Source organism: Hibiscus syriacus, unplaced genomic scaffold (genome assembly GCF_006381635.1).
Source record: "Hibiscus syriacus cultivar Baekdansim isolate YM2019G1 unplaced genomic scaffold, ASM638163v2 tig00008145_pilon, whole genome shotgun sequence".
Lineage (NCBI taxonomy): Eukaryota > Viridiplantae > Streptophyta > Magnoliopsida > Malvales > Malvaceae > Hibiscus > Hibiscus syriacus.
In genome coordinates, this window is record NW_024062153.1 from 620753 (window position 1) to 692841 (window position 72089).

General features: G+C 34.2%; 1 protein-coding gene and 2 pseudogenes across 2 annotated transcripts; 1 reads left to right on the top strand and 2 right to left on the bottom strand.

Moving 5' to 3' along the window:
- The first annotated feature begins 32435 nt into the window (after positions 1 to 32435).
- On the top strand, positions 32436 to 37798 carry LOC120202021 (annotated as a pseudogene).
- Positions 37799 to 40518: 2720 nt separating this feature from the next.
- Positions 40519 to 40788, bottom strand: LOC120202046 (annotated as a pseudogene).
- Positions 40789 to 42886: 2098 nt separating this feature from the next.
- On the bottom strand, positions 42887 to 54408 carry LOC120202020 (ubiquitin carboxyl-terminal hydrolase 12-like). 2 transcript variants are annotated; one of them, XM_039202506.1, is made up of 32 exons: positions 54253 to 54408; positions 53918 to 53981; positions 53595 to 53742; positions 53326 to 53483; positions 51921 to 52186; positions 51615 to 51833; positions 51428 to 51536; positions 51237 to 51352; positions 50847 to 50945; positions 49262 to 49371; positions 48914 to 48988; positions 48355 to 48433; positions 48112 to 48258; positions 47919 to 47999; positions 47671 to 47790; positions 47055 to 47177; positions 46591 to 46668; positions 46438 to 46526; positions 46251 to 46359; positions 46092 to 46160; positions 45912 to 46019; positions 45305 to 45360; positions 45036 to 45213; positions 44851 to 44952; positions 44686 to 44757; positions 44350 to 44415; positions 44147 to 44212; positions 43854 to 43940; positions 43633 to 43749; positions 43441 to 43515; positions 43283 to 43366; positions 42887 to 43181 (listed from the first exon to the last, which is right to left on the bottom strand). In XM_039202506.1, the coding sequence occupies exons 1-32, from the start codon at positions 54280 to 54282 to the stop codon at positions 43140 to 43142; spliced, it is 3342 nt and encodes a 1113-aa protein (XP_039058437.1). In that variant the 5' UTR covers positions 54283 to 54408; the 3' UTR covers positions 42887 to 43139. The 2 variants fall into 2 exon arrangements, with proteins under 2 accessions (XP_039058437.1, XP_039058436.1); XM_039202505.1 differs by having other exon boundaries at positions 43283 to 43372; positions 46251 to 46355; positions 46434 to 46526; positions 54253 to 54407.
- Between the last annotated feature and the right edge of the window lie 17681 nt (positions 54409 to 72089).

Below are 72089 nucleotides of genomic sequence, written 5' to 3' on the forward strand. Positions count from 1 at the left end.
CCATTGACTTTGAAGATCGTCCCATCGTCTATATTTTTTATGTCAACAGCTCCATGGGGATAGACACAATGCACCTCGAATGGTCCTGACCATCGAGATTTAAGCTTCCCAATAAAAAGTTTGAGTATAGAGTTATAAAGCAATACTTGTTGGCCCACATGAAAATGTCGTGGCATCAGCTTCTGGTCATGCCACTTCTTGGTCTTCTCCTTGTATATCCGAACATTCTCATATGCTTATGCTCTAAACACTTCAATTTCATTAAGTTCCAATAATCTCTGCTCCCCAGCAAGTTGAGCATCAAAATTCAATTGCTTGAAGGCCCAATACGCCTTATGTTCAAGCTAAACCGAGAGATGACAAGTTTTCCCATACACGAGCTTGAATGGTGACATTCCCAAAGGAGTTACACCCAAAGTGCTTCACCTAACTTTGGCAACCAATCCTTTCGCCTTGGGTTCACCACTTTCTCTAAAATATGTTTGATCTCTCGATTGGATATTTATGCTTGGCCATTTGTCTGCGGATGATATGCCGTGGTAATCTTATTTCGAACTCCATATCTCCTCAATGCATTGGCAACCAACTTGTTATTGAAATGTGTTCCTTCATCACTTATGATAGCACGAGGTACTCCAAACCGAGTGAAAATATACTTGTGCAAAAACTTGAGTACAATTTTAGAGTCATTCCTTGATATTGTTATTGTTTCCACTCACTTTGATACTTAATCCACAGCAAGCAAGATATATAGATTTTCTCAAAAAGATGGGAATGGTCCCATGAAATCGATGCCCCACACATCAAACAACTCTATTTCTAAAATATTTTTGTAGTGGTATTTCATGACATTTAGAGATGTTTCCAGTCCGTTGGCATTGATCACAAGATTTGTAAAATGCTTGAGCATCTCTAAACAGAGTTGGCTTGTAAAAGCCTAATTGCAGGACATTAGTAGCATTCTTTGCTCCACCAAAATGGCCTCCACATGGGGCTGAATGACAATGGTATAGAATGTCATGTTGTTCCTCTTTAGGTACACATCGTCTAATGAGCTGATCGGCACAATGCTTGAACAAATATGGCTCATCCCAAAAATAGTGCCTTACATCATGCTTGAACTTCTTTTTAGCCTGGCTATCTAAATCAAAAGGCAATATTCCACTAACAAGAAAATTAACAATGTCAACGTACCACAAGATTGTCGTGGCATATAAAATTTTCTCATCAAGAAATTACTCTTGAATATCTACGATGTCATGGCATTTAGAATTGTTCTCTAGCCTAGATAAGTGATCAGCAACTTGATTTTCAGTTATTTTTCTATCTACTACCTCTAAGTCAGATTCTTGCAAAACTAAGATCCACCTAATAAGTCTAGGCTTTGCATCATTTTTGTTCACTAAGTATTTTATAGCCGAATGATCAGTGTGAACAATAACTTTAGTGCCTATTAGGTATGGTCTAAATTTATCAAAAGCAAATACCACAGTAAGTAATTCTTTCTCAGTGGTGGTGTAGTTCAATTGTGATTCATTCAAAGTGCGACTAGAGTAATATATAACATGAAAAGGTTTACCTCGAAGTTGCCCCAAAATAGCTCCTACGACATAATCGCTTGCATCACACATCAGCTCAAATGGTGATGTCCAATCGGGAGGAACTATAACATGTGCCGAGATCAATCATTATTTCAGCTCAGTGAATGCGCCGAGGCATAACTAGTCAAACCAAAGGGTTGGTTTTGTTAAAGCAATGTGCACAAGGGCTTAGAAATCTTTGAGAAGTCTTTGATAAATCTTCTATAGAATCCAGCATGTCCAAGAAAAATTCTTATACCCTTGACCGAAGTTGGTGGTGGTAATTTTTCAATTACTTCAATCTTTGTCTTGTCTACCTCGATACCCTTGTGAGATATTTTGTGGCCTAACACAATGCCTTCAGTCACCATGAAGTGACATTTTTCCTAATTAAGACCAAATCAGCCTCCTCGCATCTTTTGAGAACTTTTGCCAAATTGTCGATGCATTGTTCAAAATCGTCTCGAGAAACAGAAACGTTGTCCATGAAAATCTCTAGAAAATCCTCAACCATGTTTGAAAAGATAGCTTGCATACAACACTGAAATATTGTCGGGGCATTACAGAGTCCAAAAGGCATCCTCCTAAAGGAAAAAGTGCCATAGGGACAAGTAAATGTAGTCTTTTCCTGGTCCTCTGGTGCGATGGCAATTTGATTGTACCCAGAGTACCCATCCAAAAAGTAATAGAATACTTTGTCGGCCAATTAATCCAATATTTGGTCGATGAAAGGTAGAGAAAAATGGTCTTTATTTGTAGCTTTTTTGAGTTTTCGATAGTCCATGCATATCCTCCATCCGGTAACAGTGCGAGTGGGTAACAGCTAATTATCCTCATTAGTAACCATCGTCCTCTCTCCTTTCTTCGGAACACATTGTACAGGACTCACGCATGAGCTATTTGATATAGGGTAAATAACTCTAGCATCAAGCCATTTTAAATTTCTTTCATTACCATCTTCTTTATAACAGGGTTAGTCTTCTTTGTGGTTTTATTGAATTGCCCTGACAATCTTCAAGCAGAATCTTGTACATGCAAATCGCATGACTAATTCATTTCAAATCGTTCATAGTCCAACCAATTGCTTTCTTATGTTGCATCAAAACACTTTACAAACTTTTCTCTTGGTTAGAAGTAAGGTTAGCGGAAATAATCATCGATAAATTTTCATCGCTACCCAAGTAAACATATTTAAGATGCCCTGGCAAAGTCTTAAGCTCTAAAGTAGGTTCATGCAATAATGAAGGCTTAGGAGGAATAAATTCATCAAAATTCATAGGTTCAAAATTCATACTTAATCTAGCCTGTAGTAAGCTAGATTCTCTTCCAAAATTGGGAAGTTGTTGTACTCCACTAAGCTTTCATCATCCAACCAATATTCCTTCTCTGCTAGCTGAATGAAATTGTTCTGGCAAATCTATTCTTCAATTACTGAGTTCAATTCAGAAATGCCTTGATATTTTTCAGTGTCATCTACATACTTGAGAGTTCAAAAAACATTGACAGTCACACACTGGTCAGCCACTCTCATGGTGAGTTCACCTTTTTCACAGTCTATCAAAATACAACCAGTGGCTAGGAAAGGTCTTCCAAGAATAATGGGTTCCTTGACATCAACTTCGCAGTCCAGAATTAAGAAGTCGACTGGAAACACAAACTTATCCACCCTTACTATGACATCCTCGACTCTCCCTTCAGGTTTAACATGGGATCTATCAGCAAGTTGTAAAATAACTGAGGTGGGTCTTGCGTCTCCTATGCCAAGCTTCAAGAATATAGACTTCGGTATTAAGTTGACACTTGAACCAAGATCAAATAGTGCCTTTCCAACGAAATTAGCTCCAATATAACAAGAAATAATGAAGATGCACATATCATTTTGTTTTGGTGGCAACTTACTCAATGAAGAACAAAATTTTGTTATCGTGGAAACAGTCTCATTAATCTCTACTTTCCTCTTCTTGGTACAAATTTCCTTCAGAAATTTGGCATACGTCGGCATCTGCTCAATAGCTTCCAAGATATGTACGTTGATATGGAGCTGATCAAGAATGTCCACGAACTTCTTGAACTGAACTTTATCATTACGCTTCTTCAATCTTTGCGGGAAGGGTAGTGGGGGTCTAGCTTCCTTAACTGCAGAAATAGGAATTATTTTTGCCTTGGCATCTGAATCTAGTGCCTTAGTAGAATTAGTAGTAGAACCCTCCTCCTTGTCCTTCTTATAAATGATATCATCATGTAATTTAGCTTCACCATTGTCAGTAGTGGGAGTAGAGTCATCATGTTATGCCCCACTAACCTTGACTTGTTGATTGATTTGTGTTCCACTACTAAGAGTTAACATATTGCAATGCTCTTTTCCATGCGCTTTAGTGAATTCAGTATCACTTGGCAAACATCCTTGCTGACACTCTTGTAATGTCGTAGCAATCTGACCAACTTGACCTTCCAAAGCTATCAGAGATGAGCTACAGCTTTAAAGTAAGGCGCCTTAACTATGAAGTAAAGCTCCTTGATTCTTAATTGAAGTAGAATGGTCTTGCAGCATTATCTTCATAGTATATATGAACTCTTGAATTGTAGCTTCCAATTAACTCATGCTCGCTGAAAATGAAGCTCTTTTTTTGGCATTATGCCTTGGCATAACATTTTGGTAACCTTGAGGCTCATTGTGATTCTGCTGCAGAGTAGGTTGACTAGTATTGTGGGCTCCTTGATTTTCCCATGAAAAATTGGGATGTTGTCGTCATCCTGCATTATAAGTGTTAGAGTAATGATTGTTATGGTCTCGATTGAAATTACCTACAAAGTTTATGGACTCATGGTTGGTTGGGCATTCGCTCTCATAGTGATTTCCTTGGCATAACAGACATGCCAATCTAGTTGTTTTCACTTCCTTCACATCGGTAGAACATTGTAATTTTCCAGCTGATAGCTGAGAGTTGAGCAGACACTGGATCCTTGGTATCTAACTCAAATACTCCAGGTGTTTTCCTCCTACTCCCAAGCCTTGAAGAAGGAAATTGATAATCATTATTAGTAATTCTGTCCAATATAGCAAACACCTCAGTAGGTGATTTATCCAGCAATGTCCCATTTACCGAGGCATTCAACATCATCCTCGTGGGTGCATTGACTCCATTATAGAACATAACTACTTGAGTCCAATCGTGAAAAACATGATTTGAACACTTTCGAAGCAAACTCTTGTAACGATCCCAATAATCATACATGGATTCGTCGTCGCCCTGGTGAAAGGATGCTATGTCATTCCTTAGTTGAGTATTAATGTTCTGTGTGTTGTACCGCAATAAGAAACTCTTACAAAGATCATTCCATGATTCTATTGAACCGGATAGAACACTACTCAACCAAGCCCTTGCTTGTTCACGCAATGAATACGGAAATAACTTTAATTTCGAGATATTCTCATGCACTCTTTTTTGGCAGAAAGAATCACAAACTTCTAGAAAAATTTGAATATGATGCTTGGCATCTTCAGTTAGCATACCCCCAAACTTCCCAATGGAATTCAACATGTTGAACATGACTGGTTTAAGCTCGAAATGTGCATCTTGAATTTCGAGTGCCACAATTCCAGGATTCAGATCATCCAGCATCGGATTTAAGTGATCACGAATAACACGAGGCCTATTAGCAGGTTCATCATTTCCTAATGCCTCGGTATTCGGAATTTTGGCATCCTGAGCAATGCCTTGGTTTCTAATCTGACACATATTTCCTCAAGCACGTTGAACACATCTACTTTGGCTAAAGAGTCTTTCAATCTCAGGTTCTATTGATTCCAATGGCTCTTCAAAATGTCTTCTAGGCATACACTAAATAAACTTGAAAAATAAAAAATATCAAGTAAATTATGCACAAATAAAAATACAAAAAATAAAATGCTCTGGCAAAACTAATTAACTTCATGCTGCCAATCCCCGAAAATGGCGCCAAAAACTTGTTGTGTGTTGTGATTACTATAAAATTATACGCAAATAATGTGCAAGTATGCACAATCACTCAAGTAATAAAATGATGAGTGAGTATTGTATCCACATGGATTGGTTAAATTTACAAAAGTCTAGCCAAATCAAAGCACTACTCTATCTAAGTATAGTTAGTGTTGATATGTACAATGTCACGGTAATAAAAATGTGTATGCTGATGGATATAGATTTGTAGTATGTTGGTGTAGCAAATGAACATGCAGTGGCAAAAGCAGATTTTTAATAGTGAAAATGATGTAATGTCAAGGCAATGCAAAATGGTAATAACATCATATAAATGATAAGTCGATAATCCTCACACGATAAGCTTCTACTGGAATGAATGGTAGGGATTGTTTTCAGGATGCAAAACTTATCTCTCAAGCATATTTAATCTATCTAAAATTCACTTGCTCGATAGGGTTTGCTGAAAGTGCTCCTGCTATCTCTAGTCAAAGGAACCTAACAGAATAGAATGTCACGGCATCTTCTCTCGGTATCAACTATGGCACCCTACATTATTAATAAAAACTACCCTTTTTAGTCATTAAAATCCTATCTTAGTGTCTCTTGAGTACTAAGGGATTAGGATATAGTATTCCTAGACCAGTTCGAAGCTTATGAAAATACTATAGCCCATTACTTATGAGGATCTTGTCTTGTGTTTCTCTCGAATACTACAAGTGTTTTTAGCTAGGTTTCTCTCGAACACCTAACCTTCATCTAAGAAATGGACACTCTCATGCCTCTTACAAGCTTAGATGATGAAGCATACATAAGCAAAGCAAGCAAATACCCAAGATAAACATAAATACACCATTAAAAGAAAGTTTAAACATCCATTAAAACAACCCCACCAAATAAGGTTAGTTCATGGTGGGGTTCGAATCATCCATAGAACAAGCCATGAAATATTCATTCCAACAACCCAATAATAAATAAAAAATAGTAGCAAAAGAAAGGGAGAAGAAGCCTTTAACGTGCGCCACTGGAGGTCTCTCTCGGCCAACACGAATAGTCTTAGATCGGTAGCTCTTCTCGGATGCCTAGCTTGCTATTCCTTGGAGCTTATCAATAGAGGAACGCCACTCAAGGAAGAAGAAAGAGAAACGGTGAAAAAGAAAATAAACTATTACAGAAAATCCTCTCTTTCCCTTTGTATATCCTTTGTCTCCAATGAGGTCTAATATATAATAAAAATATCTAGGGGTAATGATGAGGTTGTTTGGTACAAAATACCCCTCACACCCCTAGAGTCACACCTTGTGCGTGAACCTTATCCTCTAGGTGGCAGTGGTCCCCCAGCAGGCGGTTACAACCATCATTCACGTGCAGTGCCAGCTGTCCTCATACAGAAATATCTTTTTGTCCTTTTATATGCTAGAAATGCAAAGTCATTTCAATCTGCTTCAGCAACGTGTGATGCCACGACATTCCTTCCCAAAGAGACCTTTTACTTGATATTTCTTGCACACCACAAACAACTACACTTTTATCTCATACAACACATTTAAGAGATAAAATAGCAATATCCCCACAAATGTAACTATATGCAACGACATGATCCTAAAATGACTAAAATGAGCTTTCAAACAAACAATAACTTAAGTGAAAAAAGGCCTTAAAAGTAGCCTTTTTAGGAAGTTATCAATTGTGTATACTTGCATTGATTTACGTATCACAACACACATTTACACGCAATCAAATTTTTAGCGCCATTTCCGGGGATTGAAAACTGGAGGAATTTTGATAAGTTTTGTCATAACAAATTTTATTTTCTTGTCACAATTTTTTTATTTGTTTGTTTTCTTAATTTCTTTTGTAGTTTTTGTCGTTGCATAACCAAAAGATCTGCTGACAAACCATTAATTCCCATCGAACCTGAGATTGAACAATTTTTCAGACAAAGGCGATGTGCTCAACATGACAGAGGCAATATGAATCAACTGTCAAATCAGGCTTGCCGTAACCGGTTTTCGTCCGGGAACGAAATTTTTACTTGGCGGGAAAAGTGATGTGAATAATTGGTTTTTAAAATAATTTAGGAGTCGCCATCGGCCCTTTGAGTCAGGTAGGTCGAATACCTAAAAATTATCTTTTAAAAGAGTTTTTAAGAAAACATCAGTTAAAAGATGAACTGATCTGCGTTTATAACCAAAAATTCGTTCTTTTTAATAATAAAAATGGATTCGTGGTCGGTTACGTTTAGGGAAGGATTAGCACCCTACAATGCCCAAAATTGGTACTTTTTAATTATAAATTGTCTCTATTATTAGAAATTAAAATATATTTAATTTATAATCCTATTATTTTAAAATTATAATTATGAAAAAATATATATTAATTTATATATATTTATAAATAAAATATTTATTTATTTAGAAATATCAGAAAATGACTTCTAGGTGCCTTAAGACAACTCTTTTCTTCGATATTAAAAAATAAATAAATAATTAAACAATAATAATATATAATTTATAAAATAGGATATTTATCTATTTAAAAATATCAGAAAATAGACATCCAGTTGTTTTAAGACTGCCCTTTCTTAATATTGAAAAATAAATAAATATATATTAAAAAATTATTATTAAAAGTAATTTATGAAATATATGATTTTAACGAATAAACAAATATTATTTATTATATATATATATTTATTTATATAAATAATAAAAATAATAATTGTTTTATTTCCTTAGAACCGAAACTTTGCATATAATAAACCCTAGAAACTCTCACGATCTGAAACCATGCCGAAATTTTGTCAGTAGGTATACACAAAGGAGAAATAAGCTCTAGCTTTTAATTTATTTTATTTCCTTTTCTTTTTCCTGAATAAATGCATGCGAACTAGAAATCATGCGGTTAGGTTAAATCTTCCAAACAAAGCATGGAACTAAAAAGCATGAGGTTAGGATATATTATATACCATGATAGGTAGAATATTTTCTTTTCATTAATTGGTACTTACCAATTTATTTATTTCCTTTCTTATTTTTATTTTTCATACATTTTTTTTTTGCTCTAACTTGTTTGCATGGATTTCTTTTGTTTGCATTGCATGATCATGGCATAATCAAAAGGTGTTAACTTGAAAGACTGTTCATCAAATTGGAAAGAAATCATAAACGGACAAAAAGTTTTATGATCAAACAAAATATGATGCGGCCAAAGAAAGACATCCTGAGGAAACTCCGAAGATAGAAGCAAGCAAAGCACACAGAGATCCTGTTATATTAATACCAAAAGTATTACACAAAGATCCTACCAGATTGATACCAAAAGCAGTCTATGGTAAGAGCATCAGTCAGGGCATTCAGATTAGTGGAGGTTTTTATGAAGCTCAAGCATGTTATTTGAAGGACTTGAACAACCAAAACAAGAAATTAAGCATAGAAATGAAAACCATGCATGAAGATTTTCAGAAGATCAGTCAAGCCTTTCAAAATGCTGGCCTAGGAAGCACCCCAGAAGAGTAGATCACAGGGGTCATCAAGCTGAAAAAGAACTGCAACATATATGAAGATATTGTTCAAGAACTTCTTGGACAGAAAGGATCTCTTACAAGGGAAAATAAGCAACTCCGAGAAGTGACACAGAAGATGAAAGAGAATGTCATGGAAGAAGTTGCAGTCCAGATAAGCAATATGGTTCTTAAATGATATATTTAGCTGACTTTACAAGGAGATGAAGCAGACTGCAGACTCAACTTTTTGAGCATGAATGGAAACTAACTGGGCTTTGGAGAAGTTAGGAGTGAAAGATATCCTTATATGTAAAGTTTTGTTTGATGTACCGAAACTTTTGTGTTCAATGAAATCTGTTCTAAGATTATCATTCTTGAGTAACACCTTTTCATGCATACATTTGCATTTTTCATTTTGCATTTATACTTTTATATTTGATTTTGTACTATACAATTTGCATTTTTATTATTACATTCACATATTTACATTTGCATTTACATTTGCATTTACATTTGCATTTTTTTTACGTTTGTATTTACATTTGCATATTTCCATAATTACATTTTATTTCAAACTATTTTACATACATTCAATCATGACAACGTGGAATAATTCGTGGAGAATTCCATGACAAAATCAAAGTGAAGTTAACTTGGTCTTCCTAAAGAAGGATAATAGCCATGAATGAGATTTTAGCAAGGGTTGGTAGAATTGAGAAACTACAAGAGCAATTTATCGAGACACAACAAAAGATGACTGATCAAGTGAAAAAATTCCAGAATGATTCAAAGGAACAACTGACCAAATTGATGGACCTGATGAATATTGTAATCCATGGAGAGAAACCCTTAGAGGATCCTGTTGTGAAAGATTTGAATGGGATTATGAATGATGTAGCTGATACAATGGAAACAAATGACCAAGACTTTGTCGGGGAATGTGGAAATTCGATAAATCTCCAAAAATCGGGTATGACCCCAGATAATGCGACAAAGATCAAGTTGAAGAGAAGCGTGGAAGAAATTTCAGTACCATTGAAGAAAGCTAAACAAAGCAAACAGTCACAAGTTCTTCAAGAAAGCAGAGTAAACAATTGTAATTTGACAGTGATGTCAGGGGAAATTCTACCCAAGTTTCCTTCAGTTTCATGCAACAAGTTATATCTTGAGTTACTCAAAGCCCAGATTATTACTCCATGTCGAGCTAAGCCTTTGTTGCTTCCATACCCGAGTTGGTATAATGAGAAACTCTCTTGTGATTATCACGCTGGAGCCCAAGGACACTCCATTGAAAAGTGTGGTCGCTTCAAACAATGAGTTCAAGACCTTTTGGTTCAGGGAATCATAGAATTGGATAACCAGTCTGTTTTGGTCAAACAATTGAGAATTAAACATCAAAATGGAGTTGGTAGTATCAAAACAAGTAAAGTACATGCCGCAGAAAATAAAGAAAACAAAGTACTTGAACCAAAGACAAAACGTTCAATTCTCAATACTTCTCTGATTATAAATAATAATAAAGTAAAAGGAGAGGTAATTCGAGACTGGCCCACAGGTTTAAGAATGAATGGGAAAGATGAAACTCTGAAAAAACCTCAAACGCATGTATCAAATTTTCTGAAGACCAATGAAAAGAGTCTGGATACAAAGAGTCTGGTGAATATTACTCCAATTACAGCCACAATATGTGTTCAGAATCAGGACAAGGCTGTCATCCTTAGTAAAAGTTGTTCTGAATCCAAAAATGAGCTCAATTACCAGCCAGAGAAGAAAAAGATGATGATGGAGACTGCTCAGAATAAAGTAAAGAGTTATGTATCTGAAGGCTTACCCAAAGAAGTTGACACAAAAGAAATGATCAAGAAATGAGGGGCAAATGAGGATAAAAATCTTAGGCCAATTACATACCCAACATTACTGGAATGATGGAGTAGGCTAAATAAACAAGTGGAAGTTGTTATCTACCACTGTAGTACCTTTCTATTTTCAGCATCCTGTTTAAACTTGTTTTTGTTCATTTCTCCAACTTTTGTACAATAAATAAATTTGTGTTGCTTATTAAGGTTATGAGCATTGAGTCAATTTTGCAATCTTGCAATTCTTTTAATATCAACTGGATTAAAAAACTCTACATGATTAGAGTTATAATCTTTGACAAAATATCATGATTGAAAACCAGAAAAACAAGGACCATTGACCTTACCTCAGATGAAATACACTCAAACATTATCCTATTACAAATATGAGATAACCTTCTCCTATTGAAAGGAATTACAAAAAGGCTTGGTATTTATATATAGGAGCGTACAACATGGGGCACCGTTGGTGTATTACATTACAAAACCGACTAGAGTATTTTTGTATTGATGACGTTCGATGATGAACATAATCTTCACAAATAGGTAAATCTAGTTTAAGTCAGTTGCTTGAGAATTGAACTCTAACAAAGAGATTTTCTGAATTCCACCAAAACACTTAGACTATAACAGGTTCTTCTTAACAAGCTTAAGAAATTGGATTTGAACACCCATGTTATATTATTATATACAATAAAGTTTGAGTTGTCCCTCTAGAGCAATTGGTTAATCGCCCTGGCTTTATGGATAATATTCAGCTAGCCTATTATGCTATTATATGCAATAAAACTGTCCCTCTAGAGCAATTGGTTAATCGCCCCGACTTTATGGATAAGTTTCAATTAACCTGATAAAGGTGATTATATTTTATATACAATAAAGCTGAATTCAGCTAGCCAAAATGGCAAATGTGTTAACAAATGGACTAAGGGAGTTGCGAAACACCTGTTATAGTCAACTTCACACAAGCACTCAGAAATTTCATTTTTAGACCGATATTTTCTCACTACTTTGATTAGACGAGTCTAAATGAAAGATTCCAGAGAATTGAAATGGAAAGACTCTAGAAGGTCTAGTAATTGGCAATCCTAGTTGCGTTATTTTGTACGTATCCGGTTATAATACCAAGTCCTCAAAGTGAGGAATGTGACAAAGTTCACAAAGAGTGATAGATGAGTGACATCTTAAATAGATGTAACCATAGAAAATAGGAAAGCCATCCTGAAACCAAACCAAATATTGATACTTGTCAAAGAACTATAATTCTCAAACATTAAAGAATTGTTGATTCTTTTGATATTCTTTGAATTCATACTTATGATTTGATTTTATTGTGAACCTGTGATAGGCAACATTCTATAAAATTCTTTCATTCTTCGATAAAGAAAGGAGGAAAAACATTTTCAAACAGGATAGTCTCAAATGAGAAAGGTCCTTGAAGCAATTATTGCTTATTCTACCTCTGTTGTAGAAAAAGAAAAAATAATGCCAGAATAATGAAGCATTTCACTTTCTTGAAAGCAAGTGGTCCAAGAAACCAGAAAGTCTGGAGAATTTAACTTGTAACGATCTCCTGTGACATTATTACCAATTCATCAAGAAAGATTATCATTTATCTCATGCTGAGGGCAATAAGCATCACCAGACAAATTATTTTCCCCATCCATCAATCCTTGTTCTCTAGAAGATTACATCACAGAGTTATAAGTCCTATTAAGGTATATTATGGGAATGAACAAGTCCACCATCTGCACTCTGGTTATACTGTGATACTGGTTCAAGTCTTGATGCATCATTGTTGCCTCTTCCATGCCGATTATTTTCCTTGTCAGGATTATATCCATTATGTCCTTCAGAAGATTGCTGAATTTTAAATTGAGAACTTATGGCATAGAATAAGATATTGGAATAGATTCTACACTTGTATGCTGTACAGGATTCCAAAAGTTGAGATAACCAGTTTTACTATCAACTAAACCTTTCCATGGTTCGGGAAGAGTGGGATATGGCAGTGTGTATTTTGGAGCAGCAGAAGAGACAGTCACTGTGGCAGTCATTGCAAGAAAATACACCAACAAAAATCCTCGAGTCCATTTTGATGATGTTTAGTGCTTTCATTAAGGTTGTTACACGGGATGCTACTGACAACAAGGTCGAATCTGCCAAATCTACTCATCAATTTCTCCAACCGATCATCATTCAGTTCTTGCACATTTATTTTCAAAGGTATACCAAGACAGTAGAAGGCAACCTCTGCATCACTGATTCCAGAGAAAAGAGACAGGACATTGATACCACCGGGGAACATGTCTCTAGCAGATCCTCCTCCTCGTGTATGGTTTTTAGGGAAACCTAGAAGCATTTCCACCTCATCATGTTCAAGTGGAGCAACTTTATTCCTTCCAACCCATACTAGATTCCATTTTCGGCATTCATCAAGAATATACTTATGGACACTTGAAGATGGCTCATCATCACAAGCATCAAGAGCCTTACAGATCCTTTCTGTCAATTTGGCACTTCATGTACATGTTTGTAAACAGTTCAACTTTGTTCTTGGATCCCAGGAAGGCACCATTTCTTTGTCAATGGAAAAACATCATGTATAGTGCGTGGAGAAAACAAAATAAGAAGAAATCTGTTCTCAATTGGCAGATTATGAATATAGCCCCTTTTCAGTGTAGCAGCATGAAAATGCTTCGAATCTATAAATTATGGCTCTACATCGAATAAGTACTATGATATTCCAAGTACAAACATTAACTAGAGCAAGTGCCACGTTCTCATAGTAGAAATAAGGAGACCCAATAGCATCTTCTGGAAGTGTTCTTTGAGTTATCTGATCTGATTTAGTATGAACCCCAAAACCAATCATTGGATTTGAAAGATGAATTTGCTCATAGTAGAAATAAGGAGACCCAATAGCATCTTCTGGAAGTGTTCTTTGAGTTATCTGATATGGTTCGGTAGGAACCCCAGAACCAATCATTGGAATTGAAAGATAAATTGCATGATCATCTTCATTAAGAAGCTTCTTTTCAAGCTTCCTCTACTTCTTCCTTTTCAAAAATCATAGCCCAAGTTTCGCCTTTGCTTGTAATTGGGATCATTGCATAATGGCTTCCTATCTTCTACCATAAGAAGTGCATCAGTAGCCTTAGCCATTTGATCAGCACATATAAAATCTGTCAATTCTACAATTGATGAATATAAACCACATCTCTCCATGGTTATTGAAGCCTCAGCCTCTGAGAATCCCATTTTTATCAAGTATAACAGTTTATTCTCCTTATTAGAATCAGAATTCAGGATTTCCTCGGTATCAAAAAGAACTATCAATATCTGTGAAATCATCCTAAAAGATCGCTTCATAATCAGATGAGTTGTTATCAGAATCAATAAATTGCATGGGTGTGGATTTTTCAAGAGCCTGTACCACTGTATATGTAGTCTTGTTATTGCACCAGATTACTGTTCACATAAATTGGTTTCTCTCCCACAGAAAAGTATATTTCAGAGATGGTTTTCACTGAAAGATGATAAGCCACTGTGTCAGCCTGGAACGGATTACCAAGCTATTTATACTGCTCTGTCTGAATAAATCCCTCCAGATACAGAAAATGGTCACCTCATTAAGAAGACACATATCTCAGACGTTTCTATCAGAATGATTGAGTACTTCTTAAGTTTGTGACAACATGAAGAGAATTTCTCTAATTACTTGACAATACTACTGTTTAGTGACACCATAATGAGAGTATTCAAGATAAATAGATTTGGGGCACGAATAAAGCCACAAATACCCATAACAGTGCATTGTCAAAATTGGACCTCATGAGGATCATGATATTCCAGTCAAACAAACATTGAGAGTGAATCAGAAGCAGAATATTGAGGCATCTCAAAAGCCCAATTCAGACAGATCCAGAGGGACATCTTGAGGGCCCATTTCAACCAGAAATAAAATATTAGGGCATTTTGAAGGCTCGCAGCAATATGAATATTTGGGCATTTTGAAGGCTCATCTCAACAAGAAGTAATGTTGAGCACACTTTTAACATCTATATCAACCAATGTTGGGGCATGTTGAAGACCCATATCATCCTGTGTCAAGATTATTGCCTTGAACAAATATTTCCAATGAGACAGAAAGATATGAAGAATGAAAATGATGAAACATTGATAGTCGAGCTGACTATACATAATTGCTTCGTTCATCAGGCAGTTGCATTAGAATCTTGTTGTTGAACAAATATCTACTCAGCAAGTATGGTTTCAAATACCTAATCTTCTTAACCATGTGTCACATGACAGTGTTTTCTTTATTAAGGTACACCATGGTTGCATGGATAAAGATGGTCCCCATGTAGATCATTCGATCCAAGATTCAGTTCTTCAAAATCTCATCTTTGAATTTTTCATTCTCTGTATCAGTGATGATTGAAAATATTTCTTTGAGATTCCTGGCAGTTAGTTTCAACCATACTATTAGGATTATGAAACTGTTTTTCATATCAGTTTTTGTTTAATCGATGACATTGGAAAGGGAGACTGACTTACTGTTATTCCCGTTGTTATTGGGATCATCATTGCTAGCCAAGATGAACTGAGTTTCCATCTATTTTGGTTTTATCATGTACATTTCATCCCCAGAAGCAAGAATTCTACGGATATCTTTCTGTACATGGATCCTATAGCTGAAGTATTTCTACTCTCTACAATGCTCATTATAGAAGAAAACGTGATCAGTATTACATTTGCCTTTGCCCGAGAAGAAAACGTGATCGGTATCACACTTGCCCTTACTCGAGATAAAATCAATATCAGTTGGTATCTCTTATTCAATTCAGCACTAGCACATTTTGTGAATTTGACCAACTTTTTGGTCATACCAACATCTCACTTGTATCCCCACTGAGTTTTGTTCTCAAGTGATCGTGTTACATCATACAAAAGCTTTGAACACTAGGTAAAGAGCTTCAATGATTGAGAACATCTGAGCAGAAGCCACAGGAAATGATGAATGTGTTGTCAAATGTTCTACGAACATCTGAGCAGAAGCCACAGGAAAGGATGAATGCGCTGTCAAATGTTTTACGAACCTATTATTCTGATGTTGAACCAATGTTACGATCATATGGTTTCCATTTATTGATCCAAGATGAAGTCTGTCTTCTTCAACCCCAAGATTAGAAGTGAGATATAATGAAGATTTTTTTCCACAGAAGGGAAGCAGAAATTTTAACAACAAGAAACTAGTGGAGCCAACTATGGTTGAACGACATGTTGTTGTTAAGCATCTCGATATGATATGGTCCAAGTTACCGTATTCGAGATTGGATTAGATGTGGAGACATGAAAGGAATTAGGATAAATCCTCCTTGTGATATGTTTCAAGAGTCAAATCAGAACAGACTCTACTCTCCTAATTAATCCCTATTGAGTCAGGCATATCTACATCTACACTCTTCAAAGATGATAGATTCCCTTTTTAAAAATGACAGATTCTCTTTTCAAAGATGAAAGCTTTATCGGATTTCTGCACAACTCCAAGCAAAGAAAGTTGGTTTTATCCAAGACAAAATGGGGCATCAAGGTCATAGTTCTGACTACGACAAGAGTTCCACAAATGAAACAATTCTTCTGAGACTTTCATGAAGCAAAGAAGACATAAAGATACAAGTTGGTCAGATGATTCTGTAGAAATGCAAGCTTGATAGCATAAGTTGCTACACTGATATCCAAAGGTAACCCTGAAAATAAATAAAGTGAAGGAAGACCAAGTTCACCACTTTGAAGTCAAATGAAGATTGCATCAACATTCATTCATTCATAAGAACATCATTTGCACAATAGATAATGCATTACATTGATACATCTGAATGCATTCAAACATAAAGTTTTACAGACCTTCATAAGAACAAGAAGATTCATGATGAAAATACCTTACAAGAAGAAGGTAGAAGTCAAAACCGCAAATACAGGAATCATGCAAACATCTGAAGAATAGATGGACGTAATCCACAAGAATGAGCATTATCTTGATATTGGGTCATGTTACCCAATCAACATGATATTTTGAAAAATAATGAGAAAACGATTTCTATAGTTTCTCATTTTATCTTTTCAAGAATGAAATTGTTGAAAAGTAAGAAAACGATTTTCTTAGTTTTTTACTTAGTAAACTATTTCCAATAGCATTATCTTGAGAATGGGGCATGTTACCCAATCAACAAGTTATTTTGAAAAAGAATGAGAAAACGATTCTCCATAGCTTCCCATTCAATCTTTTCTAAAAATGAAATTGTTGAATAGTAAGAAAACGATTTCCATAGTTTCTTACTTAGTAAACTATTTCCCATATCTGCAAGTCTTGCAGTGCATGATGTTTCCAAAAAGCCTTCAGGAGCTTTTTGATGTTTTCATAGCCTTAGGGTCATTTGTAAGTCCTATAGTGCATGATGTTTCCAAAAATCCTTCGGGAGCTTTTTGATGTTTTCAAAGCCTTAGGGTCATCTGTAAGTCCTGCTGTGCATGATGTTTCCAAAAAGCCTTCGGGAGCTTTTTGATGTTTTCAAAACCTTCGGGTCATCAGCATTACCAGGTAGAGTTCATAATGAGAAGAACTCATCTGAAGAATGAAGAAGAAGTTCATAATGAAAAGAGCTTATTCAACCTTTTGCTCAAATCCATCACTTGATGGATCAACTTTTCCAGAGAAAGTTCATAATGAGAAGAACTCATCTGAAGAAGGAAGAAGAAGTTCATAATGAAAAGAACTTATTCAACCTTTTGCTCAAATCCATCACTTGATGGATCAACTTTTCCAGAGAAAGTTCATAATGAGAAGAACTCATCTGAAGAATGAAGAAGAAGTTCATAATGAGAAGAGCTTATTCAACCTTTTGCTCAAAACCATCACTTGATGGATCAACTTTTCCAGAGAAAGTTCATAATGAGAAGAAGAAGTTCATAATGAGAAGAGCTTATTCAACCTTTTGCTCAAATCCATCACTTGATGGATCAACTTTTCCAGAGAAAGTTCATAATGAGAAGAACTCATCTGAAGAAGGAAGAAGAAGTTCATAATGAGAAGAGCTTATTCAACCTTTTGCTCAAATCCATCACTTGATGGATCAACTTTTCCAGAGAAAGTTCATAATGAGAAGAACTCATCTGAAGAAGGAAGAAGAAGTTCATAATGAGAAGAGCATATTCAACCTTTTGCTCAAATCCATCACTTGATGGATCAACTTTTCCAGAGAAAGTTCATAATCAGAAGAACTTATCTGAAGAAGGAAGAAGAAGTTCATAATGAGAAGTGCTTGTTCAACCTTTTGCTCAAATCCATCACTCGATGGATCAGCTTTTCCAGAGAAAGTTCATAATGAGAAGAACTTATATGAAGAAGAAGAAGAAGTTCATAATGAGAAGAACTCATATGAAGAATGAGAAGAACTTGTTCAACATTTCCATCAAAATCAAGTGAAGTCAAATGAAAAAAAAAACTTATTGTCTTTTCGTCTTTGCCCTATTCTCGTTAACACAAGAATGAACAAAGAGGGGCAGCTAAAGACACCAGTTTTTTTATTTCATTTGTTTTATTTATTATTATTATTTTAATATTATATTATTATTATTAAATAAATAATTTATTATTTATTACAGGACCAATTACAACAATACCCAATACCCGGAGCCCAATTCTGGCCCAACCAGATAGCCCAACTAAAACCCTAAACCAATTTAGGGTTTTAGCTAGGGTTTCTAAACCCTAGCACTGCTGTCGCCTCCTCCAAGATTCCAGATGGCCAGCCGTCGCCTCTGCCAGGTGGTCCAACGTCCAGCTGCCGACACTCCAGTGCCACGCCACCTCGCCACCGAAGCCTCTAGAAGCTCTGCTGCCATGACTCTGATCATCCACGTTGTTGCCTATGGTGAGTCACCACCATAGTTATGGTGACTCACCGAAAGCCTCCTAAGGGACCGGTCCGACGAAAGCCTCGGTGGTGGCTATAAAAGCCACCACACCTGCAAAAAAACAAACAGAGAGGAAGAACCGGAGAAAAAAAACAGAAACAAGAGCAAGAACTACACCAATGATCCCAGACAACTATGTAAGAGAAGCAACGAGAACACAGCAAGCATCAACAATCGAAAATAAAAACAGAGAAGAGAAGAACTTACCCTCGAGATACCAAACGTCACCGGAAACTTTTGTAAACCGAGGTAAACCTTCGGTTTTTGTTTAGATCTACGTCTATTGAAAGAGTTTTAGGAGAAAAAGAAACTAGATTTGGGTTTAGGGGAAACATAGGATCGATTTAGGCTATTTTTCCAAACTCTGGCCACCGTGAATAGTGGTCAGCGGCGGGAATCGGAGCCGGAGCATGGTGGCCGTCCGGTGGCCTTATCTCTCCGGTGAGGGAGTTTGTAGACAGAAGGCAGAGCTTCTCTCTCTTTAGAGAGAGAAGCAGAACAAGGAAATGAGAGAGATGGCCCGAAGGGCCAGCCGTTTCGGGTATAAATAACCCTTCCCAAACGACGCCGTTTTGGGAGGGGTATGTCTGTAATTTCACGCATGGCCAAACCTTTTCCGCAGCCATCCGAGTTTTGTAATTATTCATTTTAGTCACTGAAACTAATTTCTGAACATTCTAATTCAGTCTTCTAATTTTATTTTATTATGTTTTAGTCCTTATCAGTATTAAATAATATATTTAGGATAAATATCAAATTTAGTCTCTCATAGTTTAGAAATTATTATTTTAATCCCGTATTATGAATTATGGTTAAATTACACTTTTAATGCCATCTTTTATATATTTCGAATTAGTACTCTAGTTTTATAAATTTACATTTTAATCATTAAAATTTCATTTTTATCATTTTTTTTAATATTTTAATACTATATTTTTAATTCCTTTTATTTTAATCATTATTTGCAATATTATTTTATTATTATTATTATTTATTATTTTTATTATTTATATAAATAAATATATATATAATAAATAATATTTGTTTATTCGTTAAAATCCTATATTTCATAAATTACTTTTAATAATCATTTTTTAATATATATTTATTTATTTTTCAATATTAAGAAAGGGCAGTCTTAAAACAACTGGATGTCCATTTTCTGATATTTTTAAATAAATAAATATCCTATTTTATAAATTATATATTATTTTTTAATTATTTATTTATTTTTTAATATCGAAGAAAAGAGCTGTCTTAAGGCACCTAGAAGTCCTTTTCTGATATTTCTAAATAAATAAATATTTTATTTATAAATATATATAAATTAATATATATTTTTCATAATTATAATTTTAAAATAATAGGATTATAAATTAAATAAATTTTAATTTCTAATAATAGAGACAATTTATAATTAAAAAGTACCAATTTTGGGCGTTGTAGGGGTGCTAATCCTTCCCTAAACGTAACCGACCACGAATCCATTTTTATTATTAAAAAAACGAATTTTTTGTTATAAACGCAGATCAGTTCATCTTTTAAAAGATAATTTTTAGGTATTCGACCTACCTGACTCAAAGGGCCGATGGCGACTCCTAAATTATTTTAAAAACCATTTATTCACATCACTTTTCCCGCCAAGTAAAAATTTCGTGCCCGGACGAAAACCGGTTACGACAAGGCTGATAACCGAATGGAGGATCAGGCAGATCACGTGGTCACGGAAAATAATGTTCCAAGAAATGTTGCAAGACCACAAGCTATATGATATCACTTGACCCCTATTCTTGATGATCTCAATCCTGGAATCGTGGCATTGGAAATTCAGGCATCCCACTTTGAACTCAAATCGGTGATGTTCAACATGCTAAATTCTATCAGTCAATTTGGTGGCTCGCCTAATGATGATGCTAGGCAGCATGTACATGTTTTCCTTGAAGTGTGAGACTCGTATAGGCAACAAGGTGTGCACAAAGACATATTGAAGCTAAAATTGTTCCCTACTCTTTGCGCAATCGAGCAAGAGCTTGGTTTAGTGGAGTCCCATCCGACTCAATGGACTTAGGATAATTTCTGCAACATTTTTTTGCTACGATATAATCCGCCTAACATGAATACCCAGCTTCGCAATGACATCGCAAGTTTTTGACAAGGCGATGAAGAGTCTATGTATGATTGATGGGACCGATACAAAATATTGCTTCACAAGTGCACCAACCACGGATTTCATGAGTGGACTCAAGTTGTAATGTTCTATAATGGAGTCAATGCACCCACTCACATTATGTTGGATGCTTCGGCGAATGGCACTCTACTTGAAAAATCACATGAGGAAGCCTTTGATATCCTTCATGGGATAGCCAACAACGATTATCAATTCTCGTCTACAAGCTTGGAACTGGAATGAAAGTATATGGGCTATTTGAACTCGACGTGAAGGATTCACTGTCTGCCCAACTGTCTGCCATAACAAATATGTTGAAAAAATTGCAGAGTTATAGTGAGGTGAAAGATGTCAAGGTAACCAACTCGACATGTATTTTTTGTTGCGGTAACCATCATGAGAGTGAATACCCAGAAAATCAGAGTCTATCAATTTCATGGGTAATTTCCCTAGAAGCAACGACAACCCCTACTCTAATACCTACAATCCTAAATGACTACATCATCCAAATTTTTCATGGGCTAATCAAGGGACCAACAACAACCATGCAGACAACCTTAACAGGCCACAACAAATATTTATGAACCTCAAAGTTTTAAGCATCAACAGATGCCCTGGAAAAATATAACCAAGGGTTCAACATATTCCTCAAATTCTAACTTCCTCGAAGCTTCAAGACAATAATCCATGGCCTCAACAAAGGCCCTATTGCATGAACACTCTTCAACAATCAAGAACCAAGGCACTCTGTTGGAAAGCCAAGAAGCTTTACTGCAAAGTCATAGCTCATCTTTGAGAGTGTTGGAGAACCAAGTGGGCCAAATTTCCACAACATTACATTCTCGCCCGCAATGAAGCGTCCCTAGTGATACTGAGATAACTAAGCCTCATGGAAAGAATTAATACAGTGCACTTACGCTAAGGAGTGGTACCCAAATTAATTTGGAAGATAAGTTTGGGGGAAAAAAGAAAGAAATTTCTCGTCACGACATTACACATGAAGTATCTGAAGGTCAAGCTGAAATTGTTGAACATGAAGATTTGCCTAATGAGAAGGACAAGGATGAGGCTTCAACAAGTCATCCTACTGATGGAGAAGAATTTATTGCCACGGCAAAAGTTTCACCTCCACCTACAGTAGATGAAGTCAGACCCCTCCACCCTTCCCTCAATGGTTGAAGAAACATAACGATGAGATCCAATTTAAAAAAGTTTGTTGATTTCCTTCATAAGTTGTATATTAACGTTCCACTGCTTGAGGCCATTGAGCAAATGCTTTTTTATGCAAAATTTTTTAAGGATATTGTAACAAAGAAGAGAAAGGTGGAAAAACTAGAAAATGTTGTCACGGTGAAATAATATTGTTCTACACTAAGTAAACTTCTATTGAAGCAAAGAGATCCTGGCAGCTTGTTATACCATGTTCCATCGATGACAACTATGTTCGGAGAGCCCTATGTGACTTGGGATCAAGCGTAAATCTGATGCTCAAGTCCATTTTTTTAAGCTTGGAATGGATAATGCTCGACCAACCACCGTGATTTTACAACTAGTTGACCGATCACATGTTTGTACTGAGGGCAGAATTGAAGATGTCATCGTAAAAGTGGACAAGTTTTTCTTTCCAGTGGACTTCCTTATCCTACTCCAAAATTCATTTTTCAGAAATTATAATTCTTTTTTTAAATTCATTTTCCTAAAAATCAATTATAGTAAAACAAACAAATTTTATATTGTAATCACCAAACATAAGAAAATAACTTTTATTTTTGTCTAAAATAATTAAATTTTACCCAAACTATTATCCTATCGAATAGTTTTTACCATTATGGTGTTTCCGTTTTACTTTTTACAATCAATGAACAATGATTGAATTTTTTTCTGTAAACATTTAGCAGAATTGAACAAGTAGCATGCCAAAAACCCACCTAAAACATGAAAATTTCCAGCAGCATTCAAAATTTGCCTAAGTGGCTAAATGAATAAATCATGTAAACTCACGTCTCTAGTCTTGCTAGAATTCTAGGTGTGAGCTAAGCCTCAAATTCTACCATCGCCACCAACTCTTTTTTCATTACCATAAACTCTTCACAGACTACGTTTCAAAGTGTCAACTCATGCTCGTTCGAACTAGGGTTGTAAATTAGAAAGATATATCGTGAGCTACTCAAGATCAACTTGGTCAACGCTTGATAAATACTCGACTCGAATAGACTCCACTCAAGCTCGAGCTCGACTCGAGTTCTTAACGAGCCGAAACGAGCTACTTGATACTCAACTCGAAGAGTTCGCAAGCAGTTCGAAAATACAATATATTAAGATTTTATTTTTAAAAAATAAATTAGTAATAATATTAACATTTCTTTGTTGATTTTTTTTAAATGTAGTATAACATTTTTATATATTTAAGTATTAGGTTCAAGTTTGAGTTTATGTTTGAGGTTTCAATCGAGTTAAGTTTAAGATTATTTTTTCATTTCGAGCTTCAGTTAATGGTTTCAAGTTCAAGTCGAGCTTGAAATTTTTAGGCTCATGAGTTTTTGAGTTGAGTTGAGTCGAGCTCCATTTAAGAGTTTTTGAGTGGAGTCAACCTCAACAATACTTGAGCTTGATTCAGCTTGTTTACAGCCTTAGTTCGAACTAGCCTAAATCATTTGGTTGAGCATTAATACCATTTCTTTAAGGTTTAATATAAAAATAAGTATTTAAATTATATCTTTTATTAATTTAGATATCTAAAGAATTTTTCGTTTAAAGTAGATGTCTAATGTTTCCAACGTTACCTTTTTGGGTAATTGGTCTATCATGACCGTTAAAAAATGTGTTATTTGACATGTGTCATGCTTATAAAATTTTAAAATAAAAAACTTAAAATTATTATTTATTTGAAAAACTCAATTTTTTTCTTAAATCTAAGAAAAAATTACTTTAAAAATCCTAACTCCAAACTTCTTTACCCACGCTGGTTGTAGCCAATGTCCTCTTACTCATCATTCTTTGTCGTCGGTCACTTTATCTAACTAAATTTTAACGCACGATGAGAGAAATTGTCACCCTTTGCTGAAGTTATCTAACTAGAGTCCTCACCTTGCGATCGTACATTTTTCGTTGCAATTGTCACTTGAAGCATGGGGTTCAATTGGTAGGTGTTTGGGCGATTGCTCTTTGTCAGGGTTTTGGCTATTTGGAGGAGGCCAATGATGGAAAGGGATTTGGAATTAGGATTTTTTTTGTAATTTTGGGGTCTTTTTGTAATTTTAGAAAAAAATAGGTTTTTTTAAAAAATAATAATTTTAAGTATTTTTTAAATAAAAATTTTGAAAATTTTATAAGCATGACATGTGTTAGATAATGAATCTTTTTAACAGCTTTATGATGTAGGCACTTAAAAAGAATAACGTCGGGAATATTAGACATCTACTTTGAGAAAAAAATCTTCAAGTATCTAAAGTTAATTTTATGTATAATTTGGACACTGATTTTTGCATTACTTTCCATGTGTTTGGAAAAGAGATATCTTTGCAAAAAGGAAAGGCATCGACCATGATTGCATTATTTATATGTTGGTATTAATCTTTTTCAGGTGAGGGACATTTTGGCCTGTGCATCGAAGCAATTGCTCTCCCCACTCAACCGAGCATGGGGCATCCACTTGAGGGAGAAAGCGACCAGCTTTTTATGCAAAGTGAAAGTGACAAGCTTTGGTTCATTCTTCTTTCTTTATTCTCTTTTCCTCACTACAAACATATGTATCCCAAAGATAAAAAAAACACAACAAAACAAAACATCAAATTCCTTTCATCAACAATGCCATCACAAAACTTTCTTTTTTTATTTATTCATTTATGGCCTTAGTATCTTTTGACAGATATGTCACTGAAACAAAGATATTCTCTTGGGGAAACCTTTTCCACTATGTATTCTATTACACGATTAACTCACATTTTATGCCTTGTCCCAAGTGGTACAAAGCAATCTTGGTTAAATTTTCCTGCCGGTTCCTATAAATATCTAGCAGAATTGATCGGGATATTCATGTATGCACGTCGCTTTTGTATCATTTTCCATTTAACATATTCGAGTTTCTGAACATCAATATGATGTATAGTATCATATATGATCAGATTGAACCGATTGAAAGGTAACAAAGTTTCGTGATCATTCTTTTGAAAAGGAAATTTGGGTGTATTCCAGATTCCACTAGAGATAAAAGATGAAAAGGATCAAATTTAGTGCTAAGGCCATTTTGCATGTAATCCCAATCATTGAACTCTGTAGAGAAATCATGCTCCGAAAGGTGCTTTAGATCCTAATTACATCAATAGATTTAGAAAATCTAAAATCCTAAAGTAAACTAGTGGTGGTGGAGGAATAAGTAAAGGATTAGAGGGGAGAAGAGCGGAAGGACAAAAGAGAGCTGGGTAGGGCTACTCGTCTCCTCTAAAATCTTTTAAAAAAATTATATTTTAAATTTTTATTAATAATTTATTTTTATCTCGTAAAATTTTAAAAAAATTATTTTCTTTTAAAATTTACAAATTTACCTTTAATGTAAAATCCTGAAGAGGAAGGCAGGTTAATGCATGGAATGTCCCTGATGCATTCTACTGTTAGGGAAATCAGGTTATTTATCACACGAACATAGTTTCAAAATTGACCTAGAATGTCAAGATCAAAACTATCAATGTTTGCACAGCAGATAAACCCGTCAAACTATTGAATATTGAAACACAATGGAAAAAACGAATAAAGAACAATAAAGGAGAGAACACACCAAATTTACGAGGTTCGACGAGAATATCGTCTACTCCTCAGGCACCACATCGGTTGATAACTTCACTATCAACAAATATTACAACAAATTAGAATTCCCAAAGTGAGAGAATGAAGAAAACAAATGGAAGAGAGAACTTGTGTTTTGGGATGATTTCTAATGGAAATACTTAGGCCTATTTATAGTTGAGTTTTAAGGACTAAACTTATAAATAACATAATATTTTAGGGACCAAAGATGAAATTCCCATATGCAAAGTTGGCCACCTACCAAAGATGAATTTTCCAATAAGTTGGCCACCAACCAAGATGAATTTTCCAACTTGCCAAAGTTGACAATTTGCAAGCCAAATATAACAAATCTCCACCTTGGCTAGAAATTACCAAGCCTACTTAACCTCTTCAACTCCCCAAATTTGATGTTGTGCCTCTAATTGAGCTCATAAGCGCCATATACCCGAAGGTGCTTAAACTTTCAGGATGTTAATAAAGTTCAAACAATGATTGAACTTGATTACTGTTACCACACACTGACCAAGTGCTTCATCATGTTTAAACACTAAACCAACATCCACGGTTTATTGGAGATACCGTAGAATCCATTTCACAGCTTGCCAATGTCCTATTCCAGGATCATGCATGTACCTGCTCATAACTTCAACTGCATATGAAATGTCAGGACACGTACACACCATCATACTGGTGTATTTATGCCTCATCAAAAAACTATCAAATCGCTTGTACCACTGCCTCGAAGATTGCTTCAATCCATATAGCGATTTGTTCATCTTACAAACCCATTATTTTCAACCACCATCTTTGTATCCTTCTGGCTGAGTCATATAGATCTCCTCTTCTAAATCATCATGCAAGAAAGCCGTCTTTACATCAAGTTGAGCTAGCTCCAAATTCAACTGTGCTACCAGTGCCAACAATATTCTAATGGAGGAATGCTTCACAACAGGGGAAAATACTTCATTGTATTTGATTCCCTCCTTTTGAGCGTAGCCTTTAGCTACCAACCTTGCCTTGTAGCGAACATCTTTCTTGCTATGAGATACATTTTTCTTTGTAAATACCCACTTGCATCCAATTGCTCTTTTACCTTTCGGTGATTATGTCAATTTCCAAGTGTTGTTCTTTTGGAGAGATTGCATTTCTTCATCCATGGCATTTTTTCACTTATCACTTTCCAAGCTTTGTATTGCTTCTTGGTAAGTGATAGGGATATCATGATAAACAACTGGAAGAATGGGTCACCATATCAACAAATCGAGCAGGTATACGAATTTTCTCCTTGGCCTTGTAACTGCAAGTGGTTCTGGTGTCTCCATTGGTTCTTGGGTTTGTACATCTTCATCTTTTAATTTTTCTATTGGAGTTGAAGAATTAGCTCCATCATCTTCTAGAATCATCGTCTGCTGAAAATTCACCTATTTTGGAGTATGCTCCACCTGCTGCAGAATACTACTTGTCTGGACAGCTTCATTTGTTACCTTCTTTACTAGGGTAGATTCATCAAAGGTAACATCTATGCTACAAATTATCTTCTTGGTGTCTAAACACCAAAGGCGAAATCCCTTCACTCCATAGGTGATTCCCATAAAGAGAGCATTCTTTGCTCTCGGATCAAGCTTGAATTCCTTCACATGATAATAAGTAGTGGATCCAAATACATGTAAGGAATCATAATCAGTAGTAGGTTTTCCAGACCATACCTCCAATGGTGTTTTTCCTCCTATCGATGATGATGGCAGACAATTGATGAGATGGCTAGCATATGTCACATCCTTAACCCAAAATGCCTTACTTAACCCTGCATTAGACAACATACATCGAACTTTCTCTAATAGTATTCGATTCATACGCTCTGCCACCCCATTCTGTTGTGGTGTATTTCTAACAGTGAAGTGTCGAACAATACCATACTCATGGCAAACGTCAAAGAATGGGTCACTTTTATATTCTCCTCCACTGTCCGTCCTAAGACGTTTGATCTTTCTACCAGTCTGGTTCTCGATCATATTTTTCCAATTAAGGAAAATTCGAAGCACTTCATCTTTAGACTTCATCGGATACACTTAAACTCTTCTGGAAAAGTCATCTACAAAAGTTACAAAATGATGGTTTCCTCCCAAAGATGGTGTCTTTGAAGTACCCCACACATCTGAGTGAATATAATCCACAGTACCTTTTGTATTATGTATAGTGGTGTCAAACTTCACTCTCTTCTGCTTTCCCAAAACACAATGCTCGCAAAAGTTCAATTTACAAGCCTTTGCACCTTTCAACAATCCTTTCTTTGCCAGAATTTGCAAGGATTTCTCTCCAGCATGTCCCAACCGCATATGCCACAACTGGGTTATGACTAAATCATCACCTCCAGAAGCTGCTGTAACTGCTCCAATAATTGTACTACCTTGGTAGTAATACAAATTATTTTTCCTGATGCCCTTGATCATCACAGGTGCGCCAGATGTGACTTTTAAAACTCCACCTTTCATAGTGACTTCTGAGTCTTTAGATTCTAAGGCTCTCAACGAGATGAGATTTTTCTTCAAACTGGGCATGTATCGGATATCAGTCAGAACTCTGGTTGATCCATCTTGATTCTTCAATAGAATTAAACCTATCCCAACAGTTTAACAGGCATTGTCATTGCCCATATAAACAACTCCTGCATTTAGTTCTATTAAATCGGAGAACCACTCCCGATTAGGGGACATATGATAGGTACAACCCGAATCTAATATCCCCTCATATAAATGGAATATTGTTGATGAAGCAACCAATGATATGTCAGAGTCATTTGCATCATGCTCTGCAACACATGCATCTGGAGCAGTTTTTCCTTTCTTCTTCAGCTTCGGACAATCTTTCTTCCAATGGTCTTTCTCATGACAAAAGGCACATTCATCTTTTCTCAGTCTGGACTTTGACTTCGATCTCCCTCTCCACTTTGTCTTTTGATTTTTCGAGCGACCTCTTGCCACCATGGCCTTCGTTGTTTCGTACTTGCTCCCCTTCTTGGTTTTCTTTCTGAGCTCATAACTATACAAAGACATCTTTAAGGTAACATTATCCTTACCATGAAGTAACGTTGTCTCAAGGTGCTCAAATTCATCTGGAAGAGATGAAAACAACATCAAAGTCAAATCTTCATCTTTGAAGGTTTCATCCATGCCTTATTGTTTGCCACTAGCTCATTGAACGCAGTGATGTGTTCATTCATATTGGTGTCTGGTTGATAATCAAATCTGAACAATCGTTTCTTCATGTGGAGACGATTTTGAGAGCTTTTCTTTAGGAATTTTTCCTCCAATGCTTTCCACATCTTACTTGCAGAAGTCTCGTTCTTGTAGCCATACTTCTGCTCCCTGGAAAGACAAGATCGAACCGTGCTGCACGTCAAACGATTGATAGTTCCTCATTCTTTCTCCTCCATATATTCGAGCTTTTCTTCCTCAATAGCGATGTTTAGACCTTGTTGGAATAAAGCGTCTAAACCTCGCCTTGCCACATGCCAAAATGATCAGATTCAATGAACAACTCCACCGAGAAATTTGCATTTGAAATCCTCCTCCTCACTGATCCAGATGAAGAACTTGATGTCTCAAACTGATCCGTATTTTGGCATTTTAATTCTAACGAACAATATTCAATAGCATGAACTGTATATTTTCAGTAACGAGACCACCAAGATAACCTCAACCGAAGCTCTGATACCAATTGTTGGGAAACCGGGTTATTTCTCTCACGAATGTAGTTTCAAAATTAACCTAAAATGTTAAGATCATAACCACCAAAGTTTGCACAGCGGATAAACCCATCAAACTATTGAATATTGAAACACAATGAAAAAACCGAATAAAGAACAATAAATGAGAGAACACACTAAATTTACGAGGTTCGACGAGAATATCGTCTACTCCTTGGGTACCACACCGGATGATAACTTCACTATCAACAAATATTACAACAAATGGAATTCTTTAGAATTCCCAAAGTGAGAGAATGTAGAAAACAAATGGAAGAGAGAACTTGTGTTTTGGGATGATTTCTAATGGAAATACTTAGGCCTATTTATAGTTGAGTTTTAAGGACTAAACTTATAAATAACCTAATATTTTAGGGACCAAAGATGAAATTCTCATGTGCAAAGTTGGCCACCTACCAAAGATGAATTTTCCAATAAGTTGACCACCAACCAAAATGAAATTTCCAATAAGTTAACCACCAACCAAGATAAATTTTCCAAATTGTCAAATTTAACAATTTGCAAGCCAAATATAACATCCACATGGTCTCACACCAAACCGTCCAACACATTCATTCCCCTTTCTTATTCTACTTTTGATATTATATGATTTGTATTTGTGCCTAAAATTACTAAACCACAACCAAGTTTTAATCCCCCAAAAAAAAGTTGCGATTGCCTGCTCATATTTTGGTTCCTATCATTTCTTTTGTATAGAAAAAGTGTTTAGGTGTAGTTGATGTGTGAAGCTGTTCCCTAAAATTCCCTGGATTGAGAAAATGAATGTAGAAACAGATCACTCAATAATCATTATATTTTAAAGTACGTGTTCATAAAATTTTAGAAAAAAAGTATTAAAATTTTAGAGATACGGAAATAAATTTTTTAACTATTTATAATATATATTATTTTGTAATTATTTTAATTTAATAAAAAATTAATTAAAAATATATATTATTTTAAAAATTTTAAAGAATAACTACCTGCATCCACCTTGTTCCATCCATCTCTGGACCCAACAAGAGCAGAGTTACAGTGTTCAGTTCCATTTCATGCATGAAATGATAACGCCTCTGACCATCACATCACACACGTTCAATTACATATCCCCTTGTATTATATAATATTGTCGGTTAATAGCTTTGAATTAAAGTACTTTTTTTTTATCAATAACAGACGTATAAAGTATATTATATTTTCTTTTTATTTAAATGTTAAATTTGATGTGTTACCTCCTGCTATTAAGAGTCAACTTGATGTAACTTTTGAAAGTGATTTTTTAAAGTGTTTTATAAATGAATTTTTAAAAGTGTTATTTAAAATTATAATTTAAATTTAATTGTATAGAATTATTAGTAAAAAAATAAGTTTAAAAAGATAAAATGTCTATTATATGTATTTAAATTATATTTATATTTATATATGATCATATCAATTTAAACTATAAAAATTTAAAAAAATTATTATTATATATGAATTATATCAATTTTAACTATAATAAAATATAAATAATATAAATAAAAATATAATTATAATAAAATATATATTTTTAATAACTTTCTATTAATATTTTAATATATAAAATCATGAATTTTATTTATTTTTTAAGTACATAAAATAAATTATTAAGCAATAAATTATTTTTTAAAGATGTTAATATTAAATTATTAAAATAAAATATAAATATATAATTGAGTGGAGTACATATATTAGTATAGATAAAATTATAATTTGACTTGAAACGTAAAATAGAAAGTGAAAAAAAAAATTAAAAATCTTAACTTTTACGGTTGATTTGAAACCATCATTTCTACTATAATTTTTTCTCATCTTTTACCAGTTTACGTTAATTTTACAGTAAAAAAAAACTTTTTAACTAAATTTACTCTTAGAAAACCACACTAAACAGGCCTAAAACATCTAGAAAATACATCATGATTAAGATTTCATAAGGGTATTTTTGGATGCATAGCCTTCAGTAAACTATACTTCTCGAAAATAAAAACCTTTGACATAGTTTTTAATCGATCTTATATAATTTATCAGGATAAATTAATAATTGATTATATTAGTAAATATATTTATTTTATCAGTTTACGTATAATTATTATCATTTTACGTTAATACCTATATTATATGTTATCATATATAAAATCTCTAAACACATAATGAAAATATCTCAATTTTTTTCCTCTGTTAAATCATCATTAAAAGCCGACTACAAAATTCTACTTCGAAGTACTTTTTAAATATCAGAGATTTAGAAATGATCAGAATTCAGAGTTGAGATACAAAGAATCCTCGACACAAATATAACATTATTAGTTTTGATCGATTATCAGAGTTAAAATACTCCTTTGTATAAGTAAAAGCTAATCTATTCATCGTCTTGTTGAGTAGCTATTACTGCTAAACCTTGATTCAATTTTTTTGGACTAAAGCTAAAATGTGGTTTAACGGCAAAAATGAATAGATAGTTTGGTAAAAAGAATTGTCGTATAAGGTGATATAGAGATTAATTTCTGATCTGATGTAGATGATATACAACACGTCGAAAATTGATCAGAGCATATGACGTCTTTAGAAAGTGGACCGAAACGGAAATCGCATTTTTATTCCGTTGAAGCAAACATGGCATAATCCATTTGGGTGCTGAATTGACTGCTTTATATAAAACCTGTTCAAAGTTTTGGCACCTTCTCTAAACCAATATATATATATTTCAATGTCCAGTAGACTTCAAAACTTTTGTATATTAAACCTGGGGAGTAGACTTTCTCTTTGAGAAAAAAAAAAAAAAAGCCTGTTAACCGAGGCAGCCACCTTTGCCAAACAAAGCCCCCTGCTTTCTTATCTCATCTAATCCAAAGAAAACAAAAGAAAATGTCTCAGAATCTTACAAAACCAAACAGCAGCTTCACTTCAAAGCGATCCCCGCTCTGTACTTCTCTCTTCCTCATAATCCTCGTCGTCGTAGGTTTCAACACTGTCCATCACCCACCCAGAAACCCCAAAAATGCCATCCTTTTCCAGCAATTATTCCTCTCTTCTGCCACCAACTACACCGTCTCCTCCTACCTCCGTTACCTCACCTCCCACCCTCATCTCGCAGGCACCAAGCCTTCCCTCGAAACCATCCATTACGTCAAAACCCACTTCCAAAACCTTGGCTTCGAAACCCACACGGTGCCGTTTCGGACCCTTTTGTCCTACCCCCTCCATGCTTCCCTTTCAATGCATTTCAGTAACGGCACCGTCTTTAACTTGCCTTTAAACGAAATGGGTATCGCTAATTACGATGTATCTTCCAGTTTGATACGACCCTACCATGCGTTTTCTCCCTCGGGAACGGCGCTGGGCAAGGTTGTTTTTGCCAACCACGGGACGGAAGATGACAACGATGCGCTTCGACGGATGGAGGTTAACGTTAGTGGCTACATAGTGATGATTAAAAAAGGTGGCGGTCTGGGTAGAGGGGCCGTCGTTGAAATAGCTGAAAAAATGGGCGCTTTGGGGGTGCTAATGTACGCTGAAGGGGATGTTTCGAGGGACAACTTTGGGTCTGGAGTTGAAAGAGGGACAGTTATGAAGGGAGTTGGGGACCCTTTAACCCCTGGATGGGCTGGGGTTGAAGATGGGGAGAGGTTGGAGTTAGAGGACAGTTAGGCTTCCCAGAGATTCCCTGGAATTCCATCTCTGCCCTTGCCTTTTAAGAGTGCTCAGCTTATTCTGGAGTATCTTGGGGGTCCTTTGGCTCCCCAGGAATGGAGGGATTCCGGCCGGTCTAATTTGTCCCGGGTTGGACCGGGTCCGGTTATGGTGAATTTTACTTACCAGGTTGGTTTTGGCTGGCTGGTAGATTGTTGATGCTAATTTCATTTGCTTTTATTTGTTGTCACTGCACACTGTTGTTTATTTTATTCCTGTGTATGCTATCTACAATGGGAAAGTGGTTGACTTTTGTGTTTGATGTCAAATTGGATTTGAAAGATTGCAATTTGAATTGGTATTGATTTCAATGTTAAATTTTGACTGAAAACAGAGCCTCTTTTGCTGGATGGTATATCTTGACCTGCGTTTTTAATTCGAAAAGCTAGTTTAGTAAATTAGAGTGGTTATTGATGCTTTTTGAAGAAGCTGGGGTGATCTAATTTTAGCAAGTTTGAAATCATTGCCAAGTGAATTGCCCTGTAATTCATGGCTTATATTGAGTATCTAATTGTTTATGCATATTTGGTAATTGAAGGAAATTTGCATTGGTTGGACCAGAGTTTGGTTTGTCTTTACATGGTGTATGAGTGGTCACTACCATTTGCATGTTTTTCTGTCTGTGGGTTTCAAATCTTTTTTGTTTTGTCATGGAAGCTTTGACTGGAAAAATGAAGTTTTTATATGTTATATGCAATGAATTCAGATTAATCAGTTAAAATTATCATCACTAAGCTGAAATCTGAACCCGTAATCTACTTCATTATGCTCAAGCGTTATGGATTTTGATTTGTTTCTAGAAGGGAAAATACGTTGAGCGATATCAGCATGCTTTATTGATGCCTCACTTTGGACTTCCCACTATTGGAACTAGTTCATTCTTCTTTGGTCTTAAAAACACGCTTCTAGTTGATTCTAGTTATACATATTTAGCTATTTTTAATCATTTATTATTAATATTCTTCTTTGTGAAAAGCAGAAAGATCATTACCTTTTTAAATTCTTTTCTCTGAAAAGATCTTCTACATCTATATATATCTGGATTCTTACCTTATGGTTTATTCTTCTAGGGAGAGAAAAAGTTGGCTACAATTTATAATGTATTCGCTGTCATAAGTGGGTTGGAAGAGCCTGATCGTTATGTGCTTATGGGGAATCATAGAGATGCATGGACGTATGGTGTCGTTGACCCCAACAGTGGGACTGCAGCACTTCTTGATATTGCTCGAAGATATGCCCTTTTGATGCGAAGGGGCTGGAACCCTCGTAGGACAATTATCTTTTGCAGTTGGGATGCTGAAGAGTTTGGAATGGTAGGTACCGTTCTTCTTTGTTTGATACCGGTTTGAAAAATGCTATGGATGTGGAGCAAATTTGGCATCAAACACCAAAACCTAGACCAGTGTCAAAGTTTTAAACTCCAAAAGCTGGGTTAGAGGGTTAACTCATGCACTATTTGGGCATATTTATGAAAATTGATGAATAAATAGTTATTGAAAGGTTATATAGAAGCCATTTAACCTCACTTGCGGAGCTTTAAAATTTTTGATGTCCTTGTATAGAATGATAATCCATCTTCCAGATTATCTTTTTTTCTGACGCATAGGGTTACTCGAGGGAAATTATCTGGTTTAAGTGTAGATATGATGCATATAGTATTCCGGTTTTGAGAAGTATGCATTTTGCAGCATACTTGAACATTTTTCAATAGTCATCAACTTGATAGAGCTTATATTTTATAATTATTTTTGGCCCATTGGTTCTCCAAAGCTAATTATCTGTTGCTATTTTGTTTTCAGATCGGTTCTACTGAGTGGGTCGAGCAGAACCTTCTGAATCTTGGTGCTAAAGCTGTGGCGTATCTTAATGTTGATTGTGCAGTGCAAGGGCCTGGATTCTTTGCTGGAGCAACTCCTCAGCTAGATAATCTTATTTTGGAGGTCACAGAGAAGGTAGATAAGAGAGATGGAAAAAAGTGGATAACTGTTAAGACTTGGTTTATTATACCCTTCAATTGACATTTAAACTAACTTCAGGTCAAGGTTCCGGATTCGGAGGTTGCTACAATATATGACAAGTGGACAACCATAAATGGAAAAAGTAATGTAGGGCCACACAATCTTTGTCGTTCTAAATTTTCTGTTCAATATTTTAGCTTATAAGTATAGATCGACCTTTCCCATGCTCACAAGTTCAATTGTTTGATTATGCATTCTCTTGGGAAGTGCATGTATATTCTGATAAAGTTGCTTGGACCATATTATGTCACAAGCTTCTATTGTTTTCATGTTTTTTGTTCAGTTCATTTCGTATGTTTTGGGGGGGGGGGGGAGTACAAGTGTGGACATTTGTGCATCACTGGAAAAGTCAAGCTGGCATGCAATTATGCCCGGCTAATTGAACGGTGATGGTTTTCATCATGAATGGCGTATGAACAACAATACTACCAGATATAGTTTACCTGAGAAGCACTTTTTTATTCTGATGTGATCGGGCTGAATCCTTGAGAAATGATTGATTATAAGCAAAATCCAGATGCCCACTACAGCTGGTTACCATTTTCTTTTCGATGGATGGTCCTTATATAAAGTCAGAATGACACAAAAGTGACCTACTAAAAAGGAAAATGCTGCTATCCCCCGAGGACTGACCACTTGCAATTGTACTTCATTCATGTATTCTGATATAAAATTGTTGACATATAGATTAAATGAGATTGTTTTGGTTGCTTTGCAGATTGAAAGACTCACTGGTGTGGATTCTGATTTTGCATCATTCTTGCAACATGCCGGGATTCCTTCTGTTGACATATACTATGGAAGAGGTACATTGTTATCACAACAGTCTTTGTTTGAAAGTTTGAACATAATGCATCTTTAGCAGTTCATAATTCTTTAGTGCTACAATTTATACTTTGAAATTCTTTCTTCTATCCAGATTTTCCTGTATATCATACTGCCTCCGATTCCTTCAGCTGGATGATAAACAACGCAGATCCATTCTTTTGGCGTCATGTGGCTGGTTAGCTTTCTTTTCCTCCAACATATCCCTTGACGAATTTCAAACATTCACTTGATAATCAAACCGTAAAAACTTTCTTATCAACTTCTCAAGATAACACTTTTTTGTCCAACATCTCAGTGGCTGGAGTTTGGGATCTTTTAGGCCTTCGCCTTGCTGATGATCCGATTCTACCTCTTGATTACCTTTCATATGCTAAACAGTTGCAGGTATGGAGTTATTCTCTCGATATGTTTGTTCATATTTCCAAGAGTTTCCTCTCATTTCTACGATACAAAGTTTCGGTGGATTGTTTACTGTTAGAGATATCCTTGGATATGATTAAGTTGTCAAAGCTATCTGGGGTTCTATCAAGGTAAGATGTTAACTGTTAGTTTAAAATAACTTAAAATTTTGACTTTGATGATTGGAATATATTCCTTGAAGTACTTTCATTTAAAACAACGATCCACCCATTTGCATTCGGAAGCATTGAACATGAAGAATCTATGCTTTCTTTTAGATCAATTTACTTTATTTCTTTTCCTTGATGGCTTTCAATCTTTGTCGAGGTTAGTGTGTAAGCACCTAACCATCGTGATCGAGTGAGATTCTGAAACCATTTTCTGACCATATTGTATAGGTGTATAAAGATACCTTGAGCAGGGTTTTGGATGATAGCATATCCCTCACTCCCTTAGCTGCATCGATTCAGGAACTGACTTCTGCAGTTAAACATGCTAACAATGAAACAAAGGTAAAAGGGCAAGAATGTTTATTGGAATTCTACTAATATGATGGAGGAAAGATATTTCAAGTTTTCATTTCTTATAGACTAATTCTGTGGTATCTCTTCCGTTGTGGATTGCAGAATCTGATGGCTAGAGAATTTACTGATCATCTTTTAACTCTGAAGATCCGAGCATTAAATGATAGGCTGATGCTTGCCGAAAGAGGCTTCCTAGATACAGATGGAATTAAAGGAAAGGAGTGGTTCAAGCATCTCGTAAGGATCTTTTGTATATTGCTGTTAGGACAGATTTAACATACTGATATGTAAATATGATTTGCTTCTTTGATTTATGGCTTAACTTCTGCTGCAAGTTTGTATAGCTTGAAGTTCCAACATCGTATTTATCACCTTGAAACATGCTGTTTTAGCATTAGATCATCTTCTGAGGGAGTCGCGACTTTAAGTTTGTAAAATGGGTACATTAAGGTTTTGATGGTGAATAAATTGATCGGTGCGCATGGATATAACTCCTTTTTCCTAATTGATTCAGATATACGGACCTCGCAGCAACCACAGGAGCGAATTGGATTTCTTCCCCGGAATATCAGATGCAATAGCGGAATCGACAAGAATGAGCAAAAGGGAAAGGGATGAAACAATTCAGCATGAAATCTGGAGAGTTGCCAGAGCCATCCAAAGAGCAGCAGCTGCACTGAGAGGAGAAGTCTTCTGAGAACATGAAATAGAAGAGAGAAAGAAATGGGGGCATAAAGTTGTAGATATATGAGTGTTATTAGTTCCTTTTGACTGGCGTTATAGTAGATATCCAATGTTTAGTTCATGGCTCTCATTTCCTAGCCTAATACCATTTGAACATTTTGAGGAAAAAATATAATGTGCTTGCTTCATCGGTTTTTATTTTTAAATATCTATATATAATCTTCTTATATCATTTTAGTGTAAAATATTTATTCTATATGTATAAATTAGATAAAAGCAGAATTTGGTTCGAATAATTTAAAATCAAGTCACATTAGGTTTAATGTTATTTTGTGCGACTGACAAGGCTATTGCATCCGCTTTAAGAGATTCCACGTTTGATAATCCTACAAGGTTACGTGAGTTTCTTAATTGGATAAACTTTATCATCGATATCTTTTAAGGTTTTAACTTCAAAAATTATTTGATTTACGTGATTTAATATGAACAAAATAATGTTTTTAGTTCTTATAGAAAATGTCAACATATCCTCTCTATAAAAGTACATATTTGATAATAATTTCAATTACAACCTATAATTTTACACGAGTTTCTCAACCGAATAAAATTTACAATTAATTGTATCTTTTTACATTTTAACCTGAAAAATTATCTGGTTTACATTATTTAGTATGAAAAACATAATATTATCTACATTACTTTGTTCACTCTAAAAAGTTACATAATTGGTAATAATTATAATATTACATGAGTCTATCAATTGAATAAAATTTACAACTGAAGATTTTTTTACATCTTAATCTAAAATATTATTTAATCTACATCATTTAAATGGACAATGTAATATTTTCAATTTTAAGAAAAATTTTGTCATATCCATTATAAAAAGTTACATATTTGATAATAATTTCAATTATAACTTATAATGTTACATAAATTTTTTAATTAAATGTGTAGACACTCATTTTCGTCCATATTTATTTTTATGTTTTTTATTTAGAATATATATATGTATATATTATATAATTTTGAAAACATTTTGAAAATATATATAATATATAGTTTTTAAAACATTTTTGAAAACATATATATATTATATAGTTTTTAAAATATTTTGAAACTAAGTGGGCCTGAACCAGCCCAAGACCATTAAGGGTTTGAAAAACCCTAACATAACCAGTCAACGGCACCGCAAGGGAGCAAACCAACGGCCAGCGCGTTTTCCAGCCGCACCAACAGGATTGAACCATCCCGAGGCGACCGGTGTGACATGCACGGAGATCTCGATCAACCAACAACCACGTTCCCGGGATCGTCGAGACCCAAAACGGCCAGAACTGAGCTATAAAAGCCTCGAGGAGAATCGGAACAAGGGGACACACAACACGCATCGACAGAAGCCATATACGAAACATCACAGTAAACCGAGAACCAACAGTGAGAAAAACAGAACTATCGAGCAACAGTACACTCAAAAACCACTAGCAAAACAACGAAGCACAACCATAAACCAAAAGCCGAAACAAAACGCAAAATAAACCACAAACATATCAAACCATATCCCAAGCATACAAAGGCAGCCATCATTGAAAAAACTGAGTATTAACGCCGGCGTGAGCTCGGGATAAGAACAGTCATTGGAAGGTGAAGAGGTTTGTCGGGAAAGGTGAGAACCGAGGGATATTTCTTTAGATCTGCGACTATTGGGGATTATTTTGGAGATTTGGAGGCTGGATTTGGTATCGGGGTGAAGAGGGGAATGTTTTGAAGGGTTTCAGTTTTTCCAACCGTCGCGAGCAGCGGTCTGCGGCGATGGCCCGGTGGTCGGTTTCCCACAGGTGGAGCTCTCTCTAGAGAGAGGCGAGAGAGATATCAGTTTAGAGAGAGAGAGAGGAGATTTGAAAAATGAGGAAGAATGAGTGTTTTGGGGGATGTTGAGGAGGTTTCACATGCGTGTCCCATATTTTTGGGAATAATTATGATTTTAGTCCTCCTTATGTTTTATACATTTTATTTTGCCCCTGAAATTCATTCTTTCTTCGATTTACATTGAAATTGACCCTCAAATTTGATTTTATTTCAATTTAGTCCCTTTTATTATTACTATATAATTTTTTTTTTCATTTTTAGCATTATTATTATTATTATTCATTTATCTTATTTTTTATTATTTTATTTTATCTCATTTTATTTTATCTCATTTTATTTCATCGTTTTTTTCTCTCTATTTTATTTTATTTTCCCCCTCTTTTCTTGATTTAATGATTATTTTTTATTATTATTTCTACATTTTTCTTCGATCTATTTAACATTTATTATTCCTTGATTAACATTTTTGATCTCTTTTTTAGAAAAGTTCACAACCATTCCAAGGTAAGTAATTCGAATCGGGTAATTTTAATTTTCTAATTTTCGCTATAAAGACAACCGATAAATTAATTGGTACCGAAAGGGCGGTTAAAGGGTGCTAATCCTTCCTTGACCGTAACCGACTCCCGAGCCCGACACGTCTCTGGTACAACGCATATCAGATAAGATGGTGTCCGACCCACCTAAATTCGTTTTAAAATAGTCAGTGACGACTCCAATTCGTTTAATCCAAGTCGATGCCCAATTCCGGACCCAACCGAAAGACGGTTCCGGCAAAATGAAATTTAACTCTAAAAATGGGTGGTCAAATATCTCTTGTTCCTCTTAATCCATAAAATTCTATCATATGATAAAAATAATATATATTTTTGTGGTAATTCAAACTAGGGGGGAAAAAAAGAGTTATTGTGTGTTGTCAGACAGCTGCGTGGCCATTCCAATAAGACAAGGCAAACTAGGAACAATCTTCTGTGGTCAGAGGTTAGCCAAGAACGAACAAAACAGACCAAGTTAATCACGCTCTGATCACACAGCCATGGTTCATCAATCAGACTTAGAATCATGTCTCCTTAGAACTCAAGGATTCCTGTCTCCTTAGAACTCGAGGATTCCTGTCTCCTTAGAACTCAAGGATACGAAGGTACTAGCCTATAGAACAGATCCTGTTCAAATAAGGTCGTGCCAGCTACCTCCCGGTACTTGGTATATATCATTCGCGTTGCTCTTTCCTTGACGCTGTAGGATTCTGTTCAACTTCCGACGAAACAGTCGTTGTTTTAACCTACACGTGTCTTTCATTATTTATTTAGCATTAAAAGGAGCAGATAGTTTATTTACCAAATAAAAAAAGAGCATAGTTTACATGAGTAATCTGATGTGTTATCTGTCACAATGAAACATATCTATATTTTTACTTGAGAATCAACCTATTTCAATAATTATTACATTAAGGGCACAGAAACATGAGCACAACCTCTCTAGGGTCGAAGCCAGGAAATAAGACTGAAAATATTTAAACTGAAATTATGAATAATCAAAATGCACTTAAAAAAATAATACTCTCAAGTCAAATCTCAGTTCACTTGAAACATATAAGATAATCTATTTAAATTACACCATAAGTACTTTCATACAAGTGAAATCATCAATTAAAGAGTTGAAATCTTTTGCAATCACCTTCTCAATGTACACTAAAATGTAGCTAAGAAAATTATCATCCATTCGATTCCTAAGCGTAGTTTTGACAACACTCATTATTGAAAATGCTAAGAAAATTATTTGCTGCCATAATATAGGATCGCCGATCAATCTGAGACAACATGCTACCTTTTAAAATTAGTTCTTAAAATCTTTTATAATAAGATAAAACTATAAAATATCAAAATTTATCATATTACGATTATTTTTTATCAAATAAAAATTTCAAACATAAAATTAATTTTTCTCTACTGAATTTTTTTCACGCATGCTTACAATAGGAAAAATAATTTTTTTGAGTTCGTAGATTTTTTCAAAGTGTGATGCCCCTAAATTTTGAGCCCACATACCACGAATTTCACTTACTAATGAACGAGTCTGCAATCAACATTTCATGAAACTCTAAGATAGTATGTAATCATAATTATCTAATGCATGCAAGGCCTAAAGGAAGAGCTTACTTACCCTTCGGTAGGGGTGAACGGAAGTCAAAAAATTTATCTTTTAAACTCGATTCGACTCGTAATTTTAAAAATTCGACTCAAATAAATTTCAAATTCAAGTCGAGTTATAAAGTATAACTCTAACAACTCAAAATTTATAGGTATTAAATAATTAATTTTCAAGTTTGAGTCAAATCCCTCAATTTTGTATAATATATATATCATATATAAAAAAATGTGAAGATATATGCATGTGTGCGTGTGAATATATAATATATATATGTGTGAATAAATATATATAGGGGTGAGCAAGACTCGACCCGAAAAATTGATCTTTTCAACTCTATTCGACTTGTAATTTTATGTCATTATAGAAAATCGTTTAAATTGAAATCAATAATAACATAATATTATAAACATTTACAATTAAATTTAAACAAAAAAAAATCAAACAATTCAACTTGACTAAAATTTTAGAGATTGGACCAAAAAATTCAAATAAAATTTAGATTAAAAAATAAAACTCATCAAAACAACCAACTCAAATCATCTTTTGATGGGCAGATTTCATATCAACAGTACAAATTTACAATTTTTTTTCGCGACATGAAAATTAGTCACTATAGGGAATGTAAACGTGAAACCTTTTTTCAGCAACTATTTGAATTTAGTTAAAGAAAAACAAATAAATCTTATATTCAACTCAATTCTCGCTTTCTTTTCTGTTTTTTTAACCAAAAAAAAAATTGTTGTTTGTCTAGAGCTATCAAATGAACTAAACTAGGGTATTTTTCTGCATCAGATAATTTACCAAGCCAGCTTTATTTTATTTCTTATTAGCATCGAGAAATATTAATCATAATTAAAATTCAAACATAAATACTAATAAAATCTTAAAACTAAGTCAAGTAGGAGTGTGAAAATCAAATTCAATTTTTACTGAATAATTAACCTTAAATCAAGATATGTTGAATAGTTAGATTTTTATTTTGAATTGGCTTTAAAAGTGATACTTGATTAAGCTCTAGTCTTCTCAATATTTCATATATATAGTAGTAAGGTCTACTACATTTCGTGTGCACTTAAATCCAAGAACTTGCCATAAACTCTGAGAGTGGGACATGAGAGGAAAAGAATGTCATCTGCAAACTATACCCGCTATTTGTATAGACGCTGTTAAAGAGTCTTCACATGTATTGCTAAATTACACTTGTAGACCTCCAAGCAGAAACCATACAATAGCTGTATTAAAACTCCCCAAAAAAACCATTATATCAAATCAAAGACATATCCCCTCAAATGTGTAAAAGTCCATACCTACAAAACAACGCTCATCGTTTGAAGAATCTCACCACTTCAACTACGATGCTAACGGATAACTACCTGTTCTATTAGTTGTATATTTTAACTGGTTTCTCAAATGTGTGACGATTCTGCAACAGTTGTGTGCAATACACAATTAGAACTCCAATATTGCAAAAATAAATAGAAAATTCGTTAATTTGCATGACATGTAAATGTACTTCTAACATACCTGATTTACATAAGCTCTCTTAGGACTGTTATCACAGTGCTCTAACCCAAGGTATTGCTCCCAGGCACCATAAACATCTCTTCTCTGAAGAGTACACGCAAATAAATACTTCTAACAAATAAATGCGAGGACAAAACACCAAGGAAACCAAGACAAACCTGAAAACGATTGAATAAAATGTCGGAGTCCTCTAGGTACTCTGGTCGCCCCGAAGGCAACAGTGCAAACTTCCACTAAACAAAGAGATGGTAAAGGCATCAGGAAAGGGACGTCAAACTGATTTGTTAGTGGGGAAAGATAAAAGGAAAGAAACGAATAGCATATGTAAGTAAAGATTTGCATAAAAATACCTTGGAGAACTCTTCCTCAGGAACCTGCAATTTCGCTTGAATCCGCACTTTAGCATCTGCCAGTGTTTCACCTTCATGAATGACCAAGAAAAAGGGCTCGCCAAAGTTCTGTACTTGCTGTTGAGAAAAGAGAAACAAAACAATAATTCTTAGAACATCCAAATTGTGTTAAATAAAATCATTACAAATGAATATTTGCTAATTCGTTCATAATTGGCTACCATCTGATTTGGGCCAGTCTCTTTGGTAAAGTGGTAAACATGGATCAACCTATCCTGGGGACCAAGATTCTTCTCTTCTTCCGGGATCTGAAATTTGATAAAATGAAAAAAGTTTATTATATTAATAGATGTTGCAAACATGCATAGTATATTATCAGAGATGCTGACTCCAGTTTTGACAAATCACTTCCAAAGTTATTCCCTTATAACTTTAATAAGAAAACAGTACAACATTGTCTAGCACTTTAGACATGAAATTTCAGCTTCAACAGAGTAGAAAAAGGAAAACTTGCCTCTTCAGCACGCAATGTCCAATACTGGTCATTTATGTTATCAATCTTTTCACTGGGCGAAAATATCTGATAAACACGGGATAGAATATGAGTCACATAAGAAAAGCATACACTTTCTCATTCCGAAAAGACATTTAAAATTCATTTGACTAAATTATATCTATAAACAATTGAAATTGCAACTAGAAATAACCAATATCAACCTTATAGATCTTGTGATGGAAGACTTCAAGCAGTCTAAGCTCTGCAGTTGGATGTGATAACTCTACCTGTTTGTAATCCAGTATTGATCAGCAAAACTGTTTATTCACTGTGAACTTAAAGTTCTGTGACAAGAACAAAGAAATACTACTAAAGATGAACTCCTCCGCTGGGAGATTATACATTAAGACACAATAACCTGAATATTTCAGTTAAATATTCATCAAATTCATGATAAGGGAATATGTACAAAATTCTAGTTGGTTCTCAAATGTGTATTCAAAAGATAATTAGTTTTTCTATAACAAAACTATAAAATAGAAGTAGCAAAAACTTACCTTTGTCTTAAGTTCATCAATTACATCTCCGACAGTGCTCTGTTTAGGCAATCTAATATTGTGAACTAGCACCTAAATATCAAATTAAACATTATTACAGAAAACCACATAAGAATAAGATGATCCTGAAAAAGGGAATTGTGAGGAGTAACTGGAGATATTTACTTCGTCTTTAGTAGCATGATAGAAAGCAACTTTCAGGTTCTTCAGACCTTGCAATTCTGGCAAAGGAATATCCAAAACTTCATAATACAAAATGTCAGATGTCTGTAAAGGAAAAAAAAATAATCAGTCAATATGTTTTGCATAAAAGGAACAAATACAGAAATATCCTATATCATATTGGCTACCTGGTTATAGTGGACCAACATATCTGACAGATGTTCTATGCCTCGGTATTTAATAGATTGAGGTTTAGGTTGTTGAGAGTAACAATTGTGAGATGTGAGCCTGAATTTGGATGGATCATCCACACCAAGTTTGCAAGCAACTCTTTCCACAACATCATCATAAGTATGTATCTTTGATCTTGCATGTTAGAGAGGAAACTTGACTATAAGTGTCTGACAACAATAATGGATAACTCTACAGAAGAGAAGTTTGTATTTGGGGTTCTTACAATTCTAAACAGAAGTCATCTTCCTTTGGTTTATCCAGAGATCGAAAACGAACAATCTAAGAACATCAAATCACAAGCAACTTAATTGATTTAAATCAATATCGCAAAAAACTGGACTAGACCTGATGAAAACAAGGGGAAATGCTTCTTCGGAGAGAAGAATCAAGAATGCGGCTGCTACAAAATCGATCTAAAACATTTTGCAAAATGGAAGCCATATTGTCAGGTTAAACTGCAGTTTCTAGTCTTCAACAAAGAATAATGATGATAGCTTTCTTATCAACCAACAGATTAAATTAACCATAAAAAATTCACAATCTGGACCTTATTTCCCTTTTAAGATCCCACAGTTATCATAAAAAAAAGACTTCATGTCAAGGAAAAGGATATTCTAGGAACTCGGTTTAGATACGTCTTTTGCTCTCGCTCACTATATTCTAAACTTTTATTAGTATTTCTATTACATCACATGAATGAGGACAGAGGGCATGCAGCCATAAATATGAACAATATCAGCCTTCCATAATAAAATCAGAAAACAAAAAACAGCAAAAGATCAATAGCAGATTCAGAAAGTTACCAGTGACAAGAGTTCAGGAAACTGTACCTGGCGGTTGTGCACATATTCCAGAAATGAAGGCACATATGGATACCGGCATGCTTCTACCTTTTCAACTGGAGACTTCTGAAAGCATATGATATCCCCATCTTCTATCTGCAAGTAAAGACACGATCACTGGAAACTTACATTAAAGAAAAGAAGTTGACATTCTAAAGCAAAATATACCTGACTAGAGCGGAATGAGCATCGCTTATCCAGGTGCTCACACATCACACAAGGCTCAAACTTTATTTCCTAAAAGTTGCAAAATTGTCAGGCAGGTGAAAGTGATTTAGAAAAATTATTTTCATGTGCATGCAAACACAGAGTTAAGCAGTAACAAACCTCGTACAGCTCTATTTCTTCATCAGGAGCGAAGTCAGCCATTTTATTTATCTTTGCTGTGTATTCTATAGGCTTACCAGAAAGTTTTACCATAAGCCTACCAACGTAACTGAAAAAGAATAAAATGCAAATCAGAAAGAATGAGGAAAAGACATGATATACAACATTAAAAGGAAAACTTAAATACCGTAATTCTCCTTTCATCGGGTCATAAAGCTTGAAGAAAAGCAGAATATCTTCCCTTGTTTTATCAGGTATAGGAAGAGGACGTAAATCCTGAAGTTAAACATGATAAGACAACAAACAAAAGTTACTATTTTAAAAACTTAACATAATATACCTGGTCGTGTTCAACTTCCAAGAATAGTTTTAATTCTGCATTCTGTGCCTTATTTGACACTTCCCTCAACTGTCCAACCTAAAATAACCAAACAAAAAGCATTAAACCACAGGATTAATCAAAGGCCAAAACTTTAGGACTCACCAACTACTGCATCCTATAACAGAGTCCCATTTATATAATTGAATGTCTTCTGCATAGAAATCCTATTATAGACTTCTCCAAATAAGTAATTTCTTAAAAAATAGTACTACTGATAAGGGAATAATGTGTGCTGTGATTTTAGTCATCATACGTTCTTTAAACTTAGGCCAAAAGAATTGAAAATCACATCTATATTTTATTCCCATGGAAAACCTCCCCTCTAGATTTCCCTTCTATTACATAGTTCAGAAAGTATATTACACATAACAGTGAAAGAGATTAGATGCAAAGAAGGAAGACTAAAAAGTGCAATTACTTACAGATTGAGCCTCCTCCTGAGGAGTTAATGGTCTATTTGGACGATATGTATGGTTCTGCCGCTTAGCCCAAATCCAAAAACGCTGATACTGAACTGGAATGCCAAACTCTTTGGCAGCTTCCTCCTGTGAACCAACTCAGAATTACACATTTAAGAAACTGAACTCAAATAATAAATTCCAGCTATATAAACGAAGTCATTTGTTTATTAGTATAGTAATTATTGCAATACTATATTTTAAAGGTGAAACTTTTTTTATTAACATCTTATTAAGTATTCCAACTAATAGTACCATTAAATTGCATCAGGTCAATATGACTAATATTCAAATGTCAAGCTCCACAGAAACTCCCCTAGCAACACCACTGTAACCATAACCTTTCAGAATAACTCAACTGTATATCAGAGTTCCATATGTGATTCAGAATATGCTGTTAGATGACTGGCGAAAGAAAAGAAAAAAAGTGAAGTTCAAGACAGACAATCAGAAGTATGATGCTAATTGCTAAGCGTTGATTACAAATTAACAATTAATAACATCACATATTTTGATTTAACTGCATTTTAAATACAATATCAATATACGAGTACAAGCAAATGAAAATTGTAAATGGTACCTTAAAAACATGGAAGGGGGTCTGCTTCTGAATGTGGAAACTCCTAACTTTGTCATGATCCACAAGATCAAAATAAATGTCCTTTCCAATCTGTTCTAGAAGATCTTCATCTCTTGCAACCTAAATGCATGAATGATATTCAATAATGCGATTATTAGAGGGGAAAAAGATATGAAAATGCCATAATCTTGATTGTAATATATAGATAGGTCCAAAAATGCATAATATTGATTGTAATAGATAGTTACCTTTATAATGGTATAAAGGTGGGCCTGTGCTTTATATTTCCTTTTCTCTTCCTTCTCTTCTTGTTCTTTCTTTAATCTTATCTGAGATCAGACATTGAATACATCAGTCTAAATCAACAAAGTATACATTAGAAAGAGCATAAAGTGAAAACTCAGATGTTTCTCGTCAGATTCATGTAAATAAAGAAATTACCCTCAAGTGTTCGGCAATGTCCTTCTCATCAACATTGCAAATTATTTTGTCCTTGTCACTTTCACGAATATAGACAAGCATGTATGCATTTGAGTATTTTGTAAATTTGAAAGGTGTGTTATTGAACCCAGGATTGGTAGGAGGCAACTGTCGAATATAATATAACAGAACACAACAAATAACTTTTACAAACTTTACAAGAAAACAGACGAGGCTTCTTGAAGTAGAATATAGATACCTTACCTCTTCCTCACCACCATACTGCTCTTCCAATGCCCTCTTCAGATCTTCTTTTGTTACCCGTTCATCATCAAATTTGTACCTAACAAAATGGAAAGATCTTTCAAAGGTTCCAACCTGTCTTTTACTCCATTTATGAACATGAACTAAAGCCAACATTAAATTGAAAAGTGCCCGAGAAGAAATCCAAATCATCTTTAGATATGATAACATAATCGACAATGAAAATCTACAATTAATACTCCATAAAAGGTATCATCTGAAGATAGTAATGATCTCATCAACTAAGATGTTCCATAGTTAAAACACAATTTAAAACATGTCTCACAAAACTTCATGGTACTGCTGTCATTCCAATGTTCACAGAAACGAAGCATTTAAATTCCAAAGCAAATGCAAAATAGAACACTAAAATGTAATAACAGAGGAAATGTGATCTTAAATTAATCACTTCAATTCTTAAAAATTCTTCTTATAGTTCAATAAGAAAATAGGAAAATATACAAGGCTAGTAAGATTGTAATCAATTTAGTCAACTATCAAGTCAAAATATTATGCTCACCACTGGTCAGAAAGAGTTGGCCTGATAAAAGCATAGTAATGTCCACCATGCACTCCTCCGCTATGAACTAAGACACTATAAGAGAAAAAGGGCATGGAAAACATAAGTTCCTCTAAGCATGGATAGTAAAGCAGGGACAAAACTAGTGCAGTTTCTTACCAACCTGCATAACTTAGAACAGAATAAAAGTGCAAGAAAACAGGACATGCAAAACAAAAGTTCCTCAAAACTAGGGTAGTAAAGCTGGGAAAAAACTAGTATTGTGCCGTACCAACTTGCATAACTTACTTACAGAATAAAGTGCGAGTTAGTGATACAAATTATAGAAAATCCTGAGGCAAGTAATACCTGTGAAGTGTGTAAAGGTTGCGAACAGTCCTATCAGCTTCAGGCGATAAGTACTTCCTGTTTTCTCTATCAAGGTCAAGTTGAAGAGGAAATTCATAGCGGTCATTTATCTACAAAATGAGATTAAATATTAAAACAAATAGCCAATGCTGACATGCATATTGCCTAAATTCACATTTAAAAAATAAAGCCTACTAATAGAAACAATTTCATTCCCACTGTTGAAACAATTTAAAGGATGCTTGCCACTCTCAAAGAGGAGAAAGACTAAAATATTCGTTAAGTGATGCTATACTACATCTGTTAACTATTAGGTTTCCTATGGTCTTCATATAAGTTGTGTATCTTTACTTATTACCAATTGGTTTTAGGTTGGATGCTTATCATGGTATCAAACCTTAGGTTTTCTTATGTTCTTACTGCATAAGCCTATGTGAGGTTGACAACCATTAGTGAGGTTGTCCACGTGTAGGCTCAGTGTTGCCAAGGGTGCACTCAAGGTGCTAGAGCCCTTATATTTCCTCAAGCGCAAGGCACAAAAACCCACTAGCCTGATTGAAGTAAAGCGTCATGTGTATGTGTAAAACATATAATAAATTCTATGGTGTGGTCTAGTTTATGTACAAAACATGCAATTTTTAAGTCAACATGCATGATTTCCTTATGGTCCACATCTAAAGTTGAATACTCAAATATTGAGTAGTGTGTGATACTTCCTTTTCTTACTAGTAAAGGTATATCTAGTGAAAAAGTGAAAATTAAATAAGTTAAGGAGAACTTCAATCGGGCAGGCTTTTCTCATGCCTATGACACGCCAAAAAAAAATGCACCTAGGTGCACCAGGCGTGTGCTGTTCAAATGGGCCTTACTCAAAAGGATCTGAGTTACATTTTCTGTCTAGTGATAAGGCACGGATGTGCCTACGGACATGTCTTGACAACATCATGAAGGCTCTATGAGCTACACTTCAGGGAAAGTGTTAAGTGGTATCAGCCATTAGGTTCCAAATGGTTATACATTAAATTGAGTCCCCCCATCTATTACAAATTGGATTTAGGTTGGATTCTTAACAATATTGATCACAGGAAACCAGGTTCATAAAAGTTAAATATTTGGCAAAAGATGAAACAAGATTGGATAGTAATACCATAGTCAACCACAGAAAGAAAAGATAGAACAGGCATCACCATAAATAGAAAATTGCGAAAGGAAATATAGCTATCTATATATTTTTCCCATCAATAGCAGCAATATGGTTGTAGCATGTCTTGATTTTACATAAAGAGAACAGTTAGTCAATATTTTGCGAAAACCTCACAATATGTTTAATCAATATTTAAGAAAGGAAATAGAAGGAATCTTGACAAGGAAATAATGTTTAACTGACAGAAAAGAATTTGAATTTGAATATATAACAGATTCGGTGCATCAGGGAAAGGAGTCATTAGAAGTGTTTTTCTCACATCACATAAGATATTCTGAATCCTTGGAATTATAAAATATACTAAAGAGAAAGTTAGAAAAAGTTAGAAAAGCAATTCAATTATTCAATGCACTTGACAATATACTGATTTTCAGCACTGACCTTCACCATCGTATCCCGCATAAAATCATATTCAAATCGCTTTAGCTGAAGTTGAAGAACAGGGGGAAAGTCGATAAACAAGACACCTTTCTTTGCATCCTGAAAAGAACAGAATTCCGAATATTAAGAAATGTCATTTGAAACAGATTAGCTTTGTTGTACCAGTGGAACGGTTATTATGTTGATTCCGATCAGTCAAACTCAAACCTTCAGTCCAGATTTCAAACTAAAAAATATATATTTGCAGATAAACTCTAGCCATAGAATAAATTTTCAAGCATGGCCTTGTCTATCATTCATTCTAACCCCTAAATGGTCCTTTATTGAAACAACATTTCCATCAAGTAAATTCTTATCACCTCCAAAAAAAAAACTAAAAGGGTAACTAACCTGTAAGCCATGCTCGTCAGCATGATACTTGTTGTCACCCTCAAGGCATTCGACTTCCACATAATTGTCAAAAGAAGCATAAACATCCCGATAGCCTTTCACATCAAGCTGAAGATCTGCCACACAAATTTCACATTCATTTTCTGAGTTCCAAACTAATATTGGTACACATATCAATAAAGAGTAAATACCATAATATGATTCCTTTCTTGTAGACTTGTAATCCACATTGATACATTCAATGTAATTCATATGATGACCCTCAAACAACTGCTGTATCGTCCCCTCTACAACAGTTCCCTGAAATTGAAAAGGGATGTAAACCATAACAAAATTTGTTATGCAAACACAAAAATAGAACTCAGCTAAGTTGAGAACCTTCATTTTATCTTCAAGCTTTTCACAGAGTACCCTGTTGAGCTCTTGAACATCATGTTGCATAAAAGAATCATATGTATCCCATCCAAAGGATTTGGTCAACTCCTTTGTTGAAACACTACTGTCATTATATTGAAGCTTATAAAATAAACGCTGCAGAGCCAAAGGAATACTTCCCACAGGCATGTCAATTTCAGTTGTTGGCATGTGGTATACAGCCTAAAATAGAAAATTAAAAATGAGACATTTCACTCCAACTCACATGTGCAAGCTGTACAGAAATGAAAAATGAGCAAAAGCCCACACCTTTCTGATGTACGGTATGTGGTATAGAGTCTGTAGGAGTGAGTTCATGTAACAAGTTGCTCCTTGGTTCTTAAGGCCAACATATCCAGTTTCTTTCTTTGAGTCATATGACCAATAATCCAGTATCTTACGAACAGCAACCTCAGCTTCAATAACAACAATATCATTCACAAGATATCCTCTACTAGGGTCATAAAGATCGCTGAGAGGCATAAATGATGTGAAACCCCAGTCACTCTCTCTTGCATTGAACTGGTGTTGGGTATCTGCAAACGAAAGTTAACAACATGGCATTAAATAAGTCCCACTGAACACCATGTTTCCATATAATAAGGATGAAAAGAAAGAATAAAAAAACTATCACAAAGGTTTCTTTATCCCTGGAACATATCAACTAATTAAACATCAGACTGCCTGCAATAAAACTAACAAAAATGATTTATCAAGAGGGGAAAAGGTCTAAAGCTTACTGTATCCTGGAAGGTTAGATTACCTTATCCTGGAACAAGTGATCAGCATTGAGCAATATTTCAATTTTATAACCCATTCATGCTAATTTTACTTTTAAAATTAATAATGTGATACTGTTTGTCAGTTTTGCAATATTACTGTCGCATAAAACAAGAAAGATAGGAATTTGTTGGTTGTTTAAAAATACAATTGGAACATAATACATATTTTCAACAAGATATAGAATAAAACAGTGATGATGAAAACTAAAATAGAAGCAAAAGCCGATCAAACAAGTTATCAATTTTGGAAAAATATTTCAATATGTTAAAAGCTTGCTGTGAAAAAAATCTAAATATAATTCAATGGAAGGTTGTAGAGATAGAATGCAAAAAAAGGATGTAGCTATCTTATTGAAAAGAGAAACAGATATGAGTACCAATAAATTTTCTTTATCATCAAAAGGAAGACCCTAATATCTTAAGCAATAGGATAGTTTTGAGCACCACAAATCAAAATCTTCCAAATTTTGGAATTTAATATATCTTACAAGAGGTTCTCCTCAACATCCTATTTCTTCTAGTAAACTCCTCTGAACATCCAAGTGAAATAAATTATAGATAAATAAATAAATAGATGAAATCAAAACTTGAATCTCTCATTATTATTCCTAATCCCCCAGCTAGAAAAAGAGCATAGTTGGAGCTGAAACAAGTTCAAAGGATAAACCATAATCTATTGTGAGAAGGCCATCAAATGAACACCATATATCAAAATACACAATCGAGCACAGATGACAACTGCAAGAAATGGATTCTTTGTAGGCAATGCAATAATCAATTGAATTGAAGCCTCTATATACTAGAATGAAAAGTATAGGGTTTTCCCAATTATGCTGTTTTCATAAAGTATTACTCAAGACAATGAGAGAAATTCAGTAATAGGAAGAATATACCCTTTCTTATTGAATATTTGTGATTGATTTGATTAACCACTGCCAAGCTAAATTGAGCATATCTACTCCAACCATACGGCAGTGAAGAAGAATCTGCAACATCTAAATACATTGACAAGTGATCGACGTTGTTTCCCTTTGGAAAAATTAGTATCCGCCTGCACAGAAGAATCAATGGCACATCCAAATATCAATCACATGACAATCTGCACCGGACGAAATCAAATATATAGTGATAATAACCAAACATCAAAAAAGGAACCCCTCACCATTTATAACCACCAACAACAAATATATCTAAATAGTGCTTCTTGGTGTTGAGCCTAGAAAAATTGTCAATTGTCCAAGTGAATTTCATTGATGGAGGCTCCTCCTCTTGCTGATTTTCAACTGTACTATTTGGCTCGATTTGAGCAACTAAATTAATCAAAATTAACAAATGAACAAAAAATGTCAAAACCCTAACAACCAAAATAATAAAATTATTATAAAAGATTAAACCACATCATCATTGCAGGGGGGGTTCAACCTGATTTTATCAAATAAATAATATAAATTAGAGCATATTTAAAACAAAACAAAAAAGGTAAACCTTCCATTGGCTGAGGTCCTTCGACTATATCCGAAGGCGGCACGAGCATCTCTTCATCTTGTTGCTGTTTCAAAATCCAAACTTCAAAACAATCAAAACTCTGATAAACCAAAATCTAGCCTAAACTCTGCCAAACAAGCCCTAATTACCGTACACTAAATGTATTAAGAAAAGCAAAACCAAATCCACGAAGTTCACGTCTAATGAATCACTTCTCAATTTAGAAACAAATAAAATTTAAAAAAAAAAGAGGATTAAGCAACTCCACAAGTAAAACAAATAAAGAAATTGTAAAGCATTCATTGAGAGCAAAGAGATGCAAGAGAGGTACATACATCTAACGGCGTAGTAGTCATCATAGTCATGCGGGTGAAGATGGAATTGAACCGTCCGATCAGAAATCGGAGAGAAAAAAAAAAGAGAGGAAAACAATGAATAAAAAATAAATAATGAAGGGAAAGGGGAAGGAGAAGAAGCGCGCAGTGCAAAGCAAAGCGAGTTCGATCTTAAGAGCAAAGCGAGTTTGAGAGTCCAAAATATCTGAAAAACAATTCAAGCGTATAACAAAAACATAAATTAATAATTAATAGGGTAAACTCAATAAATGGTCACTCATGTTTGAGTAAATTTCTTTTTCTCCACTAATATTTCAAAATTAATGATTTGATCATTGATAATATCGATTTATAATAAATTGGTCATTCGACGTTAACCGTCGTTACTATAGGTCATAGAATGATGATGCGGAACATTAAGGTCTCGTTTGATGTGACTTTCTTAAAGCACTTTTAGTTAAAAAGTCTATTTTGATCTCAAAATCAATACCAAACTGGTAAAAAATAAAAAAAAATATGGTAGAAATGGTAGTTTCAAACTAATCACAAAAGCTAGGATTTTTAGGTTTTTCACTTTCAACGTCGAGTTTGGAAGCAAATTATAATTTTACTCTTACTAATGTGTGGATCTCACTCAATTATATATTTATATTTTATTTTAATAATTTAATATAAACATCCTTAAAAAATGATTTATTACTAAATAATTTATTTTAAATACTTAAAAGTAAATAAAATTCATGGTTTATATTTTAAAATATTAATAGTGAGTTATTATAAAATATATTTTATATGTCATAGTATTAATAAGTGTAAATATAATTTAACTTTTATATTTTAAATTTACAATATAATGTCTATAATGAACATTTTTTCAAACTCACTTTTAACAACAATCCTAAACACTTAAATTTTAAACAGTACTTTTAAAAGTTCTTTTCTGCCGTACTTTTAAAATTTACTTTTCAAAAGCCCTGTCAAACTAACTATAATTGATTGACATGACAAGTATGCTACCACACAAGATGACCTTTTAACTCCCTCTATATTAATTGGAAACTTCTGTTGTACGGCGCCTAAAAACGGCTAAAAATGGCGTGACCGGTTAAAGAAGTGATCGGTTATGTTATATCATTTAACCAGAAATATTATCAAGCACAATAACATATTAGGTAGTGTTTATATAATGTAATAAGTAGCGCTTATATAATAAAATATGCATTTAACTGGAAATATTATCAAGTACAATAACATATTAGATAGTGCTTATATAATGTAATAGGTAGCGCTTATATTGACCTATTTTCTCATAAAATCGGTAAATTTCAACTGGTTACATTGTAAATTGACCTATTACATTATAATTATCGGTTTCGCTGTTTTTGGGATCGATACAATTTTAAATGTATCGACACTTTATGCGTCCTATTTTGTCATTTTGAGATTGGTTTTGTCATATTTTTAGCTGTTATATTGTTATGGATCGATACATTTTCATAAAGTGTCGACACTTTTTAGGCGCTATAACTTCTTCTCTTTTAAATTTCAAAAGTGTCGATACTTATATTAAAGTATCGACACTTTCAACATATTCGGTAGCGCTTTACCGGTTTTGTCATTTTGAGACCGGTTTTGTCATATTTTTAGCTGTTATATTGTTATGGAGCGATACATTTTCATAAAGTGTCGACACTTTTTAGGCGCTATAACTTCTTCTCTTTTAAATTTCAAAAGTGTTGATACTTATATTAAATTATCGATACTTTCAACATATATAATATCTTTTTACCGGTTTTGTCATTTTTGAGACATGTTTTATCATATTTTACCTGTTATATTGTTATGGATTGATACATTTTTAAAAGTATCAACACTTTATAGGCGCTATAACTTCTTCTCTTTTAAATTCCAAAAGTGTCGATACTTATATTAAAGTATCGACACTTTGAACATATCCGGTAGTTATTTACATGTTTTGTCATTTTGAGACTGGTTTTGTCATATTTTTAGCTGTTATATTGTTATGGATCGATATATTTTCATAAAGTGTCGACACTTTTTAGGCGCTATAACTTCTTCTATTTTAAATTCGGAAAGTGTCGATACTTATATTAAATTATCGACACTTTCAACATATCCGTTAGCGTTTTACCGGTTTTGTCATTTCGATACCGGTTTTGTCATATTTTTACCTGTAATATTGCTATGGAGCGATACATTTTTCATTTGTATCGACACAAATCGACAACCTTAGTTTGCCAGTTGCCAAATATTTTAATATTTCTTCATGATTTAGACCTACTACATTATTATTACTCAATATTTCTAGTAGCGCTAAACCGAATTTGTTAAATATATTATAATGTATCCGGTAACGCCGTATAGTAGCCCTATATTAGCCCGCCTTTCCTGATACAATCCCATAGTAAGTCAAAAGACCCATTCTCTATAAACATGATCACTCCATTTTGGATTCAAGTTACAAATTTTTTTATTGAAGAATATATTCTCCTTCTTGTTGAATAAAATTGATTCCACCATAGCTGATCTGGATTTTGTTCTTTTGTAAGTATTTTTTTTCGATAATCTCCTAATAATAAATTAATTTCTTCGTTGGAGATTAACACCACGTAATAATCAAAAATCAATTCAGGTCCACTTGTGAAATTATCTGAGTATAGATCCTAATAAACATCAACGAGTTTGCCTTCAACTTCAAACGATTATTCCCCTTTTGCTCCAAAAATATAAAGGTTTGAGCTTGATCTTATAATTGTGAGCTCAACTTCAAACATCAAATTGTGAAATAAATAAGGATAAATAGATAATTTTGTTTAAAAATGTTTTTAAAAAAGTTAGAAGCTATTTTTTTTTAGAATTTTAGACCTCATTTGGTGTGGCTTTCTAAAAAGCAATTTCAGCTAAAAAAACTCGTTTTGGTCGTAAAATCAATATCAAATGGGTAAAAATGAGGGGAAAATTATAGTGGGAATGATGGTTTCAAACCAATGACAAAAGCTAGGGTTTGTAGCTTTTTCATATTCAATTTTGTGTTTGGGAGCAAATTATAATTTTACACTTATTAATGCATAGGCTTCACTCAATTATGTATTTACATGTGTTGGGTTATGGGGTCCAGTGATCACCCTTAGGGATTTTATCGTGTATGGGCGCGATATTGGTGTGTGACTGCCTAACTTGCCGAGGCCCACGTGTGCCTTGCGAAGCCCCTAGGCCCGCCCGCAGCACGCTATAGATGCGGGGCTCTGTAATGCCGTGGTGAACTGTGGGGAGTGCCCCACAAGAATCCACCTTGGCTTGGGGGAACCCAATGATCACCCACTACAAAGATATGAGGTTAAAATGGCCCACCTACTTATCACCAATTGGTTTTAAGAAGGAATGGTGACCATTCGCTTCAGAACTCTGTGGTTAAGCGTGTTTGGACTAGGGAAATCCAAGGATGGGTGACCCACTGGGAAGTTGTTCAGAAATGAATGACTTGATCCTAACAACATATTGTTGAAAACATTTTGATGTTTCGATATAACAAATTAAGTTAAATGAATTTTAAGATTTTACAAATGATTTTCTAAAAGTATATTCGATTTAATTGCTCGAATATCAAATTATTACTCCAAGTCTTTTAAGATCAATTTTAAACCTTACTAAATGTGTAAAATTGTGTTTTATACTTAATATATTTTTGAAATAATTTTCACAAAGTATTTTGAACCAAAATCAAGCCTAAAATCAATTTTTCAGAGTGATGCACCGATGCACCAATCCATGCATCGATGCACCATGAATTAAATTGAACATCGAATGCATTTCATGCATCGATGCATATATCATGCACCGATGCACTGAGGATGTTATGAAAACATCGAATGCATTTGATGCATCGATGCACCAGTCATGCATCGATGCACTCTGGCTATTTTGAAACATCGAATGCACTTGATGCATCGCTGCACTCTTAGTGCACCGATGCACTAAGGGTCCAATGGTCAAAATATTTGAATTTTACACTGATGCACCGATGCACTATGGGTATGCATCGATGCACTGACGCTCCCAACTGATTTAATTAATTGTTTTCACACTTAAACGGCTTTATTGACTCCACTAATCATCCCCAACATTCAGAAGTGATTCAAAGTGTATTTAAACAAGCTTAGAAGCCACTGATCAATAACAAGAAACATCAAGCAACTAGAATCAAGAGAGAATCAAAGAGAAAGCATCAAACCTCAAGTTTGAGCATTTCAAGCCTATTTTTCATTCAATATTCATTTTGCTTTCAAGAACACATATTGTGCTCAATTATATTTATTCTTAAGTGTTCTTTCTTTGTTCTAGAATTGTGTAAAAATATTTGCCTTATGAGGTTTTTCTTGTGAGTTTGCAAATTTGTAATCTTCTCTTTGAGAAAAGAGTGTTCTCAAGAATTGGGGTATATTCTCGAGGGAGTTGTAAGGTTATCTCTTTGGTCTCAAAAGAAAGAACAAATTAGTGAATTTGTTGGAAAATCCTTAGTGTGGATAGCTAAGGTAGTGGACGTAGACTTTGGTTGATAAAGTCGAACCACTCTAAATCGCTGTGCAATTACTTTCAATTTTCTGCAAAAGCTTCCATAAAATTTTATTTGCCAATTCACCCCTTCTTGGCCGATTTCGTCAATCGATTAACTCAACAATTGGTATCAGAGCCTCACTCATTTGAAGGTTTAATCGCCTCTTGAGTCAATTCGGGAAGAGTTACATCAATTATCAAGTCATCAATGGCCTCCGCTTCAAATTACGACGCCGGTCTCGATTCGATGCCCGTCAACAAGCCTCATTTCTTCAATGGGGCTAACTATGCCTATTGGAAAAATAGGATGATGTACTTCATTCAAGCAAGTGACATGGGAGCATGGAATGCCGTAGAAGAATGATACATCAAGCCTCACACTCATCCAAGATTGTGGAGTGAAGGAGAGACAAGAATGTTCCAGCTCAACTCCAAAGCCATCCATATAATATTTGGTGCTCTTGGACCAGATGAATACGGAAGAGTTTCATCTTGTACAACCGCCAAAGAAATATGGGACAAACTTCAAGTCACTCATGAAGGTACCAATGAGGTAAAGAAATCTAAAATTAGTATTCTAACCCATAGCTATGAAAATTTCAGGATGAAACCAAGTGAAGATATCAAAGCTATGACAGATAGATTTTCAACGATTGTCAATGCTCTCAAATCATATGGAGAAATCATTTCAAATGAAAAGCTTGTGAGGAAGTTAGTCTACTCCCTTCCAAAATCATGGCAATCAAAGAAGACGACAATCATCGAGTCTAAGGATCTAACGTCCTTAACTCTTGAAGAACTAATCGATTCCCTTCTCACTCATGAAATGATGCTTGAAGATGAAGTGGACCTCGATAAGATTGACGAGACACCAAAGGAGAAGGAGAAGGAGAAGAAGAAAAACATTGGAGTTGCTCTCAAATCCACAAAAGATGAGAGTGATTCAAATGATGATGATGATGACGAGGAAATGTCATTATTTGCCAAACGATTCAGAAAGTTGATGATGCCCAACCGAGGAAGAAAATTCAAATGTCATGAAGGCGTCAAAACTGAATCGAAGAAGAAAGACCCGATCATTTGCTATGAATGCAAAAAGCCTGGGCATGTCAAATATGATTGCCCATAATTGAAGAGAAAGGGTCAATCCAAAAAGAAGCACAAGGCTCATGTAGATACATGGAGCGATGAAGAAGGTTCCGATGAAGAGGAACAAGAAGTTGCAAACTTGTGCTTGATGGCTATCGGGGAAGATTCTAAGTTAACCTCTAACTCATTTGATTTGGATGAATTATCTTAGTATGAGTTATTAGAGGATTAAAATGGGTTGGCTTCGGATTATAAGACTCTATTTTCAAAATACAAAAATGATATTTCAAAATTGAAAAACGAAAAATAGTCTTATATCCAAGACCAACAATGAGCTTGAAAGTAAGATCAAAGAATTGCAAATCAAAATTAATGATTTTGAAAAGAAAAATACTGATTTGCATAACTTACTTTCAAAAGTTCATGATGATCATCAAAAGAATATTGATGATCTTAAAACTTCTTTTAATAAGGTTGGAACAAAAAGTTTTGAAAAAGGTGAGAATTCAAAATCCAACTTTGTTAAGAAAAGTTTTAGAAGCTACAATCATAGAAATCCTCAACGAACCTTGAATGGTGAAATTTTTAGGAGTATATGGGTTCCTAAAGAATTCATTACTACAAAAGATAAGGATGCCCTTTATAAATGGATACCAAAGGGGACAAGGATTTTAGAAACTATTGAATATAGACCCAAAAGAATTTGGGTACCAAAAATTAGAAATTAATCTATGTTTGTAGGAAAAGGAGTATTGTTACAAGGCACGGGAAACAAATCCAAATTCATGGTACCTTGATAGTGGATGCTCGAGACACACGGCCAGAGACAAAAGCCGGTTCATAGAGCTTAATGCCAAAAATGAAGGAGAAGTGACTTTTGGTGATAATTCAAAAAGTCACATTGAAGGTATTGGTACTATAGGTAATATCTCTTCCATACAAATTAAAAATGTGTTATATGTGAATGGATTAAAGCATAATCTATTGAGTATTAGTCAACTATGCGATAAGGGATTCAATGTCATGTTTGAAATTAATGGTTGTAAAGTCATTGACATTGCATCTAATATGGTTATGCTTGTTGGTCATAGAATAGGAAACATATACATGGTGCATTTAGATTCTATTGATATGACTAATTTGTGCCTAGTTGCTAAGGATGAACATGATAGTTGGTTATGGCATAGGAGACTAGGACATGCTAGTATGAGTGTTTTGCAACGGCTAATTCAAGGTAATTTAGTTTGAGGGTTGCCTAAGCTTAAATTTGATAATGATAAAATCTGTGATGCTTGTGCTAAAGGAAAACAAAAGCGAGTTTCTTTTAAATCCATTAATGATGTGTCAACTAGTAAAGTATTATAATTGATACATATAGATCTTTTTGGGCCAACTAGGACTACTAGCTTGGGTGGAAAACAATATGCATTTGTCTTGGTAGATGACTATTCTAGATATACTTGGGTTCTATTCTTAAGTACTAAAGATGAAGCATTAGAAAATTTCATCACATTTTCAAAAGTAATACAAAACGAAAAAGGTTACTCTATCACTAGTGTTAGAAGTGATCATGGTACTGAATTTGAAAATCTTGGATTTAATGAGTTTTGTAATTCTAATGGTATTAGCCATAATTTTTCAGCACCTAGAACCCCTCAACAAAATGGAGTTGTTGAGAGGAAAAATTGAACTTTAGAAGAAATGGCTAGAACCATGCTTTGTGAAAATAATTTGCCAAAATATTTTTGGACGGAAGCCACAAATACCGCTTGTTATATTGTAAATCGAGTAATGATTAGGCCAATTTTAAAGAAAACTCCATATGAAATTTTCAAAAATAAAAAGCCTAACATTGCTATTTTCATCCTTTTAGATGTAAATGTTTTGTTTTAAACAACGGTAAAGAAAACCTTGGCAAATTTGATGCTAAAAGTGATGAAGGAATTTTTCTGGGTTATTCCTTAAATTCTAAAGCTTATCGAGTATTTAATAAAAGAACTTTGGTTGTAGAAGAGTCTATACATGTTGTTTTCGATGATAATCTCCTTCCGAGGAAGGATTCTTGTTTGAATGATGATGTAGGTATTGTAAATACAAATGACATTAGACATGACGTTGGAGAATCGTCATCAAAGGAAGAAACGAAAGATGAGGAAACTCATGATCATCTTGAGAATCCAACCATTGAAGGGAAGTATCTTATCCAAGAGAGTACAATTATGTCAAGGATGGTGAGATTATAGGTGATCCATCCAAATGGGTAACAACTCGATCTTCTCTTAGAAATATTTGTAATTATGTTGCATTTATTTCATGCATAAAGCCTAAGAATATTAAAGAAGCATTAAATGATGAACATTGGATTATGGCTATGCAAGAAGAGTTAAATCAATTTGAGAGAAGTAAAGTATGAACATTAGTTGAAAGGCCTACTAATAAATCTACTGTAGGTACTAGATGGGTATTTAGGAATAAGCTTGATGAGAGTGGTAATATAGTGAGAAACAAGGCTAGACTTGTTTCTCAAGGGTATACTCAAGAAGAGGGCATAGACTATGATGAAACATACGCTCCCGTAGCTAGGATGGAAGCAATTAGAATGTTATTAGCATTTGCATGTTTTCATGAATTTAAACTATATCAAATGGATGTTAAAAGTTCATTTTAAATGGTTTTATAAAAGAAGAAGTGTATGTGGAACAACCTCCAGGTTTTGAAGATTCAAAATTTCTGGATCATGTTCTTAAATTGACAAAAGCACTTTATGGTTTAAAACAAGCTCCTAGAGCTTGGTATGAAAGATTGTCAAACTTTTTAATTGAAAAAGGTTTTTCAAAAGGAAATGTTGACACTACATTGTTTTTAAAGCATAAAGGTAAAGATTTATTAGTAGTTCAAATTTATGTTGATAATATAATATTTGGTTCTACTAATAATGTTCTTTGCAAAGAATTGTCTAAGCTAATGCAAAGCGAATTCGAAATGAGCATGATGGGGGAGCTCTCATTTTTCTTGGGACTCCAAATCAAGCAAAGAAAAGATGGCATCTTCATCAATCAAGCTAAGTACGTCAAAGATATGCTCAAGAAGTTTGGACTGGAAAATGGGAAACCTCATGACACTCCAATGAGCTCTTCTACAAAGCTTGACTTGGATGAAGGAGGTAAATGTGTGGATGTTAAATTATATAGGTCAATGATTGGTTCTTTGCTTTATCTAACTGCAAGTAGACCGGACATTATGTTTAGTGTTTTCTTATGTGCTAGATTTCAATCATTCCCTAAAGAATCACATTTACTAACTGTCAAGAGAATCTTTAGATACCTTAAGGACACTCCTAGTTTAGGACTTTGGTATCCTAGAGACTCTAGCTTTAGCTTGCATGCTTTTCTGATGCGGATTATGGAGGATGCAAATTAGATAGGAAAAGCACCTCCGGTACTTGCCAATTCCTTGGAAATATGTTGATTTCTTGGTTTTCAAAGAAACAAAATTGTGTTGCATTATCTACCACTAAAGCTGAATACATATCAGCTGGTAGTTGTTGTGCACAAGTTTTATGGATGAAACAACAACTTTTTGATTATGGAATTGAAGTAGGTACCATTCCTATCAAGTGTGACAATACTAGTGCTATTTGTCTCACTAAAAATCCCATCCAACACTCTAGAACTAAGCACATTGAAATAAGACATCACTTCATTAAAGACCATGTCACTAAGGAAGATGTAGTTCTAGAATTTGTTGATACTTTGCATCAATTAGCAGATATCTTTACAAAACCTTTAGATAAGAAAAGATTTTGGACACTTAGGAGAGAATTAGGTTTAACTGACCTATCTTCACTTAGTGTTTAAAAATAATTTTTAGCACTTTTAAGAATAAATGAAAAATGCTTAAAATAATATTTTTGATTGCATTCTTGCTATTAGTTAGGGGGAGTCTATGATTCTTGATGAAAATTAATTTTATGTTCAAATAAATATTAATTTGATTGATTGAACATGATTAATTTTTAATATATGAGTTGCCAATACCACTAGAGCTAATTAATTTAGCATTTTGAGTATTTAAAACATATTTTTGACTTTTTGTGCTTCATGCACCGATGCACTTAACAATGCAACGATGCATCCCTTTGAATGTGCATCGATTCATCATGTTGATGCACCGAAGCATGCCTTGAATGTGCATCGATGCACAGGGTCATGCATCGATGCATCCATCGGGTTTTGGGGTTTTAAAGGCTTATTTTTCTCATTTATCTCAAACCCTAAAAACTATTCTCTCTAGTCATTCATCCCTCTCACTCTAAAAATATTTATTCTTGCTCAAAATCAACGATTTTTCGTCGAAATCTTCAAGCTTTTCAACTTTCAAACCTGCTTCAATCATTAAATCGTGCAAAACAACTCCTCATCCCTCTCAATCCGAATTTTTAAGGTATTTTTCTAAAAACCTCTATTTTACAAATTTTTGATTTTAGAACTAGTTTTAATTAGTTCTAGAATGTACATTATATCGGGCATTAATTGATTGTTGATTCTAAACAAGTTTTAACAACCAATTTCATCAAAAACACACAATTTTTCAAAATTGATTTGAATTTCGAAATTAAAAAAAAATCAAAATTTGAAAATCAGAAATATTTTTTATTTAATTGTTTTTGTCATAAAAACTATATTATAATCAAATATTGTTTTCAAATAGTTTTTCAAAACATGCCCATTAGGATATGGTTTAGAGAACCTTGAATTATTGAGGACTCATTTGAGTTTTGGGATTAATTGTGCATACATGTGTTTCAAATTACAGGTGATATTCCTTATTTTGATTTCCTTTAAACAATGTCAAATCCTAAACGCCCTAGAACTTCATCGAGTCGTTCTTGTTCAAACCAACCTCTTAATCCCGTTCCTCCTCCACCTTCATCTCTATTAGGATCTTGTTTTACATGCCTGAGCGTCGTAGAGACGAATTGTACTCTAGGTACAGAAATTCTTTCTAAACTTATAGAATTCGCGAAGAGCGTATTCCTTCGCTTCAAACCATGGTTGACATTGACTTCGAATACCTTCCGACTCTTAAAGCTTGGAAGTTTGATAAATTGTTTCAGCTTAAACCTATCGTCTATCAACAATTGGTCCGCATTTTCTATTCCAATACGGCATGTATTCAAAATGAAACTCAATGTGGAACTATAGCCATTAGATCCTATCTTTTAGGCTAATATATTAATATTAACCCCGAGACTATAGCTTTCTGATTTAGGTTAGATGATAGTGGTGTATATAATGAGAATAAAAATGTGGAATATCCCTATGTTCCAAACTCTAGTGTTAGTACTCTACGATCTCATCACGATCATTTTCTCCATTTGATGATCTCTTGGTGGTTTAGACCATCTGGAGGTAGGTACTCCACACTTCGTGCTAGGGATTTATGGTGGATGTATTGTATTAAAAATAAAATCAAAATAAATATGCCCCACATTATATTTAGTCAACTAGTGGAGATAGTAAACATTGTTCCTTCAAAACATGTTGAAACATTGATTTATGGATGTCTTCTTAGTAACCTCTTTATCAAACTTGTTCTAGAAGCCTCTCTCGACAATCCTATCCCACTCCAAAATCAAATCAATCTCACATCCTTGAAGAAAGCGGATTGGAAACAAGATAAGGTAACCGGTCAATGGGTTTTTAGACCCGGCAAGCAAACTCCGGGAGCTAGTTCTTCACGAACTTCTCCTAACTCCTCTCGTGCTCCTCCTCATCCGGCTCCGGCTGATGACGATGATCCTGAATTTCAACAACTTATGCAAGACATCGATGATCACGTACCTGATGACGAGCCTGCACAGAAACCAGCTCCACAAGAAGATCAAATGCCTCCATATTTTCGTTTATTTTTTGAGACATTTGATTTACGATATGCGTCCATGGATTCGCGCTTCACATTCATTGAGTCCCAGCTCTCTACATTGGGAGCTCGATAACAAGATATGAATGATCATTTGGATGCACTCTCGTTTGAGATGAGAGCTCGTTACCCTCCTCCTCCTCCCGATCCTTCAATGGATGAATAGACTTATCTTGCTTTGATTGTTTTTGGGTTGAACTTGAATTTAAATTGTTAAAACACTTTGGATTTTCTTTCTTTAATTTTTGGATAACTGTTTGATGGATATTTGAAATTTTATTTCATATATAGTTTAGTTTGTTACAATATATGCATCATTTACTTTTTAGTTGAAATATTACCAATTTACCATTTCACATTTTACTATGAATATTGATTATGAAACTAATGGCTAATCTCTCTTTTGATTGTGATCTTAGCAGCTTAAGCTATATATATATAGATATTTAATCAATTGGCTATGTTTTTCAAAACCTTGTTTAAATCGATTTTAAGTCTTTTTGATTTAACAAAAAGGGGGGAGAAGTGTTAAGTGTTAAAAGTTTTTAAGGGGAGAAGTGTTATAGTAAGGGGGAGTAATTTGGAGTAATTTTCAAAATTGATTTCAAAACTTATTTTCAAAGAAAATCTTAAAATTACTCAAGAGTTTTGTTATATCAAAAAGGGTGAGATTGTTGAAAACATTTTGATGTTTCGATATAACAAATTAAGTTAAATGAATTTTAAGATTTTACAAATGATTTTCTAAAAGTATATTCGATTTAATTACTCGAATATCAAATTATTACTCCAAGTATTTTAAGATCAATTTCAAACCTTACTAAATGTGTAAAATTGTGTTTTATACTTAATATATTTTTGAAACAATTTTCACAAAGTATTTTGAACCAAAATCAAGCCTAAAATCAATTTTTCAGAGTGATGCACCAATCTATGCATCGATGCACCATGAATTAAATTGAACATCGAATGCATTTCATGCATCGATGCACATACCATGCACCGATGCACTGAGGATGTTATGAAAACATCGAATGCATTTGATGCATCGATGCACCAGTCATGCATCGATGCACTCTGGCTATTTTGAAACATCGAATGCACTTGATGCATCGATGCACTCTTAGTGCACCGATGCACTAAGGGTCCAACGGTCAAAATATTTGAATTTTACACTGATGCACCGATGCACCATGGGTATGCATCGATGCACTGACGCTCCCAACTGCTTTAATTAATTGTTTTCACACTTAAACGGCTCTATTGACTCCACTAATCATCCCCAACGTTAAGAAGTGATTCATGGTGTATTTAAACAAGCTTAGAAGCCACTGATCAACAACAAAAAACATCAAGCAACTAGAATCAAAAGAGAATCAAAGAGAAAACATCAAACCTCAAGTTTGAGCATTTCAAGCCTATTTTTCATTCAATATTCATTTTGCTTTCAAGAACACTTGTTGTGCTCAATTGTATTTATTCTTGATTGTTCTTTCTTTGTTCTAGAATTATGCAAACATATTTGCCTTGTGAGGTTTTTCTTGTGAGTTTGCAAATTTGTAATCTTCTCTTTGAGAAAAGAGTGTTCTCAAGAATTGGGGTATATTCTTGAGGGAGTTGTAAGGTTATCTCTTTGGCCTCAAAAGAAAGAACAAATTAGTAAATTTGTTGGAAAATCCTTAGTGTGGATAGCTAAGGTAGTGGACGTAGACTTTGGTTGATAAAGTTGAACCACTCTAAATCGCTGTGCAATTACTTTCAATTTTCTGCAAAAGCTTCCACAAAATTTTAATTGCCAATTCACCCCTTCTTGGCCGATTTCTTCAATCGATTAACTCAACAACATGTTAAAAAGTATTGATAATATATTTTTTCTTAATTAAATGTTTCATTTATAAAAATATTATTAATGAGTTATCTTATAATATTTTTCATATTTTTATTATAGTTTAAGAGTATATATGTTGTATATCATAGTATTAATAAGTGTAAATATAATTTAAATTCTATATTTTTAGTTTACAACATAATGTCTATAATGGACATTTTATATTTTTAAACTCACTTTTCAATAATAATCTCAAATAGTTAAATTTTAAATTGGACTTTTAAACAACACTTTTAAAATTCTTTTCTACAACACTTTTAAAAGTCACTTTTTAAAAACTTTTCAAACTAACCCTTAAAAACATTTTAAAACTAAGATAAAAGGTACTTCTAGCCTAAAAATTATTTATTGCTTGTAGTTTCAAAAACACTTTTGACCTTAAAAATACTTTTGAAAAAATCATCTCTAATTTTTGTTATAGCAATTTTGTTTGTTGTTTGTTTTTTTTCTTATTTGTATTATTTATTTATTATTAATTTTAATATTAATTTTTTAGTAAAACAGACTCTAAACATGTGGACAAGGGTAAAGGCCACATGGATGCTACACTCACTTAAGAAGAAGACACATTCAATGTTGGTACAAACGATGAGATGAATGATGATGACCCTCCTACCTCAATGCTACAGGAAACTATAACACCATTGATCAGGCATTGCTTAAAGGGGACAGTCGGTCGTGTTTAGAAACCACCCACTGAAGAGTTCGATGAAGAAACATTGATGCCCCTTGAAGTCAAGACTGACCAATCCATTAATGCGTTAAGAAAGAGGCGCGTCAAGCACATGGCGCACAAAACAACCCTACCACCCCCAAAGTAGACTTAGCTACGGTACCTTACAATGTATTTGTATTTCATTTAGCTTAGTTTTCAATTAGTTTTCATGAATTGAGGATAATGTTTTTTCCAAGTTTGGAGGAGATAGTGTTCATAGTTAATTAGTTGTATTCGTAGTTGTTAACAGAATTTGCTATGGCATTTATTTGCTTCAGAGACAATTTTATGAATAAATTGATGATGTTTGATGATGAAAAAAATTTGAGGACAATTTTTGAATGTACATGACTGTTGAGAATGGTATAATTGACTTTAGGACTTGATTCTTTGCAATTGAACTCTTAAATGATTGCATGTTCTCTATGCTTAAAGACTTTAGAATCTTTTTATGAAAGAACTCTTGCATGCCTTAGTATGGATTGATGTTAATTAACTTAAATGATAAATGATAGCTTGAAAGGCTTAAATTAAACTCCCTTTTGATGATTGAATGTGTTGAATTGTAAATAAATGATTCAGTATAAATGTAGAGGGACACTTCTCTTTTCTATAGCAATTCCTAGAAACTCCCATGAATAAATGACAACAATGGCAAATGAGTGAATGAAAGTAGTCACAGGATAACTCTACTCAATAGGCTAGGGAATGAGGTGTTTGCTCCACTTCATTTTCAAGTCTAGGAAAGTAGTTGTGATAAGTTGACTCCCCTTGTAGTAGTGAAAAACAATTTAAAGAAATGAGAGTAATTGTATGCTTAAAGTTTAAATAAATACTAAGGTAGAATAGAGAACTTGCCTAGAAATTTTCTAACTTTTTCAATAATAGAATGGATGCAGTTAATCAGACACATGCAAAGAATTTAGTCCTATGGAAAAGTTCTTAAAATCTCGATGTATCTAACATGTTGAAGCCAATTGTTTCTAAGGGGTGAAATTTTATGCCTTCCAACTATTTTGGACTGAACTTTGCCATAACATTTCTTATGTCAATCATTATTCATTGCTTGAATCCAAGTAATAGCTTAAGTTTGGTGGTGCGATATTTCTTACCTTTTTACTTAGGTTATTGGTTCTTTAAAAACCTATTTCATGGAATATAGTTGTATTTAGAGCCATGTAGTTGCATATGGTGGTGTTTATTTTGCTACATCATTTTATTCATAAAATTGGTGATTCTTAAGGGAAATGTGATGTTTTGGTGGTAAATTGTGTAGGTGAAGAAGGCTATAAGAGAATTGTAAAATGTCACAGCATTCTCGATAGCATTCATGGGAAGAAAATGTTGTAACATTCTAAACGACATTTCTGGGCGCAGAAAAGGATAAAAAAATAAAGATATTTATTTGATGGTGTTCACGTGAATCCCTTTCTTGCCAGATGTCACACATGAATTCCTTCAACCAGCTGCCCAACATACACATTTAAAGGGAATATTCCCTTAGGGTACAAAAGGAATTAGGGTACTAAACCATAAGAGGCCCCACTATAAATAGATAAGGATACACTCATTTTAAGAGAGCATTGGAAAGTATGAGATAAGAAATAGGAAGATGCGACAACAACACAAATTCTCTATTATTCTTACATTCTTTTTCCTTTCGTTGTGTCCTCTATAGCCAAGCTCCAAGGGATAGCAAGCTAGGCTTTTGAGAAAAGCTAGCTTTGCTAAGGTGGTTCAAGGCAGTGGTTCAAGGCTAACTGTAACTCACGTGCTTAGGATTTTTTTCTTCTCCCTTTGTGTTTTTATTTCTTATTTTCTTGTGTGTTGTAATGAAACAAATGTTGATGATTGATGATTTTAGCCCCATCATGAACTAACTTATTTGGTGTGGGTTTACTTTGGATGATTGTGTTTTGTTTGAATGAATGGTTTGTGGTTTTCCATGTTTAAATGCTTGTTTTGTTCATTGTTTAAATGCTTAGATTTATAAGAGCTTTCGAGAGTAAGCCATTTTTTATGTTCGATGCTTTATATCAAGAGAGATAGGCTTAAATCAACGTGGACAATGGGGCTCAACTGGGAAGCAAGGCAATAAGGATAGAGTTTCAATGACTAAAAGGGGTAGGACTTAGTCGATAGTATTGTGTTGTTGCTTATGTTGAGAGGTATTGTCGTAGCATTTTCGCTATCAGGTTCCTTACTAGAGATAGCTTAGGGACACTTTAGCAAACTCTATCGAGCAGTATAATCATGGAATATATGAACCATTTTAGAGACAAGACATAGGATTCCTTAGTAAGTCCAGCCATTTATCCTTTTTGTAGCTTGTTTGTGTGAGGTTGTCAAGTTATCTTATTTATACTCTAGTGCTCAACTCAATTTTGCCATAGCATTTCTTACTTTTTACCATAGCATTCTTTATTGTTTTTCACAACATTTCACCCTATACTTCATTACTTTGCCACAACATTCACACTCATTATATTTACTAATTTTCCTTAAAATTCTTACTCAATGGTCCACACCATTCTATACTTTGTTAGTTATAATTTAAGTGCACGAACTTTACTCAAAGTCTCTCCAATCTCTATGGAGATGATACTCACTCACTATTGTATTACCTGTTTGATTGTGTATACTTGCACAATTTACGTGTCATAGCAAGTACATCCACACATACAACAACTTTGTAAGTTCTGCGGATGTTCCCATTCACAAGTTAGTGTATTAAGCCATTCGATGAGCACCATCGTAGCACGATTTCCAACACCTCTCCTAGAGTACTATATCATGGCTTAGTGGTCATGTGTATTCATAGAATCTTTACTTATGTATTCTGATTCGTAAATTTTGAGTTGTATTAATTGATTTAAACTATGTCATGGAGCTCCAATTTATAAAAAAATATATTTTATTACTGTTTTGCACTATTGGTTTTTAAATGATGATTATGAATATTGATTTTAAAAAAATGGTTTGTCATTTTGGTGGTTTCGTGTGACACTCAAATCCTCTAGACTTCAGGTCAGATCAGATTTACAAAAACCATACACGATTATGTTAAGGATGAACTCGAACTCCCAGTTGGAAATCGTGGAAGAGGATGTAGTAATCTAGGAATATGATGTAAAAATCGACAAAATCAGACCCTATCCTTTCATCAGTTCTCAAACCAAATTCATGAATCATTCTATTATAAAACGAGGAACGTTGTAATTTTTAGGCTGCTACGTAAAACCATTGGATACAAGACACTATGGAAAAAAATTCAACTCCCATGAAACCTCAAGGATGCGTTCAACTAGTAAACCTTGATACCGACTACTATTTGATAAAGTTTTGAGATTGAAAGTGACTATGAAAAGGTGTTGACAGAAGGTCAATGAGTAAATTTTGGAAGCTATCTAACAGTGCAGTCATGGAGTCGAAACTTTACCACCGTAGAAACCCACCATTCCTAGTTCATATGAAGGATTAGACAAATAGGATTACCATATAGATATTATACCAAGTCACTATTTAGATTGATAGTATAGGAAATCTGCAATGTATTAAAAGTAGACTACATCACTAAGGTATGCGAACGAGGAAAATTTACAAGATTAATAGTCACAGTAGATCTCAATAAACCCCTGCTGCCATGCA

What these genes read in the sequence shown, in the direction of transcription:
- LOC120202020 (XM_039202505.1), bottom strand. Translation starts at nt 54,282, where the DNA reads ATGACTATGATGACTACTACGCCGTTAGAT. An exon ending in ACATTGCCGAACACTTGAGG is followed by an intron (nt 48,000 to 48,111) that starts GTAATTTCTTTA and finishes GTCTGATCTCAG; the next exon opens with ATAAGATTAAAGAAAGAACA. An exon ending in GGACATTGCGTGCTGAAGAG is followed by an intron (nt 43,941 to 44,146) that starts GCAAGTTTTCCT and finishes ATCAAATTTCAG; the next exon opens with ATCCCGGAAGAAGAGAAGAA.